Raw genomic sequence first — 72,089 nt, forward strand, 5'->3', positions numbered from 1 at the left:
GAAGTGCTAGAGTTACAGTTGGGACTTCTGTTCTGATGATTGACAACTGCAGCTCTTGGACTCATAGATGATACAATGAGGTGAGTTTGACTTCTTTTCTTTTCATATTTGTTGTACATGTGTTAATTTAGCGATTTTACATTGAACTCATCCATGATAATAAGGTAGTAATATCGTAAAAGTCCGCGCGGTTAGCCTAGTGGCTTTGCGCTTCGCAACCATATGCCTGGGGAAGGAGTGTCCTAGGTTCGATTCCCGTCGGAGACGTGAGGAGCTGGAGGATCTTCCTCAGGCATAGCTAAGTTAGCCGGTCTTGGGCGCGGGCAGTAGGGTTTTTTCCGCCAGTTTAACTGATGTTTTTCATCCCGCAAGCAGTCAAACCGGCCCCTTGAACACACAGGGATACAGCCAAGAATACCTTGAGGCATAGGAATGACCATTCTATCCTCGTATTTCGGTTACGAAATCCAAGCATGCTTGGAAGGTTGTGGGCCTTAAAGGCCTGTTAAAGCCATTGGGATAGATAGAATATCGTAAAATGTCTTAAATAGAGTGAAACGAAAGCAAATGAAAATTTAGTACTTTTTTTTTCAGATCTAGTAACTTTTTTCCTGCATAAGTTAGTACGAAATATTTTTGCTGGGTGGTCACCCTGATGAGTACGTTTTTTGAATTTTTGATTTGTAATGTAATCTCTTCTATTTCTTCGAATGATTATTTTGAAATATGTTCCTAATAATTTTTATTCTGAACATAATTATCAAGGATAAGGTCTCACGATTATTCTTTGCTAGTCGACCTTCGGGTATACAGGACTTGTTCCTAAGGGATAGACTAATGGTTTTTAACTCCGTTTATCCCGTAGTGTAGTGGTTTTAACCATTACACTTGCTTTCTTCCTCGTTCCCCCTCCCCCCATAACAGCTTTAAATTACTTAAAAATTCGCTCTTGCCAAGGATAAGAACGTTAGACTTTGAAGTACACATTGAGATAGAAAGAAGAATAGTATGCCAAGCTTTATGCGAGGCAGCAGGATTCTTTTATCAGTTTATTATGTTCTACAGACTTTTTATACTTCGTAGACAGGTTTTTATAATATTCTTTTTATCTGTTTACTCTTGTTAGGGTTTTAGTGTATTTAGTTTTCCCTCTTTGGGACTTTTAATAAGTGAAAAATCAAACGACCGATTTAGAAGTACCACGTGGATCAACAGCTAAAACTGGTGAACAGTGGTCTCTTTGTCTCCTCTACCACTAATTCACTCTATCTTTTTATATTCCTCTCTTTCTGCTGAATCTCAGCGCCACACTTATTCTCAAAAGGCCAATGATGAGAGACTCACGCAATATATACATATATAATTCGTAAATGAATATTCGATCAAATCGCTGAAATACTTTAGTAAACGTGAATTCTATTGCACATGGAAATATGAGAGTGACTTATTATTACAAATTACTAAATAGATGTTAAAGTACCTGTGAATTATTAATAAGTTAATACTTTGTAAATATTATTTTCAGAAAAGGATATTGCCAGTAATTTATTTACATAAATATACTTGTAATATTTTCGCTTCGTTCTTTTCCATTAAAATTTTTCATAAATTTGAAACAAATTTTTAATCGTCTACATCTGTATAAACTTAAATTCGTAATATTTAATTTTAATTAAAATATAAGAGGCGACAAAGCGCTGCCGCGTGGATAACGTCATTAATTTTCAACTAACAAATTTCCACCCCACCCCTAGCTGTTTTCTTTTCATAGATTATAGATAATCCCTGAACTTCACATGTAATTTCTATGGTGCAAGTTATGCTGAAGAAAGACTTATTAGAAACGATTTTAGTCAGCTTAAGCAAACATCTTCAATATTTCCAAAAATGTGTCAAGAAAAACACAAAGCCATTTTATTGAGAAAATACTTTTACCTAATTATAAAAAAGATATTTTTATTGCTTTTTAAAAATATTTGTAAATTTAAATTATAAATGTAATTTTCCAATAGATAATGATATTATTTTAAAATTCGTAAATATTTTTAATGAAATTTAATACACCTTTTCATGTTTTCTATATTTGAAATTTAGAAACTTACATAGGGGAATTTTAGCGTGCTATAGGTTGCGCTGCTTCTTACACCACTTTGGTGAATGAAGTAGCATATTATCTCGGGGAAGGAGAGGTTTGATCTTTCCTTAATAATAATAATTAATAATAAAATAAATGTATAAAGAAAAAGATGCTTTGATTGATATTTCCGGTTGACTAGGGAAGCACCTGATACCAACCTTATCCAATGTGCATCACTACAGAAATGTGTTCCTAGTTAAATATGGAAACACTTGATGACGTCACTTCCAACCTGAGATAACCACTTGGTTCAATAATGTGCATCCGTTTCTCGTCGTGTCCACTATTTGAAGTGTGTAGTTCCCATATCATCATAAGATCAGAAATTTGTATATAAAATGCTAAATACATATTTTGAACACATTTAAGATTTAATATATTAATTTACACGTTTTAGTATATTAATCTCTAAATAATATCAATATAATTATTTTCTTTACCTTCCGAGAAGCATAATAATAAAAAACGAAATAAATTCAATATATTACGATTTGTATACTCTAATTCCAAATATCCCCTAAAAATGTATGTGAGAATTAAGTCTATTACAAAGGAGAGAACAGATTATTTTTACGTAAAGAGTTTGTAGTTCAAACAATGGAATTCATAATTGGTGCGTTCGAATACCGATTATTGTCTTTTGTCATATATTCATATTTTAGTATCACTGTTTAAAAAAAGCATTATTTTAAACACTGATCCCGCTATGTTTTGCTCTTTTATGATTTTTATATGTAAATTGATTGAGATTCTTGTCTGAAGCAGAGAATGATGAATCGATGGAAAGAATTACTGCATTTCATATGTTGATAGTGGCTGCATGTGTATATACTCTTTGATAGCTCAAATATTGTAAAATAATAAACAGGATTATATTGTATAGCTGTTTCGTCCCCGTGTGGTTGCCGGGATAAGAATAGCACCAATGTAGCTAATGCATGTCGTACGAGGCGACTAAAATTTTAAACCTGGTTTTACTCCATTTCTCAAGTAAGCAAACAGACAAGTCTGTTTGTTGTTAAATCTAGTAGGTGGTGATTGGGGAATAGTAGGTGGTGATTGGGGAATTGCGTATGAGCGCAAGAAGGAATCCTGCAGGTCTTGACACCTGCCAGCAGAAATTCTGTAGAGGATATCGCAGATGCAAAGCACTGCCAGCAATATCGAGCGATTAGCTAAATGCGCGAAGCAATAGCAAATTAAATTTCACAAAACAAAGAACGCTTACCTCTATATATCATTTATCATTCGAAAATCCAAAAAATCACACTAATCAAAACGGGAGACTAATACGCGAGCCACCATCTTGTTCCTTTTGAAGACTGCAGCCATTTACCATTAACATTACTGACAGGATGGGTGAGGCACTGGTGCTTTTCATATTCCCCTTTATCTGTAATGAGAGTTGTTTGGGAATGGGAGGTTTGTGAGCAGTTAAGCTCGCCCTCTGAGGGCAGTTGTGTTAGCTATGATCAGTTGAGAGGAGAACAGCCTTCGGTCTTTTGTGTTTGTAGTAATCAGTCTCATTGTAATTGACAGCTTGTACGATTAGTGGGTTTGAATGTGAACTTGACTTCACGAAGAATTTTTCTGCAAGAATACGAAGAAAGGAGGAAATGTATGGAATGCCGGTTTCTCGGTGAACCTGTGAATTTCTGATGAACCACGGTGCATCCAGAATCATCCTAAGGCATTGGTTTTGGATTCTCTGCAATTTCGAAATGTTTGATCTTGAAGTGTGACTCCATGCTGGTGAGGCGTAGGTAATGACTGGACGTATTACCATCCGGTAAAAAAGGATTTATTGTGTAGGTTCAATTTGCTCTTGCGGTTGATCAATGGATAGAGCTGTTCTATTACTTTGGAAGATTTGGAGCCAATGAGATTAATGTGCTTGTTAAAAAGGAGTTTCTTATCCATTAATACCCAAAGATATTTGGTCTCTGATTGCCATGGGATCTTATGACCAGAGAGCAGGATGTCTTCTATATTGCAGACCTTTCTTCTTGAAAACCACATGGCTGAGCTTTTGAGGGGGTTCACTTGAATCCTCCAGTTGGTGAACCAGTTTGCTAGCTCACTGATACTTCCTTGGAGTCTAGTGATTGCTAGGCGAGGGCTGAGCGATCTAGCTAGAATAACGGTGTCGTCGGCATAAAGGGCCGTAGTAGTTGTTCTTGAATTGAGAAGAATATCTGCCATGTAAATTGTGAAAAGTATTGAGGTCAGAAGAGAACCCTCAGGTACTCCCGCCAAAATTTTGCGCCTTGATGACACAATTCCGTTGAGTTTTACTTGCATGTATCTTTCATTGATATATGAATATATGAGTTTCACTAGTTTAATTGGGATATTGTTTTCAATTAGCTTGAAGATAAGGCCTTGATGGCAGACCTTATCAAAGGCCACGGCAACATCCAAAAATACAGCAGCAGTGTGAAAGTGCCAGTTAAAACCATGAGTGATATGTTCAGTTAGTCGGCGAATTTGTTGCACCGTGTTGTGAGCTTTGCGAAACCCAAATTGCTCATTTGGGATTATTTTCTGTTTGTCCACTGCTGATTGTAGCCTTGATAGAATGATATTTTCTATTACTTTGCCAAGACAGGAAAGAAGACTCATGAGCGTGTAGCTTTTGGGAAGTTGTGGGTTATTACCAGGCTTTTTCAGCGGTATAATGTAAAGACTAATAAGAGATATAAGAGGTAAAGACTGCAGCTGTGTGAAGGTTCCAGTTGTATCCATGAGTGATATGCTCCACTAGCGGTGTATTTGTTGCACTGTACTGTGTACACGGTAGAAGCCAAATTGTTCGTTTGGAATTATTCCTAATTGATCTGATTTTTCTTGTAGTCTTCAGAGGATAATTTTTTCAGCAATCTTTCCTAGGTTGGAAAGCAGGCTTATTGGACGGTAACTTTGCGGGAGTTGTGGATTGTTTCCTGGCTTTTTTACTGGTATGATGTCGGCTGTTTTCCATGCAGTGGGGAAGTGTGGTATCGTCAGTATTGCATTGGTTATGTTAACCAGGTGCATAATAGCCTTTCGAGGAAGTAGTTTGATGATTCTGTTTGTAATTTCATCTGGACCTGGAGATTTTTTTGTTGTTTAGATGTTTTATGATGTTGGTTATTTTCATTAGAGTAGTGGGGGTGATGCTGTCTGGTTTGTCTGAGGTCTGTCTTAAGGTACGCTTGACCTGCTGGTGGACTTTATATACGTGGGTGATATTTATGTTGTCATATGATGGGCTGCTTTGTTTTTCTAGGTTTTCTGCTATTTCTTTATCTGTATGCGCTGTTCCATGTGCAGTTTGCATGGGGGGTAGAGGGGTTGTGTTTGGTAAGCAGAATCTTCAGAAATTTCCATATTGTGTGATCTTCTGGGTTGAGTGATGACAGTTTGTTGTCCCAATCCGGATTCCTGTGGTTTTGAAGTGCTTTTCTGACTTGGTTGTTCAATTTGTTCAGTGTTTTCTTGTCCTGTTGGGCTCTTGTGTTGTGGTATCTTTTCCTGGCTTTGTTTTTTGTTCTGGTGAGGTCCATGATGTTTTCTGGAAGCCGTCTGGTTGGGTGGTTGGTTGTGGTTTTGGTGACTGCTTTTAGTGCTTTTTTGATTTGGTCTGTTAGATTGCTTACTGCTTCATCTATTTCTTCTTTTTTGTGGATGATGGGTACAGGGCCAATGTATTCTGGTAGGATTATGGCTAGCCTATCCCATGATATGAAGGTGTGCTGGGGGGGGGCCAGTTGGTCTTGCGTGCTAAGTTTGATGAGGATTGGGTTGTGGACAGATGATAGTTCATTGATCGTCTCAAGTTGGTATTGATAACTGATGTTTCTAAGGATAGTTATGTGAAGTACATCTGATCTACCATGAGGGCTGTATGTGCTCAGTGGGTCCTGCTATCACAACTGAGTTAAGTATTGAATAGTTGTGTAATATGCGTCCACTTCTGTTGTTGGTGCTGACCCATGCTGTGTGTTTGGTGTTCAAGTCTCCTGCTATGATGGTGGGGTATGTGGTGCCAAGGACGGCATCCAGGTCTGCTGTCAGTAGTGGTTGCTTTATGAGTTGTAGGCGGCATATATCTTGAGGCTTCCAGCATTGTTTGTGTGGACTTGTATCCTGTAGTCTCCTTCGCCGCATTTTAAGCATCTGTAGGATGCTTTGCAGAGCTTATGGGCATGCCCAAACTTTTGGCATTGTCCAAAATTGTCCGATGCCTTCTTTCTTAGTGGCTAAGTTGTGATTTTGAGAACGCATATATTTTTTAATTCGTATATCCTTTTTTGGGTGTTGGATATTACTGCCAGTACTAGTGACATAGGTTTTCTGTCCGATCTCAGCATTCTACTCACTTTAACTGGGGTCAGACCTTGGTTGATGAGATCGGCATTGACCTCGTCGGTCGTGATTCCCTCGGAAACCCCTCTCAGCACCACTTTTAGGTTCTTTTCACTAGCCAGTGCAAATGAGTGAAATGGCAGCATGGAGTTGTCCAGCATTTTTGTAATCATGCGGTAGTCTGTGACTGTTAGAGGTTGTATCTTTACTCCCTCGTCTGTGTTTCTGGCCAGGAGTAGTTGATGTTTTGTTCTCTGAGCGATTTCGAGACTGAGGTCCACTTTTGTTCGTCTCGGAGGATTAACCGGGGTACCTTTTCTTTATTCTTCCGTGGGGTCGTCGGCGGTCCTACGCCTTTTGCTTGTGTCATCAGGCTTTCATTTGTTGCATTTTCATCAGGTCTAATCCAATCTTTCTTTTACTTCAACAATTATACATAGAATAAAGAAAAATACTTTTGGAATACTTTAGGTGTTACAATTCTTTTAAAACGATAATAAACTTACAATATTGTTTTATACGAAAATATTGCTGTAATCTATATATACAACTTAAAACCCTTTACAAATGGCCGAAACCAGTCTTGAAATTTGAAACGACTACTGCACAAAAACTCCGTATATTCACATTTACATTTCACTCACCTGACAGTTTCGGACTGTTTTAATCGAAAGAAAGATCTTTTACGAGCTACTCTTCTTGAAAACATGAAAGAAAGAAGCACAGAAGACTTATGCATAGTTAAGCTAATTAAAAAATTATATTAATATCCTAATTAGTAAAAAAAGAGCATATGGATTTTTACGAATTCTTCATGGTTTCTACAAACATTTGGCTTTGAAATAATGTTGGCTGTTTAATATCCACTTTGCCGATGTAATATTAATATCTGTTATTCTTTGAGAGCCAAGTAGAATTTGAAGCTATTTCAAATGCTGTTTGGATTATTATAAAAGAGGGACAAATTCTCTTCTGAATATTGTGGAAAATCATTTGTTAAGAAAATTATTGAATCCCTCAATTGAAGAAAACAATATAGAAGAAAACAGCCCTAAGTCAATTTTTTTTACTAAAGACATCGGATATTTGTTATCACAAAATTAAATTCTCGAAGGCAAACGATAATAAGGAGATTAATACCGATGCGTTTTACATGCCAAAGTCCCTGATCGTTCAAAATTAAGATTTCACTGCCCGACTGGTTAAAAATCGGTGCCAAGAAAAGATCAAAGAAAAAATTCACACACACACACACACACACACATGAACATAAGAATCCATGTTCATACTTATCCTACACTGAAACACAAACATATACAAAGCAATCATCAAAAAAATCAAAACTTGATCTTAAAGAGCCAAATGCAGAAAACTCGGTTACTGGTCAAACTGCAGCAGAGTTTTCTGGCTCCTCGCAAAGGCCATCGGACTAACTTCTTTCGCATCTGTTCCACTTCTTTCTCACACCTAAATATAAAGTTGGTTTTCTGGTGTCCTCATCCATTCCTGCATAAACAGCCAAGTTGAATCATCTCCTGCCAGACTACAGATAGTACGCGAGAGGAATCTTAAATAACCTACATACCAAAAGATCGTATGGTCCCAATGTTACTACCGACCTACCCATGACCTTCAAAGCAGTCCTCTCTAAAATAATCAAGAACGTGATCGACAATCAACTTCTTCTCCACTACCTGGAACCCTAACAGTTCATTATCTGCTTCTAGTGGATTTTTCCGATTTCGTCATTTATAATATTATCGATTATGACGTCACTGAGCTGTCTAAGTGCATTTTAAGACTCCTACTTTAGTGGACAACTGTAGTGCAGCGAGGAGTGGCCTGCTAATTTGCATATTATGGCGGCTACAGCATAGCTGCCGTCATAAAATCGGATTAGATTATGTAATGAGAGTAAGACGAAGTACTGTGCTGTATTGTTTTTATTCGTATTAATAATGCTTATGAATACGAATCAGTATTCAACATAAATATTTATGTTGATACCGATGTCATCGAGTAGTGTCAGCTCTTAGGCATTTATTCCATGCCACCATGCACTACTTTTCAGACGAAATCCTCTACGTATTTGCCTAAACATATTTGCCCACCCAGAAACAAAACTGCACATTCTGATTCGGTGTGAACATCCCCATTTTTTATCTTGGTAACACGCATGCGCAAAGCAGTAGGCAGAATGACCCTTTTTCTTTTTTGGTAGATTGATGAAGGAAAAATGCTTTTCATATTCCCCGTTATCTGTAAAGAAAATATATAAATAGGGTAATATAGGGCTATAGGCTCTAATCATGGCAGGAGGGTAACAACAATAGCCGAGTCTCAGTTAAATCTTTATTTTCTACAGCATTGCCATCCATTACCCTACCTGGGTACCAATTTTAGTCGGCATGGGCGAGTGTGAGGCTATCCCGACCACCACAGCAGAAATACTTGTTCTGTTGTCCTTGAATATATCTGACGAATCTCTGTTTGTATACGTGAAACCCAATGATGTATTTAAAATAACTTTATTTATTTGAAATAAAGATTCAAAAAAATTCACAAAGTTTAAATAAATATGCTTCATTTTAAGAGTATTTACAAACAAATAAATTTCATATATTTGTTTGTAAATATTTTATTTTGTATATTTTGTAGCTTCATCGATACATGAATGAAATGTTAAAAATAATATATATAAAGTTTGTGAGGAAAATTTCATTAATTTTGATGGCTATAATAAAGTTAATTCGTAAAGCCAAATACCGCTCATAAATCTCATGAAAGATAACTGTGCATATTAAACTACATTACACTTATAATTTCTTCACTATTCACCGTTAATATGCTAAAAAATGTATATAATTTCTTTCTTCAGTTATCAGTGCTTAAGGATTACTTGGCGAATATTTTATTTTAATAAAAACGTATTTTTTAAATTATTGTTATTTTATTTATTGTGCAGTAAATACTTGAAATAGTCAAGTGAAATGAAAACAAAAATTTCCACAAAAATTTTTTTTTGATCCAATCAATTTCACCGAGAGCACACAGAGTTGCCTATAGATGCACTACACTAGGTGATGCATGCCTGAGCAACCCGTTGCGAATGTGGCCTAAGCTCCAACTTCCGTATTGCTTTACTTGGTTTGGTTTTTAAAATATGGAAAATCCCTCTTTACTTAATAAGAATTTGAAGAAATAGGTCATTATAGGTCAATATACTTCGATCACAACAGCTGGTATTGGTGTCACATGTAAAAGCTGTCGTTCTTCCTAAATTCTTCCAATTAAAAATATTTTCAAGAATATTCAAATCTTGTTTTAAATCTTTTCCATAGATTTTTATATTTGAAAATATATACATTAGATAATTTTGACAACTTAAGATGTTTTTGTATGCCTGCATTATAAAATGCTACTGGAAAGGACAAGGAATTTAATAGATTCAAGAGCATGTAGTCTTTAAAATGTCACATGTAATACAATTTACTTTTAGTCTGAGCCAATAAAGGTTTCTTGCTTCACGTGAATATCAAATTGCTATTATTGAAGTGAAAGACCACTTTGCTTATTAGAGGGTTGTTAGGTAGTCTGAGCCAATAAAGGTTTCTTGCTTGATGTAAATATCAAATTGCTATTATTGAAGTGAAAGACCACTTTGCTTATTAGAGGGTTGTTAGGTATATATATATATATATATATATATATATATATATATATATATATATATATATATATATATATATATATATATATATATATATATATATATACCTAACAACCCTCTAATAAGAATATATATATATATATATATTTTTTTTTTTTTTAATTTAAAGATAGACTGAGTCCTTGACTCTTTATCCCTTCATGTGATTGAAGAAAATGTGATGTTATTGAGTTAAAAGCTCTAGTCATGGCTGGGTAACGGTAATAGCCGAGCCTCAGTTAAAACTTCATTGGCTACAGCATTGTCATCCGTTATCCTGGATCTCCTGACTAAGCTCCAGAAGCAATGATTCTGATAAATGGTTGAAAAAGTTTCTAGAGTATCATTCTTAGATCAACAGAGATACAAATGGTGTCTGAAGATTTTAAATTTTCTTCTAGACTTTGAATGAAAATTTAAAATTACAACCCCAGTATTTAGAATTCAATAAAGATGACATACAGGTAATTAATGCACATTTTGCAAATGATGATATTATTTTGTTCTACCGAAAATTTCACATAAATTGAATGGAAAAAAAAAAAAAACGCAACCTTATTTTGAAATTCTTAGAATTTAATTGATGTTAGCGATCGACTAACATCAAGAAACTGCGTCATTCTCAAAAAAAAAAAAAAAAAGAAAAAAATATCTTATTAATATAAACTTGTTTAAATATTACTTTATTTTAAAAAACTTTTTTCAAGAATATTCAAATATTTTAAATGTTTTCCACAGATTTTTATACTTTATTTTTTTAAATATTTCTAATATGCCTTCGAAAATTTTGTCAACTTCAATTATTTCAGTATGCATATATTCTATTATACATTACATAATGTTACAGAACAGTTAATTTAATAATTTCAAGAGAATGTAGTCTTTCTTCTTGAGATATAATCATCTGTATTTATATTTATGTATTCCAATGTACTCTCTACTTCCAGTCTGAGCCAATGAAGGTTTCTAGCTTAGCGTGAATAATCAAATTGCCATATCAAGTGTAAGACCGTTTTGCCTATTAGATGCTTGTTAGATGGCTTGAAAAATTTTCTAGAGTAACATTCTAAGATCAACAGAAATACAAAAGATGTTTGAAAATTTTAACTTTTCTTGTAGCATGTAAATGAAAATTTAAAAATATAATCCAAATTTTAAGAATTAAATAAATATGACAAACAGGAAATTAATTTGCAAATGATGATGATTTTTTAGATCTACATAAAGTTTCACATGAAGTATATTAAGACAACTTCTTAAGTTAACTTTAAAATCGAAACTGGATTAGATGTTCTAGCAGAAACAAACTCTCATGATTATTCATTGCAAATCATTTGAAAAGCATGAACAGCTAAATGATCGACGAAGCAATTCTTTTCTTCCACTTGATCTACATTACAGTTCAGAATTTGAAAATATTTGCTATCGAAGATAAACAAAATAAACATAATTATATTTACTATTGGAGATAAACAATACATTATATATATATATATATATATATATATGTATTGTTTATCTCCAATAGTAAATATAATTTCCACAGTTTTTTAAATATATATATATATATATATATATAAATTATATTTACTAGTCCCGAGTAAAAGATTACAAGATTACGAGTTCCGAGTTATTGGAAAAAGTGACTACGGCACTAACGGAATTGGGATATCCTAAAATACAATATGCGGACGAGATGAATAACAATCAGATTTCGATAAAATGGGGAGACCATATTTACCACAGACTGCACTGGAAACCAATCGATATGCAGAAACTACTAAATTTAACGGATGAAGAGGCGACATTCTTTGTTAAATTTCTAGAAAATGTTGTAAAACTATTTGAAGAAAAGGTACTCGAGAGGATCAGGGAAGGATCGAATTTAAAAAAAAAAAAAAAAAATCTCGTTCATTTTTAGAATTTCTCGTTCATATCTAGTTCACAGGAGGGGACGGACCTGAGAACCCGAGCGACGAAGGCTTACAGCTCCTTGTGGGCTGCATCACTCGGGCCAGGCTCTTCCCCCTTTCCTACAGTACTATTCTGTTATTTCACTAACTTTTGTTGTCCTATTTTATGTGTGTCTTAGCTCTTTTATTGGTCTGCTTCTATGTGTCCTAGTTCCTTTTGCTTTTCAATTTATGTGTGTCCTCCTGCATTTGTTTTTCACTTCTTTCATCGGCCAGACATCTGAAGAGGTGGCTGGCCGGGGAACGCGGAAAAGAACGGATGGAGGGAGATCTGCTTGGTGCTGGCATTTAAGTCAGGCCAAGTAGATCGACTGAGGCCTCTTTTAACTATCTACTACTATCCACTCTATCTTTCTCCTCCTCTCTCACTATCAAGCTGACTCTTAGCACAACTTTTTTTTTAAATCTAAAGAGGCCAGTGATGAAAGGCCTGAACTCCCATTCTACTATTGGAGATAAACAATATATATATATATATACGTTAAAAATACCAAGCAATTTTAAACTTGGTTTTACTCCATTTCCCAAGCAAGCAAACAGACAAACAAGTCAAGATTGCGCCTGCAAGTGATGCAAGTCTAGCTGATCCTACAGGTAGTGCAAGACCAAGGCAACCCATGGTAAAGGTGGTATAAGCAACGATCACTAATCTTAATATTTACCCTTAATGCCAAAACACATCTCCAAGAAGGGGATAGTATATATATATAATATATAATATAATATTTATATATATATTTATATATATAATATATATATATATATATATATATATATATATATATATTATATATATATAATATATAATATAATATTTATATATATAATATATATATATATATATATATATATATAATATATAATATATATATATATATATATAATATATATATATATAATATATATATATATATATATATATATATATATATATATAATATTTATATAATAATATTTAAAAAAAACGCAAGATAAGAATGGGAGAGTCGAAAACAACACAAAAGAGCTGAACTTCTGATTACAATTAACATTTCTAATCTTATAATTACAATAGTGTAGTGGCATTTTATTTTCAACGTCCACTAAAACTCAGAAATTAAGTAACGACGTAACGAATTCATCGTTCGAGTGGTTAATCTAATAAAAATAGTTTCTATTAATAATGTAATGGTGTGAAGGGATTATTTAAGATTTTTCTCAAAGTTTAAAAAATATTATAAAAATTTAAAAAATTTTAACAGATCATTAATTTTTGCATTTTTTAGTATAGGGCATATAGTAAATCTAATTACTATATGTATTCTAATTATTCTAACTAATTTCGCGATATGAGCTGCGGGGAGATTTTTATATGATGTTTGTAAAGAAACAACTTTGAGGTAGATATTCGGTCACAACAGCTAACCGGTATTGGAAAGTGTTAATATAGCCAGTTTTTAAACCAGCTAATTTAGGTATAACGTACATGAAGAATTTAGTACTACAAAATATAATACGATGTATTTTGTGATTTTCATATTTATGTCAATTTCATCTGAAATTATGCATCAGAAATGTGTTAACTTGTCCAAAAAGGAATATTTTAATTAATGAAAGAAATAATCTTATCTTCAGAATTCAATCGGTTCTGTATTTCATAATTTTCATTTGCTGGCTATATTCGGTCTCCGTGTAGTGCATTGATAGAGTGGCCTGCTAATTTGCTTGTTTTGGCGGCACCGCGACCTCCCGAGTGATATACATCAGCGCTTCCCAAACTGTGGGCCGAGGACCCCTTGGGTACCGTTACTTTTGTTGAGGGGGACGCGAAATAATGAAAACAATTTTAATATGTTTTAATACTAAGGAGACATTTTTTTATCTTAGCACTCGAGAGGTCGCATCTGATCTGACAGATAAATATTAATTGTTAACATGAATATTCTTTAACCTATCATTGTATAGGTTGGAGGTCATGAGAACTGTGCATTTATATGTTACGAGTGATTTCCGCACTTTTGTTTTGCTGTCAGTTTCGTTTAACACATGTTATGTAAAGGTTTATGGTGTTTGACGGTAAATGTTATCTGAATAGATACCGCGACCTCCGATGTGAATATATAGTATAGTTTAGTTGTTGTTTTTTTTTATTCTTCGTTCAGTAATTTCTAGATTGTAACAGAAAATAAATAAATCATCATGTATTACTGAAAGAGAGAGCCAAAGGCTTTTTTTTTTATCATACTGAGTGTGATACTGAGGACAATGCGCTGGAACTTGTTCCACCTTTGCAACGTGTTGCCCAGTATGGCACTACTTATGCTTGCTTCCGCCGAACTTTTAGTTTCTATAGTTTCGGCACGAAACTCTTAAAATAATATTGAAATAATGTTGGATTCAATATTTATCATACGTATCCTCTAGGAGATGTGCTTTACATTTATGGAAAATACTAAAGAAAGAGTTCTGTAGCTTGCTGCACCTTTACTACGAGTTGCCGAACGTTGCACTACTTATGCTTGATCCGCCGAAACGTTTAGTTTCTATATATATATATATATATATATATATATATTCGACACGAAACTCTTATAGTTTCTATATTCGGCTATGAAATAATGTTGGATATAATATTCACTTAATTCACACCATCATGAATTATATTTTTAGTCTTTGTTCCTTATTTTATTTTGCATTTTAGCACATACTAGTAATGAAGGTTATCTTTCCGATAACCTTCATTACTAGTATGCTGCAAAATTACCACCGTGACCTCCAGCGTGTTAAAAGAAACGTATTTAATATTTTTTTTAATTAATGGATATTGCATCCCATATTGTTTCTTAGCCGAATAAGAAACTCAAAGAGTTTCAATATAGAAATTATATAAAGTTCGGCGATTCCAAGCGTAAGCAAATACCTGGATAGTGCAATACCTGACCCATTTGGTAGTGCAAACTGATGCAACTCATAGTAAGGGTGTTGCAAGCTCAGTTCACTATTCTTGGTATTTACCCATAATGTGAAACCAGCTCCTAGGTTAACTGTTCTACATTATGAAAGAAAGTCATTACCCAGACCGGTTTCAACCCTTATGTAGGTGAAGCGGGCTGTAAAAATAAGACGATCCCGAAAGATCGCCCAAGTCAGTGTTGTTCCACTCGATGACAGGCTCACCCCGTCACCGAGAAGAACTCAGCATTGGCAGTGGCAGGCTCACCCCACCAACAAGCAGTGCCATAATCTCAGCGGTGGCCCCACTCAGAGACAGGCAAAAACCTACCTCCAAGTGGAGCCTCTCAAAGCGAGATCTGCCCCGCACCGGTTTCCACCCTCATTGTGGTCTCATCAGTGAGTAGGTAGACTAGACCTAGTTCATTAATACCAAGTTTGTAGCGAACAGAACTTACATCCCTTCTATGAGAATTTCCAAGAAGGTGTCCTAAACTTGGTATTAACTAGGGTCTACCTACTCACAGATGAGACCTCAATAATGGTTGAAACCGGTGACCTTCTCTCATAATGCAGAACAGTAATACAGCTCCTAGGAGCTAAGTTCACATTATGTGTAAATACCAAGAATAGTGATCGGAGCTTGCTCCACTCTTTCTAAGAGTTGCCTCAGTTTGCACTACCAAATGGGTCAGGTGCCACTATCCAGGTATTTGCTTACGCTTGGACTCGCCGAAGTTTATATAGTTTCTATATTCGGCATGAAAACAATATTGTTTCTTATTCGGCTAAGAAACAATATGGGATGCAATATCCCTAACTTAAACAAGTTCATGTCGCGGAATGGAAGCCTTTGGCTCTTCATATAATTAGTATTTAATTTTAATTATTTATTATTACATGTTTACTATTTTTTATATTTTAACGGAATATTTTAATATATTTAATAATATATGTCTGTAGTTTTATTTTTTTTTTCGAGGAGCGGCCGTGAAATATTTAAATTTATATTTTAACGGAATATTTTAATATATTTAATAATATATGTCTGTAGTTTTATTTTTTTTTTTTCGATGAGCGGCAGTGAAATATTTAAATTTTTCCAAACGGGCCTTTACATCTATAATTGGGAAGCACTGCTATGTATTACCAGACCTCTGGAGGTCTGGTAATTTTGCATCGTAGGACGTGGTATATCTGAGAGATAATATTCATTACTAGTATTGTGCTACAATGCAAAAAAAAAAAAAAAGAACAAGCACTTCATATATAATTCATGAGGGCAAAAATTAAGTGAATATTAAATCCATTATTTCATAGCTGAATAATGAAACTTCAAGAGTTTCGTGCCGAATATATATATATATATATATATAAAGTAAAAGTTTCGACGGATGCGAGCATTCCATACTGGGCAAGTTGGAATGCTCGCATCCGTCTTGCTACAGACCTTTTTTCTTAGTATTTTCCATATATATAAAGCACATCTCCTAGAGCAGTACTTCCCAAACTTCTGGATATCAGGGGCCCCTTTGGAAAAATTATAATATTTCATGCCCCCCCCCTTGAAAAAAATCGTAATATAGACATATATCATTATATATCATTATAATATTTATTGTATTTATATCCAATACAAAACATATACAGCGAATATTGCAAAAATAAAATGCAAATATTACATTTTTAACATCTTACATACACATTTGACATGCCACATTATCTCAGATTTTTATATAGATAGATATATTGTTATTGTACATTTGCAGTACAAGCAAAAGTACAATAAAGAAAGAATTAAAAACATAAAAGAAGTTTAATAACAATTTAATGTGATGGATGTGTTTCAATACTGCTACACCAATATCGGGTGAAATATTGGAAACTGCAATTCTTAGATTTCTGCTTTGTAGTAAATATTAGTAAATAAGCATATATTTACTAATATTCATTAAGCGCCGAAATATGCAGGAAGCAAAATTTGTGAACCTGCACCAAAGTGTGATTTTTTCCATTAAAATATAAAAAAAATAACAAAACGAAATAATAAATAATAAAAATTAAGTACGTTTCTTTTAAGATTAAAAAAATCTACTCATTCTTAAAAGATTTTAAATTTGTTTTCATTATTTCACGGTACCCTCAACAAAACCTACGGCTACCAAGGGGGCTGCGGCTCAGAGACTGGGAAGCGCTGTCCTAGAGGATATGTGTGATAGAAATATGTATGATAAATTTTAAATCCAACATTATTTCAATATTATTTCAAGAGTTTCGTGCGGAAAATATAGAAAATAAATGTTTCGGCGGACACAAGCATATGTAGTGCAACTTTGGGCAACTCGTTGCAAAGGTGGGACAAGCTACAGAGTACCTTCCTTGCTTGTTAGGTGGCTTGAAAAAGTTTCTAAAGTAACATTCTAAGATCAACAGAGATGTTTGGAAATTTTACCTTTTCTTGTAGCATATAAATGAAAATATAATCCAACTTTTAAGAATTAAATCTTTATTTAATTCTTAAAAGTTGGATTATATTTTCAAACAGGAAATTAATTTGCAAATGATGGTTTTTTAGTTCTACGTAAAGTTTCACATAAATTGAAGTATATTAAGGCAACTTCTTAAGTTGACTTTAAAATCTAAACTGGATTAGATATAGTTCAGCAGAAACAAAATCTCATGAATATTCATATTCATAGCAAATCATTTGAAAATGACGAAGAACAGCTAAATGATCAACGAAGGAATTCTTTTCTTCCACTTGATCTCGTTTTTTCCATGCATTGCAGTTCAGAGTTTGAAAATATTCACTATCGAATAAAATAATGATAAAAATACAAGATAACAACAGGATAGTCGAAAACAACACAGAAGAGTTAAACTACAACTTCTGATTTCAACAGTGGCATTTTATTTTCAACGTACCACTAAAACTCAGAAATTAAGTAACGACCAACTTCCTTATAAGGACTGGCTTAAAGGGGCGAACCAAGAATGCTTTACATCTTCCCCGTTATCTCTAGAGAATAGTGCAGGGATAAGGTGTTATTGATCTATTAAAGCTCTGATCATGGCAGGAGGGTAACAGCAATAGCCGAGCTTCAGTCAGAACTTTATTGCCTTCATATGTAAAGGTAAAGCCGTCTCTAAAAATTCGGACGATCTCTAGACCACTCAATAGTGACCGAAAGACCGTCCATCGCAGCGTTGGCTCCACTCAGTGATGGCCTTCCACCCACACGCCACCATCGAGCAGTACCGCTCATATTCCGAAGAAAAGCATTCACCGACTAAGCCCCTCAGCAGGCCCTGCCGGAGAACACTTCCCCGGAGACTCAAATTGCTCCCTTAAGGCAAAAACCTTAAGAGAGCGAACTCAAAGTCTCGAATCTCTGCACCCCAGAGGGTAACAGCAACAGCTGGGCCTCAGGTTTAAAAATTTTTAAGAGATCATTAATTTTCGCATATTTTACTATAGGTAGTGTTATTGTAATTAATATTTCACAATATGAGCTGAGGGGAGATTTTTATCTGATGTTTGTAAAGAAAACTTTAGCAAAAAGAAATTACCACCGCGATGGTAAATTTGCAGCGTAGGAAGCGGTATATCTGAGAGATACATTCATTACTTCTTCTTCTTCTTCTCCCGTAGTCCTATATGAACCGTTGGGTCATTCATGGCTGGTAGGTGATACTCTTTGCTAGCATCCTCCGGTCGTCCCTGTCTCTTGTTCTTGATGTCAATTGAGAAAGGGTGGAATTTGCCCATTTTTTGATGTTATCAGTCCATTTTAATCTAATTTTAACCCCTAATCCTTGATCCTGGAATGATTCCTTCTAGTGCTTGCTATGGAATGCCATTAGCCCTCTCCACGTGTCCAAACCATTTCATCTGTCTTCTTCTGATGACTATCAGAATATTTTCCATATTTCTCCCGTCAATTGAAGCAATCAGTTTTCGGACATTTTCATTGGTTTCGTGAGCGGAATAGGGTTTTCTCAAAAGTCTTCTGTAAGTTTTCATTTCGAAAGCCATCTTCCTTCCATTAAGTCCATCCCTCACAACCATACAAGAGGACAGAATTCACCAAGGTGTCGATTAGTCTTAGCCTGGTTGTGATTGCTATTCTGTTATCTCCCGACACATTCATTACTAGTATGTGCTAGTAATGAAAGAACAAACATAACAAATATAATTTATGATAGTACAAATTAAGTGAATATTGAATCCAACATTATTTCATAGCCGAATATAGAAACTATAAGAGTTTCGTGCCGAACATATTATAGAAACTAAACGTTTTGGCGGAAAAAGCATATGTAGTGCACCGTTGCGCAACTCGTAGCAAAGGTGGGAAAATCTCCAAGCCTCTTTCCTTAGTATTTTTCATAATGTAAAGCACATCTCCTAGAGCAGTGCTTCACAAACTTCTGGATGTCAGGGCTCCCTTTGCAAAAATTAAAATATTTCACGGCCCCCTCGAAAAAAAATCGTAATAGAGAGAGATATATTATTATATTGTATTTATATTTATTGTATTTATGTTCAATACAAAACATACACAGCAAATATTGCAAAAATCAAATGCATATATTACATTTTTTGCCTCTTACCGTTTGGTTCTGAAGACGATGCGGGCTGTTCTGGTAAAATATGAAATACTGTCCTTTTTTTTTTTTTTTCGAGTCTGTTTCTGCTTCTTTTGATTGTTCCCGGGATTTTTTTTTTTTATTTTTTATCAGCCACTTATCCATCTCAGGGTTAAATTTTTTAACGTAGAATAGATCAAATAATATCACCACTTACCGATACTGGCACACCACAGACTGATAACATGAAATTAATGAATATTATCTGAATAAGGGAATCCCCGGACCAGAAAAAAATAACATTTTTCTCTTTTGTGACTTTTCTCCCTTGAAAAGGTAATTAAGCCTAACGCGAAACAGACAGCAAAAGCAGGTTATTAAAACGTGCACATGATTGGTGCGGTATTAACAAAAGATCGCGCAACCGAAAGATAAAAGCATAGCTGACAATTGAGTTGAAATGCTAACTCTCTTCAACCGAATTCTATATGTGAAACTGCCATAACATTCATTATATAACTTAGTTTTAACACTTTTACGAATTTTAACACATTCCATTGAATTTTATTGCTGCCTTGGGAAATCGAACTCACATGTAATTAATAACAATAGTTTTTAGTTAGATACTGTTTGCCCATGCAACATATGGTTTTGTTTCAGTCTATACAGCATAGTTTCTGTATGAGGGGACATGTGATTCATTAATTAGTGTATTTTTATCCCAGTTGTCTCTAATTGCATTATTTATTGAGAAATATATTACACAAATTCCTCATACCTTATTCACTGGCATAATAAAAGTACTTGTTTTTATTGCCTCTGCAGTATAGTGGCTGTTAGGGAGGCGTGTTGTTTACCACTGCAAGGGAGTTACTATCTCCCCACATGAATTTGTTTAAGCTTTTTTCCATGTGTGAAGTATATATGCGAAACTTTTATTGGTAACAGAAAACTAGCTTGGATGACAGTGATAATATAAAACGAGTTTTGATATGTATATAAAGTCAATATCAACAGTCTCCCTGATTATGAACGCGTGATGAAAGGGACAGGAAGATGTGAAGCTTCCCTGGAGAGCATTCAAAGTAAATACAATTAACCACTGCTTTGAAATGAAACATATGAATAAGCAATAATTACTAATATTCATTAAGCGCCGAAATACGCAGGAAGCATAGTTTGTGAACCAACACAAATGTGTGAATTTTTCCATTAAAATATAAAAAATAACAAAAAAGAAATAATAAATAATAAAAGTTAAACACGTTTCTTTTAAAATAAAAAAAAATCTACTTAGTCTTAAAACATTTTAAATTTGTTTTCATTATTTCACGGCCCCCCTCAAAAAACCTATGGCCCCCCCCAGGGGGCCGTAGATTTTGTTGGTTCACAAACTTTGCTTCCTGCGTATTTCGGCGCTTAATGAATATTAGTAAATATTGCTTATTCATATGTTTCATTTCAAAGCAGTGGTTAATTGTATTTACTTCGAATGCTCTCCAGGGAAGCTCCAAATCTTCCTGTCCCTTTCAGCATGGGTTCGTAATCAGCGACTGTTGATATTGACTTTATATACATATCAAAACTCGTTTTATATTATCACTGTCATATGAGCTAGTATTCTGTTACCAATAAAAGTTTTGCATATACTTCACACCTGAAAAAAAGCTTAAACAAGTTCATGTGAGGAGATAGTAACTCCCTTGCAGTGGTAAACCTGTGGTCCGCAGGAGATTTAAATTAATTAAATAAATATATATTTCTTAATTATCCAAACAAAACAAATTAAAATTGAATAAGTAAGTAAAAATGATTGAAATCAAATGGAGCCTTGAAAAACCAAAAAATAGCCTCGGAATGTTCAAAATGTTCAAAACTATATTGTTTTTCACTTCACCCCTCTTTTATTATTCGTCATTCTGCCGCTAAATTTGTAGCTGCAGAATGACGAATAATAAACGGGGGGTGAAGTGAACAAAGTATAGTTTTATTGCTTCACCTTCCCTTACTGTTTTGCCAGATTTGAAGTGAACATCTGTTATCCACATTTGAACCAATTTCTTGTTGTTTATTGATTTTTATTATTGAAGGTTTCCCTCCTTCAACTAAGGCTCAGTATATCTTGAGAAGTGCTAAGTGATACTTGGACAAAGTGTGTCCTGAGTTAACCCCAGTATTATATGTTTACATATTTTTCAGACACGTTATTTAATAATGGAAAAGTGACTTAGAACTAGGACTTTGAAAAGAAGGGCAAATGAAACAGGTAATGCTAACCCTAATAGTAATACACGTGTTTTAACGCCCAGTAAATCTGATCCTATTAAAGTAGAAGAAACAAGCAGTTCAAAGAAAAAATACAGTAGGAAATATAACAGTTCATATTTGGAATTCGGGTTTACTTGGTCTGGAGATGATAGTGAACAGAAACCTCAAATGTGTTTTGTGTTATGGAGTGTTGTCGAACGAGTGCATGAAACCTGCGAAACTCCAACGACATTCAGAAACTAAACATTGTGATGTGAAAAATAAGCCAATTGAATTTTTTCAGCGACGCTTAGAGACATTAAATCATGGGAAAGATATAATTTCAGCCATGGCTTCCATTAATAGCAAAAAAGCACTGGAAGCATCCTATCTCTTAAGTTTGAGTATAGCGAAACAGGGAAACCTCTTTGTATCAGGGAAAATTTACTACTTCCAGCTATAAAAGATGTGGTAAAAACTGTTTGGCAACAAGTTACTAAAAGATAATGTTGATTTGATTCCTCTTTCAAATGACATCAGTCGCAGAATTAATGATATAGCAGGTGACATAGAATCTCAGTTAATCGAAAGAGTTAAGAAGAGCTCTTATTATGTGTTACAAATAGATGAGACTAATGATGTTACAAATGATGCACAGTTAATGATATGTAAGATAGGCTCATGATAACAACATTCATGATGATATTCTGTTTTGTAGAACTTTGCCATCCCGAACAACTGGAGAAGAAATATTTCACACTCTCAATAATTACATAATACACAAAGGGATCCAGTGGGAAAAATGTATAGGCTAGGCTTCTGTTCGGATGGAGCTCGCGCTCTTACAGGTAGCCATAGTAGCGTTATTTCTAATGTCAAAGAAGTAGCTCCGGATATGAATTGGATGCATTGTTTCATACATAGGGAAACGTTAGCCTCCAAAGGAATGCCACCAGAATTTAAAACAGTGTTATATAACGCTGTCAAGCTAGTTAATTTTATTAAAGCTCGACCGTTAAATAACAGGTTATTTTGAGTATTCTGCAATGAAATTGGCAGTGAATATACACAACTTTTGCTTCATTCTGAAATTCGCTGGCTTTCCAGGGGCAAAGTACTAACAAAGTCGTTTCAATTAAGGCACGAAGTTTTATTATTTGTAAATGAACGTAATTCTGATTTTGCATCACTCCTTGTTGACGAAGCATGGTTATCAACACTATCCTATCTTTCAGACAATTTTTTTTGGAAATTAAATAAACTAAACCTCTCCCTTCAGGGAAATTTTTAACTGTTCTTGATGCCTATGACAAAATAAAGACATTAGAGAAAAAAATGGTTTTATGGATTAATTATGCAAAAGACAGACAATTTGCACTTTTTCCAACATTGGAAACCTTTTTAGTAGAAAATAATATTTTTGTTCATTCTGAGTTTGTGGAAAGGGTTTGTGACCACCTCAAAAATCTGAAACGGAATTTTGAAACATATTTTCGGAATAACTTTTATAAGAAATTTCTGTGGGTTCGCGATCCGTTTCAGGCTTGCAGTCAGGGCCGGATCTACCGATGGTGCAAGATGTGCATTTGCACGGGACACCACGTTTTTTTTGCGCGGGAAAGTTGGTATAAACTATACGAAAAATAAGAGAGAAGGGGCGGTAAAATATGCTACTGCATGTGGTGGAAAAATTCCTAGTGGCGGCCCTGCAGTTAATTGAGCTTTCAAGTTACAGTGGACTTAAAATGCAGTTCCGTGATCTTGGTTTGGCTCGATTTTGGATCTCGCCTTCATTGAGAAGTGAATTTCCCGAATTATCTGAAGAAGCACTGAAAATCTTCCTGCAGTTTTCTACAACCTATCTTTGTGAGAAAGGATTTTCATCGCTCCTTCAAATAAAAACAAAATACGGAAATCGTCTTAGAGTGTGTGCCGATCTTCGACTGAAGTTGACCAATATTGAGCCAGATATCCAGCAACTCTGCAAGGGCCGAGAAGCTCAACCATCTCATTAAACGTAAGTAGTAACATAATTATATCATCTTATTTATTTATTTAATAAAAATTAAAACTTTGTTCAATGATGATATACTTTTAATCGTTTACTTCCAATTTAATTAATTATGTTGCCATATCTTTCTAAACATGCTTTTAGATTTATTATGTTATAAATGGCACAGTTTTTCCGAAATGTTGGTAATTCCTACATAGGTTTTTTAAAACAAAATTACAAAAAGTCAAAACGATGTATAGGGAAATAAATTAAAAACACTATGATTATTTTTGAAGTAAAACTTTAATTCCAACATTCTAAAATGTTATTTTTCTTGCTTTTCTGCTAGCAAAATCGTCGATCACATTGTCGAAATCTATTTCATCACTCAGTTGCTGTTTTAAGACAGTAAGGCAAGATTTCATCGAGAAATGCAAGTTTCTCACGAAAATCAAGATTTAAAAGAGAGTTCTGCCAGGGGCGGAACTCTTCACCCCCCTCAGCTAAGCCTCTGTAACTTATTGGTCCGCAGAATTGTTTTAGGCATTTTACTGGTCCTCGGGCTTAGAAAGGTTGAGAAACGCTGTCCTAGAGGATATGTATGATAATTACTGAATCCAACATTATTTCAATATTATTTCAAGAGTTTCGTGCGGAAAATATAGAAACTAAAAGTTTCGGCAGACATAAGCATAACTAGTGCAACTTTGAGCAACTCGTTGCAAAGGGGGAAGAAGCTACAGATGACTTTCCTTAGTAATTTCTATAAATATAAAGCACATATCCTAGAAGATATGTATGATAGAAATATTTATGATAAAAATAAGCCTTTGGCTCTCTATTTCAGTAATACATGATGGTTTATTTATTTTCAGTTACAATCTAGAAATTATTGAAACAAAGAAATATAAGGAATAAATATTTTTGTTACAAAATAAGCAAATAACTTTCAGATCTGCCGCGACCTCCGCAGGTCAAATATCACAAATATTTGCATAACACGTGTTGAACCAAACTGACAGCAACAAAAGTGCGAAATAGCACTCATAATATACTCACGCGCAGCTACTCATGACCTTCAACCTATACAATAGATAGATTAAAGAATATTCATGTTAACAATTAGCATGTATCTGTCAGATCAGATTCGACCTCCCGAGTGTTCGGAAGGTCGAATCTGAATTACGACCTAGACGTCCCGAGTCTGTCGAGGTCGTAATTTTGTAGCGTAGGACGAGGTATATCTGAGAGATACATTCATTACAAGTATTTGCTAAAATGCAAAAAAAATATAAAGAACAAACCCTGCAAATATAATACTTGATGGTACAAATTAAGTGAATATTGAATCCAACGTTATTTCATAGCCGAATATAGAAACTACAAGAGTTTCTTGCCGAATATAGAAACTACAAGAGTTTCTTGCCGAATATATAGAAACTAAAAGTTTCGACGTAAACAAGCATAAGTAGTGCAACTTTGGGCAATTGATTGCAAAGGTGGGGCAAGCTACAGATCTCTTTCCCTAGTATTTTCCATAAATGTAAAGCAAATCTCCTAGAGGATATGTATGATAAATATTGAGTCCAACATTATTTCAATACTATTTCAAGAGTTTCGTGACGAAAATACAGAAACTAAAATGTTATGTGCGGCGGAAGCAAGCATAAGTAGTGCAATGTTGGGCAACTCGTTGCAAACGTGGGGCAAGCTAGAGCCACTCTCTATTTTCTGTAAATGTAAAGCACATCTCCTAGAGCCGTGCTTCCGAACCTTTTTCACGTCCCGGCACATCTCACAAGCATAAATAATTTCACGACACACTATGAAGGAACGTTTTACTATTAACATGATGAATTTATTCTAGTTCATACAGGGATTCAATTAATAAGATCTTTCTTTCACATAGTTTTGCATTATAATACATAAACATTCCAGTTAGACATTCGTTTCAGATAGCTCTTCTTATGCAGCCATAAGCGCGAAACAAATGGAATGAGAATACTTAATCCATACATCCTCAGTGATTGATATTTGACATAATTTTTATATCGCAATTTTATATAGTACTAGAGCCTCTTCTAAAAAAAATTGATGAGACGCGCGCAGTAAGAGGAATACCGCTACCCTTAGGCTCCAAACAGAGCAAAACTGTCGCATATGCCGATGACATTGTCGGAACCCTTAGGGATTACGAATCGATTTACATCTTCTTCGGCATACTGCGAGAGTTCAGTGTGCTCAGTGGTCTTCACACCAACCCAGAAAAAACAACAGTCAAAATTTATGGGAAATTCGACCCTGCCAGTCTTCCGTATGGTCTGAAACCCACAACCGGCCCATTAACAATACTAGGAATTCCCTTCCTAGAGACCCCAGTGTTGCAAACACAACACTTAATAGAAATGTGTTGCGAAAAACTAAAACCCTTCAGTCCCAACTACCTATCATTCGAAGGTAGAGCAACAGTTATCAAAACAGTCCTAAAACCGATGTTACTGCACACCATTAACCTCACAAACATAACAGACACACAAGACAATGCCATTCACAAACATATCACTAATTTTTTCTGGAACAACAGGAAACACGAGGTGCGCAGGGCATTTCTCCATCCTCCCCCCACACAAGGGGGATTCGCCCTGCCAATCCTCAAATACTGCCACCTAACCAACGCTGCTCAGACCATACGGAAAGCACTGGCATCAAATCACCCTTCCGGCAATCTGATTAAATACTTCTTAGGATTTTTCCTACCCTACTTCGGGATCACTGGCCACGCCGGACCATGTGCAGAGACGGTGCCTGAGTGGTACTACACAATATGTAAACTTTTTAAAAAATTGGCAACGGATGGAGTTCGAGTGCTTCAGCTCAGCCCAAAAAAGCTGTACTGGAAAATTTTTGACAGCTTTGACTGGGAAAAACCCGATCTGGGCACAAACGAAGAGGTGCTGTTCACCAACATAAAAAACAGCTGGGGGCAACCATTTCACCGGGACTTAGCCTGGAGAATCGCCTACGGCAGACTCCCGGTGAAACTGGTAAAATCAGCTTACAACCCGCGACCATGCAACCCCTTCTGCAACGTCTGCGGTGCGATAGAAACCGTAGGGCACTTCTTCTTTCACTGCCCGCCAGCACAGCGTGTTTGGCACAGACTGGCTGAGGTGCTTGCGATCCCAGCGCTCACATTCCCTGAAATAGTCTTTCTACAGTTTCCTCCCCCAGTAACCAAAAACAAGAAACACCTGATTTTCCTAATAAATGTGATTAAGCACCACATTTGGAAAACCAGGAAAAAACACCTTCTTAACGAGGGGGATCGCATCTATCTCCGTGTTAAGAACTGCCTCTCAGCCTACCTCCGCCGCTTCCTGGAGCAGGAAAGGTACTTACGGGGAGAAGAGCGGTTCCTGAGGAGATGGTGTGATCCAAAAACCATCTGCCAGATCATACATGGGGGAATCCGGTTGTGTCTGCACCTATAACACCTTCAAGTTGTAGGTGTTGACGCTATCTCGATCTTCCTTCCTGATCAGCGTTTAACCCACAGGTAGGTCTAGTCCTTTCACAGTTGAAAGTTTTTCTGTCCCCAGGTTGGGGTTGACCTGAACAAACCCGGACTGCGAAGGCCAACATCGAGGTGGTCCCAAGCCCTTTTCAGGGCGGGGTCTTCCGGGCCAGGTCATCTCCCTTCTTTTCCTGGTTATACTGTTCTGGGTTTGCTCGGCAAACTCATTCCTCTATAGAATTGTCTTCCACATAGTCTTTAGATTTATTTACACTTGTTAAATTTGCTTAGTCTCTCCTTTTTTTTTCCTTTTCAGGATTTTTCCTTTTTAAAAGTGAAAAATCAACGACCGTTTTAGAAGCACCCCTGGGGGGTCAACAGCTAAAACAGGTCAGCTGAGGCCTCTTTCATCTACTCTACTACTATGCACTCTATCTTTATTTCCTCTCCTACTATCTGCTGAATCTCAGCCTATCTTACTCCACAGGCCAATGATGAGATACGTTGAACTCACAAATTATTATTATTATTATATCGCATCTATGAACTAAATTGTCAGATTTGACTGAGTGAAACTATGATTAAATTTTTAGAACACTTATTTTATAAAATTATGATGTGAAAATAAAAGTAAAATTAATTATAAACAAAAGATTTCTGACTATGTATAAATATGCAAATAATAATAATTTAATGACAAAATAAACATTTTAAGTATTAATATAAATAACTACAATATTATTTTGCCACAGTTAATACATATATTTTCTTCTTATTTCATTGAGATACTTGGGCTTGTTTCTCTGATCACAACTTTTTTATATTTGGGTCTATGGTCGAAAAAGCTACATGCAATTCATGATCAAGACTCTTCAATGATGATTTCCTTAAATTCTTGATAGTGAGCATAGAAGAGAAACTTTGTTCACACATGTATGTTGTCGCAAATGGTAAAAGAATGTTTTTAGCTTTTTCGCCGATGGATGGAAACTCCTTTTTTTTTTTGCAGTTACCCGGAATTGAGATAATGGAACATCCTTAAACTCAACTTCAAGGGTTCGATCACTTTTTAACTCTAATAACTCCTCCTTTTCTTTCACTGATAAATCGAATGCCATGTGATCTAATGAAGATGCGAACCCAATCGAACTTCTTTGTGTCCGTTAATTCAAAGTAGTGATGAAGCTTTCCCTCAAGCATGTATTGATCTACAAATTCCAGTAGTTCTTTTTTAGGATTCGAACTACAGCGCCGACTAAACATTTCAATGGAACTATTTTTCACCACCTCTTTCCAAAGTTGAATTTTGTTTTTGAATCCATTAATTTTGTCAGTGCAAGTTAATTTATTCTCAAGCGGTCCCTGCATTTTTCGATTAAATTTACGCAATTTTTCCATGAAATTTTGTTTGTATCAAAGTATTCATTGATCACTTTAAAGATTTCCTTCCCAGTTGTTTGTTTCTGAAGTTCTTTGCAGAATAAATAATGCGCTTTCAACCCTTTCTCATCAGGAATTCGAACAAGTGCAATTAGCTGACAACAGTTGCTAACATCTGTTGATTCATCAACCTGTAAGGGAAATTTCTTAACTTCAAAAATTTTCTGGATCAGTGTTCCTTCTATGCTAACTGACATGTCTTCAATGCGCCTGCTGATCGTATTATTTTAAAGCGTTACTTTTTCAATTTCTTTTACTTCATCGATTCCAAGTATAGTTTTGACAATTTCCACACAAGCTGGTAAAATGGATTCGGCAATTGTGTGTGGCTTCTTGGCTTTAGCTATCAATCTCGCGACTTTGTAACTTCCTTCTAGAGCTCCATTAGATACTGTTGTGGCTGATCTCATGAAAGAACTTTGCATTTGAATTTGAGTTCGCAGAGGTTTAAAATAGTTAAAATTCTTTCTATGTACAAAGGATGCTTGGGAGAAAAGTGTCAATGTAGTTTACTTGGCACCATCGCTTCATTTGACAACTTTTCCAGGCATATGAGACATTGAGGCACAGAAAAATTATCGGAGAACACGAAACCAAATTTCAGATAATCCTCTTTATATAGTCTATGACTATGTTGCGCCTTAAGCGTTTTCTTCGGTTCGCTTTTCTTGGGCTCGCGAATTTGATGATTTCCTGATTTTTTTTAAATATTTGTCCATTATTGTGGGTAACTGAAAATTAAATTTAATAGAATTAAAATATATGCAAATAAACAAGCCATTGAATAGAAAGATATAAATCACATGAAACTAAAATTACTACATTATAATCGAGGATATCAAATAGGCATTGTAACTAGGCATCCGAAATACCGGAACACGCAAAACTGTGTTAGGAAAATGCCTATTAATGACAGAAAGTCAATGTTTACCAAGCTTAAGCTATACAAATTACACATTAATCATTTTATAACTCATAATGTCAACGTCCATTGTCCAAAAAATATCTCAGATACCTTTTGATTCCGAAGAAAATACATTACGAAAAAATGGTTAACTATAAGACAAAAATGACTCACCAGTGTTTATTTTATCACGCGAAGGTACTTCTTTCTTGTATGACCATTATAGCTTCAGCTAAAATGAATGTTACAGATCGATGGTAACAGAAAAAAGCGTCTTTGTCAGCAAATAATAACAATTCGACTTATGTTCCACAAACTATCACATTTGTTAAAACACAAATTCAGAAAACAACGCAATAAGACATTCCCGCTAAGGTGTTTTACACAGACCACTTAGCAACACTGAACATCCACTTGAACGCAGTTCTTACAAAAAGGATACGCTCTTGAAACACTCGACTGGTACTCTCACAACACAACAGACGAGTTGGAACTGAGGCAGAGTAATGATCTTCTGAGTCGTAGATGCAAAATGCGAGAGAGGGAGTAATGGGAGGAATGGCGCCTATGACATTCTGGGAGGTCGCCTCACGTGCGTAGCTAGAAAAGAGCAAGAAAGTGAAAAGGGAACCACTCGGCAGCCTAGCCCTTGCGATTTAATTTTTCGCGGCACCCGTCCAGTCCTTTCGCAGCGTACAGGTGGGCCGCGGCACATCGGTTGGGAAGCACTGTCCTAGAGGATATGTATGATAAATATTGAATCCAACATTATTTCAATACTATTTCAAGAGTTTCCTGCGGAAAATATAGAAACTAAAAGTTTAGGCGTCCACAAGCATAAGTAGTGCAACTTTGGGCAACTCGTTGCAAAGGTGGGACAAGCTACAGATGACTTTCCTTAGTATTTTCCATAAATGTAAAGCACATCTCCCTTTGGCTCTCTATTTCGGTAATACATGATATTTATTTATTTTCAGTTACAATCTAGAAATTATTGAAACAAAGAAATATAAAGAATAAAAATTTTTGTAACAAAATAAGCAAGTATCTGTCAGATCTGCCGCGAACTCCGCAGGTCTAACACGAAATAATCCAGTCTAACACTAACATCAAAGAAGACATTTATTTCAATTATCGTATTTCTGTTAGAGGATGAAATCCTTTGAAAGAAATACACTTCGTAAAGCGAGTTGTTTTTCTTCCTTAAATTAATTTTAAATTTCTTTCATCACATTTTTTTCTTTTCTTTTTATTTTCTAAAGTTAATTTTTCATTGGTTTTAATTTTTTTTTTCAGTGAATAAATGGTAAAAGAACGAGCACACAAGGAAGCGTTATTGTTATAACTCGAAACTGCTTTGGTATAAAAAATTCAACACACATACATAGTTTATTCACAATGCGATATGTGAAAAGGGAAAACAGATTTACATTAAAAATGAAATATTGCAAATTATGGTCTTCCAAGTCTCTCTATCTTGAGCTAATAACTGGTAGACGTCAGACGGAGTTTTCCAGTGTAGCCTACTGGAAAAGTAGGACTTTTTGGAATCCCTCATCCTGTTAGGGACTAACCAGAAGATGGCTAGTCCCTAAGGGACTAGCCATCTTCTGGTTAGTCCCTAACAGGATGAGGGATTCCAAAAAGGGCGAGACTTCAGGTTGTCTGAGTTGATTCCCAAGTCATCTGAGTTATAGTTTTTTGACTATACTGACAGGTGGTTCTTGCGTAGCCAGATTTAGCACCGCAGAGTTAGTGACGCGGTCCATCCAGGTGTATCCTAGGATCAGTCTGAGACATGTAATTCCAAAGGAGATAATTAGAGGTGTAATTTTTTTGGTGCTTATTGTCCTGGTTTGAGAACCACACAAAAAGATGAATCTACTGGTTGCACGGTATAGTCTTAATTTTGTCTTTAATGATACTAATGATGATTTCCAGATGGGGAGGAGTTTGTTATGGAAGACTAGAGCCAGCTGTTTACGTTTTCTAACATCATTCTCTGTATTGCTGATATACGATCCAAAGTATTGAAAGTCCTTCTCTTTCTAAGGGTTTATTGTTGATATGAAGTATAACGTTTTCACAACCTATTGAGAATAGTTTGGAATTTTGGATATTGATCTGCAGACCAATAAATGTAGCCTGTGCTTCTAGTAGACTGAGATGTGTTTGTGCATTTGTTGGTTCTGTATCAATAAGTACAACATCGTCAGAAAAGCTGAGATCAACTATTTGCATGGTGTGTGGATGTTTTAATGTTAAAACCAAGATCTTCATTATAGCATTATATATACTTTGGCGTTTTAATCCAAATGTGACGTTATACCATACACTTTTTGTTTCTCTAGTTTGTCCAGCATAGGATTCATCCGTAAATGCTACAAATATATTTTCTGAAATTTTGATCTCTCTTTTTTTTTTTCATTAAATTTTACTCTGACCCCCCCCCCCCTCTTTTAATGTACGAAATAAATGTGCACTTCTCAACTAATAGCAATTATTATTCAATATAATTATTCCGGTTTTGTGACCACGTGTTTATTAAAGAAAATTGTTTCTAAAAGTAAACAAGTACTAAAAACAACACCCGACAAGTTTCGTTAGTCGTCAGACTAACAGGGGTGAATAGAACTAAAAGTTTAAAGCGCCAAACTACTAGAATTTACGAAAATTAGTTCATTTATTGGTATTGTGAACATCTAAACAGATCGTTAAAAAACCGAATAACAGATCAATACAACCGTTAATGCGTGTTAGTTGGAGACAATGCTATTTGTTGTTGTTCTGTGGTTCACGCTCACTCTGTCCGACGTCTGAAATTGGTAAATTTTTAATAAACGATGATGAAACTTGATTTAAAATCAAACCTTGGTTTTTGTTGCATTGCGTAGGAACTTTAATAATATTTGCTGCCTCTTTGAAATTTCTTGTGAAACAATTCTTATCTATATAGGACATGTCTCGAACTAACACGCATTAACGGGTGTATAGATCTGTTATTTGGTTTTTTAACGAACTGTATAAATAAATATAAATAAAGCAATAAATAAATACATAATAGCATTTGTACCTCAGTGGATTTGCACACCACGCCGCTTGACCGTACGAAGGAAGACGTCTTGGTTTCGAATGAAGTAGGCGACTAGAAGAAATTTTTTTAAGGCTTTTTTCGACCGGTTCCCGAGTTAGTCGATCTCTGGCACGGGAATGCGAGGATTTACTCTAGGAAACTCGGATTTCTCGTCCCGTAAACTCAAGAAAATCGACCGAAGAACTCACATTATTTCAGACATTAAACACAAGTGTTAGGGTAAGGGACCACGAGATGGCGGCACTTGTTGAGCCATCTCTCTTCACTGCGTACCGATGAATTAGTGATAGTCTTGTGCCAGCTATCTCTGATTGGGTTCCAGTGGAGATTGAACTGTCTACTCAGTCTCCAAAAGTTAGATAGGTCTAAAACAGCCTCGCCTACTCCCTATATACTGGAATAAAAAGCCGTTACCTGATTAATAAATATTTTTTAAAAATTCGAATTTTTGGATGCAAAGAAAAAGATATTTTTAATGCTGAAAGGAACTTTAAATTTGAGAAATTACGCAAAAGAAAAACGTCATTTAATCTGGAGATCTGAGCTTTCTGAAAAATAAGACTTAAAGAAAATGTTATTTTTGTGAGAAAAAGAAAAAAGAAGAGAGAAGATTCAGTTATACTAGTATTAAAATTAAGACGGTTATCGGAACCGCATTGAAGAATGAGATATAGAAGCTCATATAAGGGAGCTTTTGGTGATTTGTGTAGACAACGTCTATCAAATGAGAAGCGTAATGCACTGTCATCAATAAAAATGTAGGTTGGGTTCGCAACATGCATTTTTATTTGTTGATATTTAAAAGTAAGATAATAGGCGAAAGAAAACAGACTTCTGCAAATCCAACATTAGTAGCAGAGCTTGAAGACAATGAACAAGTCACGTGATATGCGATCAGAGAGAAAGCTTGCAACCGAGTTACAGAAGATAGAGGACCGACCATGTATTGCGATCTTTTCTAACATACTTTTTAACATACCTTGACATCTCTGACATGTCGCATCACAGTTAATATATGCACAAAGCTATCTTTGAGATAAAAAGTGTGAAAGATGAATAGGAATAGTGATCGAAGTGGTTCAAATTTTAATGCTATTTAGGAAAAGGTGATTTTCGTAAGAAAACAGTAAGAAATTTCAAAAGAGAACACTTCAATGTCATTTATATGAAATGCAATATAGTGAATAATAATAATAAATTTTAACAAAACATAAGAAAATAAAAAATGTTCCAAAGAACGACGTCCAATAAAGCATGAACAGTAAAGGATATAGATATTATTAATAAAATAAAAAAATAAACACAAGAATGTGTCAAGAAATATTTTCAGCCAATGAAAGCATCCAGAAAAGTGGCTTTATTTATTCCAGGATTAACAGAAGAGAAACTGATATCAGTAAGAAAATGACATGTTGCTAAACTACATTAGCAGACTAACGGTTTTCTCGTATATTTTTTTCGTTCAACGACAGTGAGTGGATGGGTGAAACAAGTATGGTTTTAAATTCCCCTTTGTCTGGGTAGGTGAACTGATGAATAGGGTAGTTTTGAGCTTTATGCTCTCCCTTTGTGGGCAGTGTATTTAGTTGATTTCAGCTGGAGGAGGATTACTTTTGGTCTTTTGTTGCTTGTTGTAGACTGTCTGATCGTATTCTGAGGCTTGTTTGATGAGTGGATTAGGATGAGTGATTGCTCTGGTGAAACATTTCTCTGCTGGATAGTGTAGTGGGGGAGGCGATGTATGGGTTTTCGTCTCTCGATGGATCTGGGTGTTTCTGAAATACCACTGTGCGTCCAAAATCATCTGTACGCATTTGTTTTGAATCCTCTGGAGTTTTAGCGTGAAGCCACACCTACACGTGAGCTGTGGCTCCACGATGGGGAGGTCTTTTGACTGACAGCTTGGGGCTGAGAGATCTGGTCAATATTGCCTATCATTGGCATATAGAGCAGTGATGGTTGTTCTTGGGTTTTGCGGGATATCAGTTACGATGATCGAGAAGAGGAGGGGACCCTGAAGATCCCTGGGATACACCTCCCAGAATTTTTCTTTTGGCTGATACAATCCATTGATTTTTATCTGCATGTATCTGTCTGAGAGATAAGATTTGATCAGCCTTACGATGTTTATGGGTATGTTGGCTTTTATAAGCTTGTAGAGTAGGCCCTGGTGCCAGACTTTGTCGAATGCCTTTACTATATCCATAAATACGTCTCCTATAACCTTAACCTACTGGATGGGTGAAGCAAAAATGCTTTTTTTGTTCCACTTTATCTGTCTGTATAAGTGATACAATGGATGGGGTATTATTGAGCTTTCTCCTCGCCCTGTTTGGGCCTGAAGTTAGCTATGTTCGGTTTGTAGTAGAATTGATTTTGGTTTATATTTGCAGTGTACTGCTTCACTGTAGTTGTTAGCTTGCTTGATCAGTGGATTTGAGTGCAGGATTGCCTTGGATAAGAATTTTTCAGCTAAATCACGGAGATTAGAAGGGATGTTTACTTCTCGATGGTTATTGGAGTTTCTTATGTACCATGGAGCATTCAGGATCATTCTTAGCCACTTATTCTGGATTCTTTGTAGTTTCTGTATGTTAGTTTTTGAGGTATGACTCCATGCTGGAGAAGCGTAGATGATAACTGGGCGAATTACAGTTTTGTACAGAGTTAAGCTTGTTTAGCAGATCTAATTTGCTTTTGCGGTTGATCAGAGGATAGAGTTGTGGAATTACTTTGGATGTCTTCACTCCTGTTAGTTTGATGTGGTTGTTAAATAGGAGTTTATTGTCTAGTTTCTTGTCTAGGGATCTTGACTCAGTGGAGTTGAATGTCGTCCTTGTTGGTGACTTTTCTTCGGGAGAATAGTACAGCCGAGCTTTTTAGGGGGTTTACCTGGATCCTCCAATCTGTTAGCCAAGTTTCTAGCGAACTGATACTGCCTTGCAGCCTTCTAATTGCCATTTGAGAGCTGAGAGATCTTGATAGTTTCGCAGTGTCATCCGCATATAGTGCTGTGATGATATTTCTCGGGTTTGGGGGAATATCAGCTGCATAAATCGAGAAGAGTAGGGGGTCAGAAGAGCCCTGGGTTACACCTGCCAGAATTTTTCTTCAAGATGATACAATTCTATTGAGTTTTATCTGCATGTATCTTTCTGAGAGATAAGATTTGAACAGCCTTAGGATGTTTATGGGTATGTTGGCTTTTATAAGCTTGAAAGTAGGCCCTGGTGCCAGACTTTGTCGAATGCCTTTGCTAGATCCAAAAATATGGCTCCGGTGTGCTGGTTTCAATTAAAACCGAGTGTGATGTGTTCTACCAAGCGGTGTATTTGTTGAGTGGTACTGTGCTCCTTTCGGAAACCAAATTGTTCATTAGGGATGATTCTAAGTTCCTTTGTTGCATCTTGTATTGTATAGAGTACTATTACTGCGATTTTTCCAAGGCTTGATAGTAGACTGATGGGGCTGTAACTTTTTTTTTTGAGGGGTGAGGAGGGTTTGCGGATTGTTTTCTGGCTCTTTTACAGGTGTTATGTCAGCTATTTTCCAAGCTATGGGAAAATGTAGTCAGATTATTGTATTTGTTATGTTGACTATATGAGCTATGGGCTTTCTGGGAAAAATCTTAATGATTTTATTGGGATTGCATCTGGTCTTGGAGCTTTTTTTTTTTTTTTTTTTTTTTGAATTGAAGAGCTTGATGATGTTATATATTCCTGTTGGGGTGGTAGGGGCATCTAGTCCGGGCAGTTCTCTGTCTGCCTTAAAGTACACCTGACTTGCCTATGAATACTGTATACTGACTAATATTCAGGTTTATTCACGTATACAGGAAGAGACTCGCCAGATGTATTCAAGGACGAAAGAGCAAGCAATACTGCCTACTACTTTGCGCAAGCGTGTTACTGAGTTAAAAATTGCGCCGTTTACAGTGAATCATAAAGTGCAGTTTTGTTTCTGGCTGTGTAAAATATGTTCAGGCGAATACATAGAGGATTCCGTCTGAAAAATAGTGCATGGCTGCATGGAATAAATGCCTAATAGCTGACACTACTACATGACATCAGTATTAACATCATGAATACGAATAAAAACAACGCAGCACAGTACTTCGTCTTACTATCATTACATAATGTGATCCTATTTTATGACGGCAGCTCTCCTTCAGGCACGAATACAAACAAATTAGCAGGCCACTATATCACTGCACTACACGGAGACAGAAAAGAGCCTTTATACAGTAAATGAAAATAATGAAATACAGAAGCGATTGAATTCTGAAGATAAGATTATTTTCAATATAATTTCTCTCTGTAATTAAAATATTCATTTTTCGACGAGTTAATACATTTTTCTGATGCATCATTTCAGATGAAATTGACATAAATATGAAAAACACAAAATACATCGTACTATATTTTGTAATATTAAATTGCGAATGTACCTTATGCCTAAATTAGCTGGTTTGAAAACTGGCTATATTAAGTTTCCAATACCGGTTAGCTGTTCTGACTGCATGTTTATCGCGTATTTTTTTTTTTTTAAACCGTCAGTTAAAAATCTCCCTGCAGCTCATATCGTGAAATATTAGATAGAATAATGCTTCCTATAGTAAAATATGAAAATATTAATGATCTCATAAATATTTAAAAAATTTTTAAATATATTTAAAATCTTGAGACAAATCTTAAATAATCCCCACACACCATTATATTTTTAATAGATGGTAAATTTATTATACTGTCCATTGCTTTACACACAGAAGATTTATACATTTCCGAGGCAAGTTTGATTGAATTTCTGAGTATTAGTGGTACACCACTATGATATGATAGAATAATAATACATAATAATAATAATAATAATATATATAATATAATATATATAATATAATAATATATATTATAATATATATTATAATATAATATTATATATAATAATATATATATATATATATATTATAATATATAATAATATATATATATATATTATTATATATAATAATATATATATATATATATATATTATAATATATAATAATATATATATATATATATATATTATTATATATAATATTATTAATATTATATATTAATTAATAATTATTAATATTAATATATATAATATATATAATAATTGTTGTTTTTTGCGACATAAGACTGAATGATATAATCACGTAATCACAAGAAAGATATTTATTTAACCAAATATTTCGGTCTGGAAATAGCAGACCATCGTCGGTGGTATTACAAGAACAGTTTAAAAAATATACAAGCTAGAATACTAACAATAGATCGTTGAAATTAGAACATGCCGCGTGATGTTATATCACTAAGTATGAAACGAAATATTTTGAAGTAGAAACATGATTGAATTTGCTATTAAAAAAAAAAAAAAAAAAAAAAAAAATTAATGAGTAATCTTGATTAGGCTTTCCCAGATTTTTGATATAGATATGCAGTCATTACGATTCAGGTTGGGATGATGGAGCAAGGCCTCCACGCTTTCCTTGAACAAACGTTCGAACCTGTAACGGGATCTATGTAAGAGGCGCGTCTTGGACCAAAGGATGCTGTGGTCAGTTTCAATCCCGTGTTGAGCCAAACCAGACTTTTCAGGTTTATTGTGAAGAATGGATGATTGATGTTCTTGGATTCTTTTTTCAAGAGAACGTCCAGTCTGTCCAAAGTAAGAGAGATCACAGTTGCAAGGAATTTGATAAACTCCAGGAAGAGATAAAGTTGAGCGTTTGTCTTTAGGAGAAGGAAAATGAGAAGACAATTTGTTAATAGGAGAATACGTAGCTGTTAAATCATATTTCTTCAAAATTCTTGCGATAGGTTCTGAAATACCGGAGATATAAGGAATAGGTACTCGACGTATTGAATCTTTGTTGTTTTGTGGAGGATTATAAGATGTAAGAAGACGTTGAATACTTTTTTCAGAAAAGCCATTGAGTTTCATGTGTTGCTGGATAGTAGAAAGTTCTTTCTGTAGATAATCAAAAGTAGAACAATTAGTTTTGGCTCTTTTGATGAGACATTTTATAATTCCTGTTTTATGACATGGATGATGGGCTGATTCTTTCAGAATATAACGACCTGTGAATGTTGGTTTCCTGTATACTGTAGTTGTAAGAATATTTGAAGATGATCGGATGAGGAGAACGTCTAAAAAAGATAACTGGTTATTTTCTTCTAATTCCATAGTAAACTTTATGCGATGATGTAAGGAATTAATACTGTTTAAAAAGGAAGATAAAGTGTTTTTACTGTGAGGCCAAACAGCAAATATGTCATCTATATATCTTACCCAAAAAGATGGTAGAGGGAAACTAGATGTGAAGAGGACTTTTTCTAAATGTTCTAAATAAAAGTTGGCTAAAGCTGGAGAAAGAGGACTTCCCATGGCTGTTCCTTCTACTTGGCTATAAAATTTGTTTTGACATATGAAATAACCAGAATGTATAACGAAATCGAATAGTTTTATAATATCTTGAGGAAAGATGTCAGCAAGTAGTTTTAAAGTTTCCTTAAGAAGTACATTGGTGTATAAAGATTCTAGAAATATTTGGTAGTAGATAGTAGATAGTAGATAGTAGATAGTAGAAATATTTGGTTAAATAAATATCTTTCTTGTGATTACGTGATTATATCATTCAATATATAATAATTATTATATATAATAATATATATATATATATATATATTATATATATATAATATATATGTATATATATATATTATATTATAATAATTTTTAATATTATTAAAATTATTATATAATATTTTATAATAAATATATTTTAATAAATAATAATAATTTTAATAATATTATATAAAATTATTATATAATATATTATTATATAATAATAATTAATAATAATAAATATATTATTATAATAATATATATATAATAAGAATATTGTAATCAAAAGTTGTTGTAGTTTAAATCTTGGTAAAGACCAGTCCGAAGATATTAACCTACGAAAGGTCAACTTACGAAACTCTAATAGTCTCTTGAAACATTCTGCTCTGAAATAATGTTGGATCTAATATCCACTTGGGTTATGTAATTTTACATCACCGAAATGAAGCCGTCTGGCTCTTTCTTTTAGTAATAGACTATCATTATCATTTCTTTTAGTAATAGACTATCATATTTTAGTAATAGACAATTCGGCTGATCGCAGAGATTGTCCAACACCAGGGCATCTCGTTGCAAAGGTGGAAAAGCTACACACCTCTAAGATTGCTAAGATTCCATCCACATTCAGATAACTTTATTACAGTATGTTGTTATAATTCTTCTGTTTTTTTATTAGTTATTGTTGTTAATCTGTTACTGTGTCTAATTTATAAATTAAACTGTTTCATAGTATTTATGTATAGGAAAACACATAGTATTATATTGGGTTCGCGACTATCCGCGGTTGTAGGTATCCGCGGAAGATGATGGAACCAAACTCCGCGGATACGGGGGGCCTACTGTATTCATATTCATTTAATTACTTTAATATTTATATTTTAATTTAATTATTCATTCATTTAATACAAGATATATATTCATTTGAAAATTATATATTTTCAAATGAATATAAATATATATCTTGTATTTATATACAGTCTTCCCACGACTTACGTCCTTTCGAACATACGTCCGTGATCCCATAAAGGAATAAATAGCATTTTCTGCTTTCGAACATACGTCCGTGATCCCATAAAGGAATAAATAGCATTTTCTGCTTTCGAACAAGACGCAAGCGGGCGTAAGGTAAAGCATGCACAGTGGCGACAGCGCTTTCAGCGGCAACCTGCCTCGGCAGTCGGCACGTGTCTTCAACAGTTCATCTGTTGATTTTGTGTTTGAAAAATGGGTTATTTGTATATTCATCGTAAATATTTCGATATGCTTTGTGCAACATTTTGATTGTGCGTGTAGGGGGCCCTACACGCACAATTAAAAAACCTAGTGAAGAATCACAGAAAAAGAGGCGAGCAGTTGATCTTGATGCAAGTCATGAAGCTGGTAAGTCCGTCAATGTGATCGCACATGACTCCGGATGGTCTCATTCTACAGAGACGTCCAATTTGAAAAATAAGGATGAAATCGTAGAGGCTTTGAAAGGATCTACTTCCATTAAATTGGCGATAGTGGAGATCGAATTAAATAATTACATCAATAAACGTCTTTTAGCTTTTTTTTATGTAATTATTCGTCGATGTAAACTATAAATACATTACTTTCATTTTGCATCGATTTTAATCATCTTTAATTCTTGGGGAAAAAAAAGCATTCAGAATTAATAGTTTTTAGCACAATTTCATATGTCAAAACATTGACCGGCATATTTTATTAAAAAGCAACTAATTAATTAATCCTAAATTATATCAGTTGAAAAGCAAAAAAAATCATAAAACTAAAGTAAAATAATATTAAATTACATACACTTACCTTTTAAAAATGTATTTTTTTGTTTAAGTTTGTTTCACTATAAATTTATTTCACTATAAATTTGCTTCACAATCCACACTTCACTTTGTAACTCTCTAGACTGTTCACAAATCAGAAAAAGATGAACCAAAAACAGAAACATGTGTTATATTGCTGCAATAAAACACGTGTTCTATGGCTACCCCGCCTGGGCCAACCCATAATAAAATTTTAATACAGACAAAGCGTACCCAGGGTCGAGATTGTAAGATAACATATCTCAATCAATTTTACGATTAAAATTTGTGGAATTTTTTAATCGAACCAGGGTAGGTGTCTCCCCCCCCCCCTTGCGACGCCCATGACCGTGCATTTCATCGATGTATGAAAGTTATGAGAGGGCATAGCGCATCAGCACTTATCTTAATTGGTCCAATGCAGTTAATTGCAGGATAACTTTGAATACTTCTGCGTAGAGTGGGGGAACAATCTGTTTTAGGATTTATTAGAAATCAACAATGCAGGAGAATGCTATATTTGGTTGGTATATTTGAAATATTCAAAGATGAAAATATGTGAACCATCATTTATAAGACATATAAGAATAGGAAAGAATAAGTGTGAGTAGAAACACTTTCATTAATGATAAAGAATAATTATTAATTATCATTTGTGATATGCGTGTCCTATAATTGCTGGGCAGGGCGAATAGCATGGTCCTATAAATTCGAAACATGAATAAGTGAATTCATGGTGGCATAATTAAAAAAAAAAAAAACTTATGAAGAGAGAGATTAAGTATTGCAGGAATAAATATGGTTTGATGGAGTAGCAAATCATCTCGTAAAATTTGTTGCCCATGTTATGTGTATTTCTCTGGTTTGTGAATATTTCGCTACGTTTTACAAGAATTTTATTTTGTTTACTGAGACTCAGTATACATAACATCCGATCACTATCAGAATTATCCGCACTTTCGGGAATCCTAAATTCATTACTTTTTTTTTTAGTATTTAGCGGTTCTTTTGTCTTATCAATCTCACATATGCTGGTATTTTTGTTGTAGATCAACAATGTCTTATAATACACAGAATATTCATTTTGATTCAGGAATAGACAGTTTTTACTATCTGTTGTTTCCGAAGACTAGAATAAAATTGTCTCTATACCGTTAAAAAACTTTGCAACCTCAACAGATGCTATACTGCACAAGCAAAAGAAAAAAACAATTAGCGTTTTTCTCCTTGCATCCACTTTCAAATTTTCAGAAAAAATGTGTAACAGCTGTTTGTAATAAAGCCATCGGATATAATAACCGCTCAACTCATGACAAGTGACAAGATTCAATTGGATTGGTTGACACAATAACCAATCACAGCTGCTAGGTGTTGAGTGAGCTCACAATTTTAGCTCACTTAGCCTTCTCAGCGGTTTAAAAATAATACAACGCTAAGAATTTGACCAGTTGCTCCTTCTTTACACCTTTTCGAATGGCTCAAAGGTGTATGCATTTTGAAAGCATATCCGGGCTATTAACGCAAATGTGACGCAATTTTTACGCGAAGAAAAGTGCTTCTTCATGAAGCACTTTTCTTCTGTTTCTTTATTATCCTGAAGAGGACAATGAAGCATTAGTACAATACATTTTGCTCAATTTTGGGAATCGAAGTCCGAAAACAATTGGGGGAATCTTTAACGGAAATAAATGTAAAAATATAATATCGGTGATACTGATATTTCGTGATAAATCATTTCTTTTCGTAATTCCATACGTTTATAGCAATTTGGGTAAAAAAAAATAAAAATAAAAACCACACTTCTACAGAAAAAAAAAACCCGCAACCTTATTTTGAAATTCTTAGAATTTAATTGATGTTAGCGGTCCACCAACATTAAGAAACTGTGTCATTCTCAAACAAACAAACAAACAAAAAAATCCTTGCTTTTATAAGACTATTACACTTTTTTTATAAAATCTTTATCAAGTAGCTTTATTTTTATCCTCCTACATGTTTCGCCAATCTGTTTCTATTGGCATCCTCGGGGAATACAAATCAGTACGCACAAAATGAAGGTTACAGACTAGGTTATAACCGATGGTTCTAAATCATACAAAAATTGGTATTGTGCGTGTCTCGTTAACGTGATTTATTCGTGATGACTCATGACGTAATTGTTATGAAAGTTCATTTCTTTGATATTTAATGATCTGATAAAAGTTTTCCAAATTTCTGGTAAAATTAGACCTTGATTCTTGTTTAGGTTTTCAGTTTTACGGGCGACTGTAGCTGCTTCTTTAAAGGTTCTTGAATGGTAGTTATCTTCTATGTATGGCATAAGGCTCTTATCCCACTCAATGTGATGGTTAGTAGAGGCAAAGTGGCATGAAAGGCCTGAAATGTCTTGTCTGTTATTTCTGACATATCCTATGTGTTCTTTCTTTCTCGTTTCGAAGCTTCTAGAGGTCTGACCAACGTAACTAACACCACAGGAGCAAGGTATATTATATACTCCAGAGTATTTGTAGAATGGGTGAGGATCTTTCGGTGATCTTAAAAATTTCCAGATAGCATTGATTGGTTTGAATGCCACTCTGATCTTGTATGGTTTTAAAAGGTTAGCTAATTTTTTGGAAAGGTTGTTGACAAAAGGAATTGTAATTGTACTGATGTATTGGACGTCATCACGTTGTCGATGTGGTATATCAGTAAAGAGAATCCTGTTATAGAGTCTTTTAGGATAACCATTTAAAGAAAGTTCTCTGGATATTGTGGTTAATTCCGTTAGTAGGTCATCCTTGTCTGTCGTATACTGTATAGCTCTTTTCTTGAGACTATGGATAATGCTAAGTTTCTGAGCTATGTGATGAGCTGAGTTGAAATGGAGGTAACGTCCAGTATTTGTAGGTTTTCTGTATACAGATAGGTTGATACTATTATTGGATTGTTTCTTTATTAAAATGTCAAGGAATGGCAGTTTTTTATCTTTTTCCATTTCTAATGTGAATTTGATGGTATTGTGTTAACTATTGATTTGGTTGAGGTAATTCATTAGTTCTTCTTTTGTATGATCCCAAATGATAAAGATGTCATCTACATATTTCTGTACCAAATTTTTGGTTTTGGAAGGATATGGGTTAAGATTTTTTTCTCTAGATCTTCCATGAATAAGCCAGCACAAGGAGGTGAGAGGGGGCTGCCCATAGCTAATCCAGTGAGTTGTTTGTAGATCGTTTCTTGCCAAATGAAATAGTTATCATTTGGGATCATATGATGTAATAGTGTAATAGTCTTATGAATAATTGTCAAGAAAAAATTCAACATAAATCCTTGCTTTGATTGTTATCATAATAAAGCTATATTAGTAATATAAAAGTGTTTAAATATTATTTTATTTTAATAAAATATTTTCAAGAATATTTTAAATGTTTTTTTCACATATTTTTATATTTCATTTTTTCACATATTTTTATATTTCATTTTTTCACATATTTTTATATTTCATTTTTTCAAATATTTTTAATATATCTTAGAAAATTTTGACTACTTCAATTTTTTCATTATGCCTATATTATATTATGCATTACATAATGTTACAGAACAGTTAATTTAATAGATTCAAGAGAATGTAGTCTTTATTCTTGAGATATAATCGCATCTGTATTTATATTTATATATTCCAATTTACTCTCTACTTCCAGTCTGGGCCAATGAAGGTTTATAACCTAACCTAACCAGAACAACACTGTACGATGCCTAGACACCCTATCCATGTATAATATAATACCAACAATAGCATCATGTACTAGAGAAGAAATATTCGGAAATACTATCACTGCCTCCTGTCTAGATCATATAAACGTCCGAGCACCACCAAACAGTTACACTGCATCAGTCATAAAATGCAAAAGTAGCAGATCATTATTTCACGGCTCTAAACCTGCACACCAAGACAATATCCATGCAACGCCCCACAGAAGAAAACCAACACAAAACAATAATAGACGAAGAAGTAGTCAACCACGAAATAAGAAATACCAACTGGGAACATCTGGCATCAGATTCAATAGATATCTTATACAACAGCAACATTAAACTCACACTGGAGGAAATATATAAGAAAGCTACAAAGAAAGTCAGAATTCGTTCAAAAACAACACAAAATCCTTCGATAACACAAAACTTAATCCTAGAAATACACAGAAAGGATGCTCTATGGAAAGAATTAAAGCGATATCCAAATAACACAGCTTTAAAAACTGAATATAAGATAACAAGGAATCGTCTTACAACACAAATAAGAAATGCAAAAATAAACTACTACAGAGACAAATTAACCTCTGCACAAAACAACATGAAACAAACCTGGCATTTGATCAACGAAATGCTAAATTGTGCTCCCAACATCACTGCCTCCGAAATCATAAAACACAGCTTCAATAAAGACGCAAAACCTATCCAACAACTAGCAAATGACTTTAACCAATACTTTGCAGACTCCATCCAAGAACTGCATAGAAATATTCCCCCAATCACAAAACGAGACCCTCCACTTGGACCACAATCAAAACAGACATTATGGTTCCCAATGATAAAAGAAGCAGAACTTCTCTCTGCAATACTTCAAATCAAACCAAACAAAGACCCAGGAATTGATGGTATCAGACCTAAAGATATAAAGCAACTTGCTTAGGTCCTATCCTACTAAAATTAATAAATAAAATATTTAAAACAGGACAGATACTAAGTATGCTAAAGACCGCCATAATCACACCCAAATACATGGAAAAGAAATTTAATCAGCAATTACAGACCCATAGCAACATTACCAATTACACTGTCCAACAGCGAGGCGGTGCAGTTCCTTGTGAGCTGCATCACTCGGGCCAGATCCTTCCTCCACCTCTAAGTTTACCTTTCCATTCCTTCTCCAGATTTATTCTCTCTTTGTTTTGTTACATGTTTCCTTTTTAGGATTTTTCCTTTTTTTTAAAGTGAAAAATCAACGACCGTTTTAGAAGCGCCCCTGGGGGGCAAACATCTAAAACAGGTCAGCTGAGGCCTCTTTTACCTACTCTACCACTATGCACTCTATCTTTATTTCCTCTCCTACTATCTGCTGACTCTCAGCCTATCTTACTCTACAGGCCAATGATGAAGTTTGTTGAACTCACAAAATATATATATTTCAAAATGCCAACAGCTAAATGATCGACGAAGGAATTCTTGTCTTCCACTTGATCTCGTTTTTTCCATGCAATGCAGTTCAGAATCTGAAAATATTCATATCGAAGATAACAAATTATTTATAAATATAAATATAAGATAAGAACAGGAGAGTCGAAAACGCATTAAACTACAAGTTTCCAGTACAATATTCTAATTGTTATCATAGTGATATTTAACGTACCGCTAAAATAAAATATTCTTAATTAGTATGTTCATATCGAAGATAACTAATTATTTATAAATTGAAGTATATTAAGGCAACTTCTTAAGCTGATTTTAAAAACGAAACTGGAGTAGATATAGTTCCAGAACAAACACAATCTCATGATTATTCATAGGAAATCAAACTACAATATTGTTATCATATTGATATTTTATTTAATAACGTACCGCTAAAATAAAATAAAATATTCTTAATTACTATACTATATTCTTATGAAAGTGGTACCCATTCGTCGTACCACTAAAACTCAGAAATTAAATTATATTCGTGATCTCTAGGATCTTGGAAAGTTCCATGGACTGATTAATAAAAGACGTATCTATTAATAATATAAAGGTGTTTGGGGATTATTTTTGATTTTTCTTACGATTTTGAACATATTAAATAAATTTTTAAAAGCTTATCAGATCATTAATTTTTTTCACATTTTACTATAGGAAGAATAATTTTGCCTAATATTTCACGATATGAGATGCCGTGAGATTTTTATCTGATGTTTGTAAAGAAAGTATTTCTAGGTAGATATGCGGTCACAACAGTTAACCAGTATTGGAAATTTAAGAACGGTGTTTGCTTTGAGAATTAACTTTATTACAGCCATCAAAATTAATTGAATTTTCCTCAAAAACTTTATATATATTATTTTTAACATTTCATTCCTGTATCGATGGAACTAAAATATACAAAATAAAATGTTTACAAACAAATATATGAAATGCTCTTAAAACGAAGCAGTTTTATTTAAATTTGGTGAATTTTTTTTGAATCTTTATTTCAAATAAATAAAGTTATTTTAATTACATCATTGGGTTTTAACGTATACAAGCAGAGATTCGCCAGATATATTCAAGGACAACTGAACAAGTGATTCTGCTGTGGTTGCCAGGATAAGAATAGCCCCATTGTAGCCCATGCATGTCGTTTGAAGCGAATAAAATACCCAAAAAGGGTAATGGATGGCAATGCGGTAGCTAATGAAGTTTGAACTGAGACTCGGCCATTGCTATTACCCTGCTGCCATGATCAGAACCTATAGATCTATATACCCTATCCATACATTTTCTTTAGAGATAACGGAAAATATGAAAAGCATTTTTCCTTCACCCACTTAACAAAAAAAAAAAAAAAAGAAAAAGAAAAAGAAAAAAAGAAAGTGATTCTGCCTACTACTTTGCGCATGCGTGTTACCCAATTATACAATGAGGCCGTTAACGTCGAATCAGAATGTGCAGTTTTGTTTCTGGCTGGGCAAAATATGTTCAGGCGAATACGCAGAGGATTTCGTCAGAAAAGTAGTGCATGGTGGCATGGAATAAATGCCTAATAGCTGACGCTACTCGATGACATCAGTAAAGATAAGATAAGACAGATAAGAAAAGATAAGACATAAATATTTATGCTGAGTACTGATTCGTATTCATAAACATTATGAATACGAATAAACATTATGAATACGAATAAAAACAACGCAGCACCGTACTTCTTACTCTCATTACATAATCTAATCCGATTTCATGACGGCAGCTATATTGCAGACGCAATAATATGCAAATTAGCAGCCGCTACCTCACTGCACTACAGTTGTCCACTAAACCATGAGCCGTAAAATGCACTGCGACAGCACAGTGACGTCATAATCGATAAAATTATAAATGACGAAATCAGAAAAATCCACTAGACGCAGATAATGAATTGTTAGGGTTCCAGGTAGTGGAGAAGAAGTTGAATGTCGATCACTTTCTTGATTATTTTAGAGAGGACTCGGTTGAGGGCCATGGGTCGGCCGGACGTAACACTGGAACCATACGACCTTTTGGTATGCAGCTTCTTTAAGATTCGTCTGGCATAGTATTTGTAGTATGGCAGAAGATGATTTATCTTGGCTGTTTATGCAGGAATGGATGAGGACACCAGAAAACCAACTTTATATTTAGGTGTGAGAAAGAGGTGGAACAGATGCGAAAGAAGTTAGTCCGATGGCCTTTGCGAGGAGCAGGAAAATTCTGCTTTGGTTTGAGTATTGGAGTTTTCTGCATTTGGCTCTTTTTTTTTTTTTGTATATGTTTGTGCTTCAGTGTAGGCTAAGTATCAAGATAAAACCTTGCGTGCATCTTTTTTTTTTGTCTGTGAATTTTTTTTCTTTGATTTTTTTCTTGCCACCAGTTTTTAACCAGGGCAGTGAAATCTTTATTTTGAACGATCGGGATCTTTGGTATGTAACACGCATCGGCATTAATCTTTTTATTATCGTTTTCCTTTGAGAATTTAATTTTGTGATAACAAATATCCGATATCTTTAGTAAAAAATAATCGACTTAGGGCTCTTTCCTTCTATATCTTATGTGGGATTCAATAATTTTCTTAACAGATGATTTTCCACAGTATTCAGAAGAGAATTTGTCCATCTTTTATAAAATCTATATAATCTATATAAAAATTTATATAATCCAAACAGCATTTGAAAGAGCTTCAAATTCTACTCGGCTATGAAACAATAACAGATATTAATATTATTACATCGGTAAAGTGGATATTAACACTCGGGAGGTCGCATCTGATCTGACAGATAAATGCTAATTGTTAAACGCTGCAAAATTAGCAGTGGTGATAATTTTGCAGCTTAGGACGCGGTATATCTGAGAGATAACTTTCATTACTATTATGAAAAAAAAAATAAAGAACAGACACTGCAAATATAATACATGAAGGTACAAATTAAGTGAATATTGAATCCAACATTATTTCATAGCCGAATAAAGAAAGTGCAAGAGTTACGTGCCGAATATATAGAAACTAAAATTATGGATATTATTTCTGGGAAAACTCCCCTTCTTAACAAACTATTATATTTACGGATATTTTGCCTGCTTCTGTATATAGAAGCTAAAAGTTTCGACGGACACAAGCATTAGTAGTGCAACTTTGGGCAACTCGATGTAAAGGTGGAACAAGCTGTCATTCGCTTTTTACTCATGAATTCTTAGGGCATTGTACATGTAGCATAAAGGAAGAGAAATTTACACATACCTTTTTCTGGGTGTTGTGGCTTTTCTTCTTTCTGCGATGCGCAAACTGCTGTAGTTAGGGTGTTTTGAAAGGAAGTGTGTGGGGGGGGATAGGCAATGTGGGAGAATTAAAATAGAAAAAACCCCGTTTTTTCTGTATAATATATATATATATATATATATATATATATATATATATATATATATATATATATATATATATATATATATATATATATATATACAAATATATTATATTATTAGGGATGGGCGGAGCGTTTTTTTATATAAGGTGAAAGGGGTTGAAAACTGTAACTGATTTTTAGAGGCGCGGTTAGGGAAAAGGGGGTTGATGGGGTGCGGTCCATTTCGACTATGCTTGGTCGTCGTCTGAACACATGGAGGAAGTGGATGCTATGTCAGGTCGGTTAGGTGCTTCTGCTTTTGAAGTGTGTGTTATCGCCTATTGGTCGTGGTTGTCACCTCAATTTTATGTTGTGAAGCTTCCAAACCTCGGAGATTATGTAGGGCCTGTGGACGTTGATAGAGTTCGCGTCACGTTTCATGGCTATTGCTTCCGATATTCTAAGCATTGTTTCATTGTCTTGTCTGTCTACTATGATGGCCTTGTCGATCTGTGTATGTTTTTGTTGAAGGGTGTGAACAGCTATTCTCGTTTTTCCTGTGCTTTGTATTCGATTTTTCTTTTTGAGCTTTATGCTCTCCCTTTGTGGCAGTGTATTTAGTTGATTTCAGCTGGAGGAGGATTACTTTTGTGCTTGTTGTAGACTGTCTGATCGTATTCTGAGGCTTGTTTGATCAGTGGATTAGGATGAGTGATTGCTCTGGTGAAACATTTCTCTGCTGGATCGTGTAGTGGGAAGCGATGTATGGGTTTTCGTCTCTCGATGGATCTGGGTGTTTCTGAAATACCACTGTGCGTCCAAAATCATCTGTACGCATTTGTTTTGAATCCTCTGGAGTTTTATCGTGAAGCCACACCTACACGTGAGCTGTGGCTCCACGATGGGGAGGTCTTTTGACTGACAGCTTGGGGCTGAGAGATCTGGTCAATATTGCCTATCATTGGCATATAGAGCAGTGATGGTTGTTCTTGGGTTTTGCGGGATATCAGTTACGATGATCGAGAAGAGGAGGGGACCCTGAAGATCCCTGGGATACACCTCCCAGAATTTTTCTTTTGGATGATACAATCCATTGATTTTTATCTGCATGTATCTGTCTGAGAGATAAGATTTGATCAGCCTTACGATGTTTATGGGTATGTTGGCTTTTATAAGCTTGTAGAGTAGGCCCTGGTGCCAGACTTTGTCGAATGCCTTTACTATATCCATAAATACGTCTCCTATAACCTTAACCTACTGGATGGGTGAAGCAAATCGATGTAAAGGTGGAACAAGCTGTCATTCGCTTTTTACTCATGAATTCTTAGGGCATTGTACATGTATATTTACCAATAAATATATGTAGCATAAAGGAAGAGAAATTTACACATACCTTTTTCTGGGTGTTGTGGCTTTTCTTCTTTCTGCGATGCGCAAACTGCTGTAGTTAGGGTGTTTTGAAAGGAAGTGTGTGGGGGGGATAGGCAATGTGGGAGAATTAAAATAGAAAAAACCCCGTTTTTTCTGTATAATATATATATATATATATATATATACACACAAATATATTATATTATTAGGGATGGGCGGAGCGTTTTTTTATATAAGGTGAAAGGGGTTGAAAACTGTAACTGATTTTTAGAGGCGCGGTTAGGGAAAAGGGGGTTGACGGGGTGCGGTCCATTTCGACTATGCTTGGTCGTCGTCTGAACACATGGAGGAAGTGGATGCTATGTCAGGTCGGTTAGGTGCTTCTGCTTTTGAAGTGTTTGTGTTATCGCCTATTGGTCGTGGTTGTGACCTCAATTTTATGTTGTGAAGCTTCCAAACCTCGGAGATTATGTAGGGCCTGTGGACGTTGATAGAGTTCGCGTCACGTTTCATGGCTATTGCTTCCGATATTCTAAGCATTGTTTCATTGTCTTGTCTGTCTACTATGATGGCCTTGTCGATCTGTGGGGTATGTTTTTGTTGAAGGGTGTGAACAGCTATTCTCGTTTTTCCTGTGCTTTGTATTCGATTTTTCTTTTTGATGTTGCGTTTTTGAATGTTTAAATGTTCTGGAATAGGGTGCAGAAGTGTTCTTGTAGTCTAGCCCATAAAGACCTGATGGTGGAACCTGTGTAGTTCACAGTCTTTTTGGCAGGGAAATTTATAAACTATGTTGTGGTGTTGAAAGCTTTCTTTTTTGTATGTGAGATTTAGTGGATTTTAGGAGATTTGCCAATTTTTGGTTTGTGGTGAATATCAGTTTGTAGTCAGTATGTTTGAAGATGTATTTATAGTCTTTGCATGTGTTTTGGGTGTATGGTAGTTTGATAATTTTTTGTGTTTGGAAGTTTGTTTTGGTATTCGGGCTGTTTTGCCGGGTTTTGGCATTCCTGCTTGCGTAATTTATTAGTTGTGTAGGATAGTTGCGATTTTTGAAAGATCTGTGTTACCTTTTTAATTTCTGCGTTTAGATTACTATGACCAATTACAACCAATCATAGTAATCTAAACGCAGAAATTAAAAAGCTAACACAGATCTTTCAAAAATCGCAACTATCCTACACAACTAATAAATTACGCAAGCAGGAATGCCAAAACCCGCCAAAACAATCTTCCCAACACAAAAACATTATCAAACTACCATACACCGAAAACACATACAAAGCCTATAAATACATCTTCAAAGATACTCACTACCAACTGGTATTCACCACAAACCAAAAAATGGCAAATCTCCTAAACCCACTAAATCTCACACATAAAAAGAAAGATTTGAACACTACAACGTAGTCTATAAATTTTCCTGCCAAAAGACTGTGATATCACCTACAACGTTGGGCAACTCGTAGTAAAGGTGGAGCAAGCTACAGAACACTTTCCTTAATATTTTCCATAAATATAAAGTACATCTCCTAAAAAGAAAAATCGAATACAAAGCACAGGAAAAACGAGAATAGCTGTTCATACCCCACAGATCGACAAGGCCATCATAGTAGACAGACAAGACAATGAAACAATACTTAGAATATCGGAAGCAATAGCCATGAAATGTGACGCGAACACTATCAACGTCCACAGACCCTACATAATCTCCGAGGTTTGGAAGCTTCACAACAAAAAATTGAGCTCACAACCACGACCAAAAGGCGATAACACAAACCCTTCAAAAGCAGAAGCACCTAACCAACCTGACATAGCATCCACTTCCTCCATGTGTTCAGACGACGACCAAGCATAATCGAAACGGACCGCACCCCGTCAACCCCTTTTTCCCCAACCCTCCCTCTAAAAATCAGTTGCAGTTTTCAACCCCTTTCACCCTTTCCCTCCCTATATAAAAAAACGCTCCGCCCATCCCTAATAATATAATATATTTGTATATATATATATATATATATTATACAAAAAACCAAGTTTTTTCCATTTTCTATAATAATATAATATATTTGTATATATATATATATATATATTATACAAAAAACCGGGTTTTTTCCATTTTCTATTTTAATTCTCCCACATTGCCTATCTTCCCCCCCCCCAATTCCTTCCAAGCCACCCTAACTACAGCTGTTTGCGCATCGCAGAAAGAAGAAAAGCCACAACACCCAGAAAAAGGTGTGTGTAAATTTCTCTTCCTTTATGCTACATATATTTATTGGTAAATATACATGTACAATGCCCTAAGAATTCATGAGTAAAAAGCGAATGATATTTAAACAGGGGCACTCCTGAACAGAAGCAGGCAAAATAGCCGTAAACATAATAGAAACTAAAAGTTTCAGCAGAACAAGTAGTTCAACGTTGGGCAACTCGTAGTAAAGGTGAAGCAAGCTACAGAACACTTTCCTTAGTATTTCCATAAATGTAAAGTACATCTCCTAGAGGATATCTATGATAGAAATATATATGATAAATATTGAATTCAACATTATTTCAATATTATTTTAAGAGTTTCTTGCCGAAAATATAGAAACTAAAAGTTTCGGCGGACGCAAACTTAAGTAGTGCCATACTGGGCAACTGGGAGCAAAGGTAAAGCAAGCTCAAGAGCACTGTCCTCAGTATTTTCCATAAATGTAAAGCACATCTCCTAGATCAAGGGTTTTCAACCTTTTCCAGTGGCGTACCACTATATTTAATTCAAGATATTAGCTGTACCAGTAAGCAAATATGTTTTCGTACCAGCGGGCAGTGGCTCACGTACCATCAGTGGTACTCGTACCACAGGTTGAGAATCCCTGTTCTAGAGGATATGTAGGATAAAAATAAGTGTTTGGCTCTCTATTTCAGTAATACATGATGGTTTATTCATTTTCAGTTACAATCTAGAAATTAGTGAACAAAGAATAACAAAAAACAACTAAACTATAGTATACTGACATCGGAGGTCGCGGTATCTCTCAGATAACATTTACTGTCAAACATCATAAACCTTTACATAACATGTGTTAAATATAACTATAAATATAAATATAATGTGTTAAATATAAATATAACATGTGTTTACATAACTGAGCAAAAAAGAGTGCGGAATATCACTAGTAACATATGAATGCACATCTACTCATGAACTTCAACCTGTACAATAGATAGGTTAAAGAATATTCATGTTAACAATTAACGTTTATCTGTCAGATCAGATGCAACCTCCATTGTGTTGATTTTCCACAGCTCAGAAGAGAATTTGTCCCTCATTTATACCTCAAACAGCATTTGAGAGAGCTTCAAATTCTACTTGGCTCTCAAAGAATAACGGATATTAATATTACATCAGCAAAGTGGATATTAAAGATTCAACATTATTTCAAAGCCAAATGTTTGTTGAAACTTTGAAAGTTTCGTAAAAATCCATATGGCTCTTTTTTTACTAATTAGGATATTAATATAATTTTTGAATTAGCTTAACTACGCATAAGTCTTCTGTGCTTCTTTCGTTCATATTTTCAAGAAGAATCGCACGTAAAAGATCTTTCTCTCGAGAAAACAGTCCGAAACTGTTAGGTGAGTGAAATATATATATATATATATATATATATATAATCGATAAAATAGTAAAAAATATCCTTAGCCCACCCATGGTACAAACTGTACCATCGGTTTGCAAATAACTTATCGTGAGTGGGAACAACTTAAAAAAAATAATAAATGAGACCCCGCTTAACTTTCAGACGAGTTGGACGAGGTATATCTGAGAGATACATTCATTGATAGTATGTGCTAAAATGCAAATAAAAATAAAGAACAAACACTGCAAATATAATACATGACGGTAGAATTTAAGTGAATGTTGAATCCAACATTATTTCATAGCCGAATAAAGAAACTACAAGAGTTTTTTTGTGTCTAATATATAGAAGCTAAAAGTTTCGACGGACACAAGCATAAGTAGTGCAACTTTGGGCAACTCGATGCAAAGGTGGAACAAGCTACAGGTTTGTTTCCTTAGTATTTTCCCTAAATGTAAAGCACATCTCTGAATCCAACATTATTTCAATATTATTCAAGAGTTTCATGCCGAAAATATAGAAGCTAAAATGTTATGTCCAGCAGAAGTAAGCATAAGTAGTGCAAAGTTGGGCAACTCGTTGCAAAGGTGTGGCAAGCTAGAGCCACTCTCCTTAGTATTTTCCATAAATGTAAAGCACATCTCCTAGTGTGCTTTACATTTATGGAAAATATCTCAAAGTGTGGTACGTGTACCCACGGAAGTACGCAAAAGTTCGTTAGTGCGTACCTGGCAATTTTTAGCTATGCATAATTAAATGAGTCATTATATATTTCAATAAACAGTGCAATTAGAGACAACTGGGATAAAATGGCACTAACTAATGAATCGCATGTTCACCCTACCAAAGAAAATGCTGTATAGACTCAAGCAAAACCATATGCTGCGGGTGGACCATAGATGGGATTCATTCAATCCAATACTCTTGGAGGGTAATGGATGGCAATGCTGTAGCCAGTGAAGTTCTAACTGAGGCTTGGCTATTGCTGTTACCCTCCTGCCATGATCAGAGCTTTAATAGCTCAATTTAATTTAATAGCTCAATAACACCTTATCCCTACACTGTCCTCTACAGATAACGGGGAATATTGCTGTTATCCTCCTGCCATGATCAGAGCTTTAATAGCTCAATTTAATAGCTCAATAACACCTTATCCCTACACTGTCCTCTACAGATAACGGGGAATATGAAAAGCATTCTTGCTTCGCCCCTTTAAGCCAGTCCTTATAAGGACCATAGATGGAACCGCTATCGCAGTTTTTTTTTTCTTTTTCAGTTAAGTGAATGTTGAATCCAACATTATTTCATAGCCGAATAAAGAAACTACAAGAGATTCGTGTCGAATATATAGAAACTAAAAGTTTCGACGGACACAAGCATAAGTAAAAATGTTTTGTTAAAAGTTCCAAATTTTAACAAAACATTTTTTTCTTTTTTTATGGGTTACGAGATGACGTCTCCAGACACCTGGATTAATGTAATCTAAAGTTATCTTTTTCGTATAAAGTGAAGTGTAAATTTTAAGTTTTTTTTTTTTTTTTTTTAGAACAGGTGTAAGGAGATTATGTTTTACAGACCACAACCTCTGGGTTGCATAGCTAAACAGGTTGACTGAGGCCTCTTTTTACCTTTTACTATCCTACTCTACCTTTCTTTAACTTCCTCTATTACTACCTGCTGACCCTCAGCAATCTTTATACTCCAAAGGCCGATTATGAAACTCCCATTCTACCTACGCACTGATGAGGCCTCAATATTAACTAGGTCTACCTACTCACTGATGAGGACTCAATAAAGGTTGAAACCGGTCTGGGTAATGACCTTCTCTCATAATGTAGAACAGTTAACTTAGGAGCTGGGTTTCACATGGGTAAATACCAAGAATAGTGATCAGAGCTTGCTCCACCTTTGGCATGAGTTGCCTCAGCTTGCACTACCTTAAGGGTCAGTTGCTGCAGTATCCAGGTATTTGCTTACGCTTGGAATCGCCGAACTTTATATAGTTTCTACTAAATTCGGCATGAAACTCTTTGAGTTTCTTATAGTTTCTACTATGAAACTCTTTGAGTTTCTTATTCAGCTAAGAAACGATATGGGGTGTAATATCCCTTAACTTAAACATAAAAATATAGTGAATGTGTTTCAGATATTATGGAATTCGGTTGAAGGGAATTAACATTTTAAGTCAACTGTTGAAATGCTAATTTGTCTTTGGTTTGATGGTTTGATCTTCTGATAATACCGCATCAATCATATGCAGTTCTTCACTGCTCTACAATTCAAACATCTTTACTTAATTTTTTAGTAAAAAAAAAATGTAACTCAGTCAAATGTGTAGACATTAAATAGTAGACATTTAAGCTATTGATTTTTATCAACTTTGACCTCTAATATAGCTTATGCTGTAATATTTTTCCAAATTTACGCCAACTGATGGATGAATTAATATTTTTCCTATTGTTTATTGCATTCGCTTAACGTGATTTCGTTTAGCGCGCATTAATTGATGGATTAATTAATCGCGTTAAAAGCGAGGTTTGCCTGTATAGAATATAGAATGTTTAGCACAACAAGAAAATATAAGAAAAAAATTTACATGCTTAGTTCTCTGTTTTTATCAACAAACGGAAAGTTAAATTACTTATATTGTAAACATCTATTTATGCATATGTCTGTATTTTATCTTTCTTCAACAGTTTAAAGCACTGTGCCACTTATGATGAATGAAGCGGAGAAAGAGTTTTAGGAATTCAAAATAACTTTATTTCGCATAAAGAATCAAAAATTTCTTAATTATTATGGTTCGCTTTGACAATATTTCATATATTTGTTTGTTAAAATTTTCTATTGTATTTTTTGTAGTTGAATCAATACACGAATCAAATCTTAAAAATAATATACATAAAGTTTGTGAGGAAAATTCCATTAATTTTGATAGCTATAATAATGTAATTCGCAAAGAAAACACCGCTGGAAAATTTGGTGAGTGATTCTTTAAAAAAAAAAACTGAACATTTTGGACAACATTACATTTATACTTTCCTCATTATTTATCATTAATGTGATAAAATGTGTACATAATTTGTTTCATCAGTTTTTAGTGTTTAAGTAGTGGATTACTTGCCGAACATTTTATTTTAATAGAAACGTATTTTTTAAATTATTGTTCTTTTATTTATTGTGCAGTAAATACTTGACGAGAAATTGCCAAGTACAAACAAAAATGCCCACGAAAAATTTTATTTATTGCTCCAATCAATTTCACCGATAGCACACAGAGTTGCCTACAGATGCACTGGACAAAATAAATAAATGCACTGAGCAATAACAAAATAAATGCACTGAGCAATAACAAAATAAATGCACTGAGCAATAACAAAATAAATGCACTGAGCAATAAATAAATTTTATTTATTGCTCCAATCAATTTCACCGATAGCACACAGAGTTGCCTACAGATGCGTTGCAAAGGTGGCCTAAGCTCCAATTTTCGTATTGCTTTACGTTGTTTGGTTTTAAAATATGGAAAATCCCTCTTTACTTAATAAAAATTCAAAGAAATAGGTCATTATAGGTCAATATACTCCGATCAAGACAGCTGTTATTGGTGTCACATGTAAAAGCTGTCGTTCTTCCTAAATTCTTCTAAGTCGACAAAAAATTATATTTTGTTGTTTTTAAATTTTACTTTAATTCATTGAAGTTAGAAATATTTCATAGGTTACCCATATTCATCTCTATACCACTCGATCTGTACAAAAACTCATTAAGAAAAAAAAAAAGAAAAACATATACAGTAAAACCCCGAAGTTACGCGGTAGGTGGGACCAAAAAAAGCGCGTAAGTCGAATTCGCGTAACTCGGGGTATAATTTTGCATGTAATTTATATATACAAATATGCAATTGGGACCAAAGGTTTACAAAAATACCTATTTTTTTTTAAAGAAATATAATCATAATTGTAGTTTTTCGTACATAAAAAAAAGAAAGTTATTTCGATGTCGATGGTTTCATAAAATCTAATAGATTCGTCTGACGGCATAATGTCTTTTTCTTGTCATGCCAAATTTCTTCATAGCAAGCCAATGATTTTTTTATTCCTTGCCTTGTGGCTACAATTCGTTCCTCGTTAGAATCTATGTCCTCCAAAATCTGTAAACCTTTCTTTTACGATTGTTCTTACTGTGGATTCCTGTAGATCGAACTTCTTTGCTAGTTCACAAATTTTCATTCCGCCTTCAAAATCTTTAATAATATTGAGTTTTGTTTCCAAAGTCAATGTTTTTCTTTTCTTGCTAGCTGTAGAAGAATCGGACTTGCTTCTTTTGGATGACATTATTTTTTATGGGATAAAATTTGTATCAAGAACATAACATTAAACAATCGCAAGGTTTGTAGACTATAAAAATCGCGTATGACTGGAGACCGTGCGAAACACGTCAGTGCTTGTTCACAGCATATGCGACACTGGCGAATGCGGCCGGCGCCTGAAAGATACGACTAGTGGTGAGGCGTGAAGCGGGACGGGAATACGTACATATAAGAAACCGCGTAACTCCGGATTCGCGTAAGCCGGGATATGACTGTATATATATATATATAATCCGAAAAAATCAGCTAACGCCTTTTTATTCCTGTATACGGGAGTAGGCAAGGCCATTTAGCCCTATCTAACTTTTGGAGACTGAGTGGGCAGTTCAATCTCCACTGGTACCAATCAGAGATAGATGGCCCAAGGCTATCACTAATTAAGCGGTACACAGTGAAGAGAGACGGCTCAAATGTGCCGCCATCTCGTGGTCTCTAACCCTAACACAATATATTTAATGTCTGAACACAATGTGGATTCTACGGTAAGTTGATTTCAGTGAATTTCTAGATTGTCGGAAAGAGTAAAGGGAAGGATGTATATAGATCACTTCATACATATCTAGGTACTCTTCGTACTTCCATACTTTCATTGCAGTTTGCGTTACAAAAAAATAAACCACACACTTCTACAGAAAATAAACCACAACCTTATTTTTAAATTCTTATTATTTTAATTGATGTTAGCGATCCACCAAATTATTAGAAATTACGTCGTTCACAAACAGAGAACAATAATTGCTTTGATTTTTATCATAATAAAGCTGTCTTAGTAATATAAAAGTATCTTAAGTATTATTTAATTTATTAAAAATGTTTTCAAGAATATTCGAATATTTTAAATCTTTTCCATAGATTTTTATATTTCAACATATATACATTAGAACATTTTGACAACTTAAGATTTTTTCAGTATGCCTATATTATATAATACTACAGGACAGGGAATTTAGTAGATTCAAAAGCATGTAGTCTTTAAAATGGCACATGTATTCCAATTTACTTTTAGTTTCATCCAATAAAGGTTATTTGCTTGACATGAATATCAGATTGCTATTATTCAAGTGAAAGACCACTTTGCTTATTAGAGGGTTGTTAGGTGGCTAGAAAAAGTTTCTAGAATACTATTCTTAGGTCAACAGAGATACAAAAAGTGTCTGAAGATTTTAAATTTTCATGTACATTTAAATGAAAATTTAAATTATAAACCATCTATTAAGAATTAAATAAAGATAACATACAGGTAATTAATGTACATTTTGCAAATGATGATATTCTTTTGTTCTACCAAAAATTTCACATACATTGAAGTATATTGAGACAACTTATTCTGACTTTCAAACGAAACTGGAGCAGATATATAGTTCTAGCACAAACAATTTTATGATTATTCATAGCAAATCATTTGAAAATTACCAAAAACAGCTAAACGATCGATGAAGGAATTCTTTCACTTCATTTCCATGCTTTGAAAGTTCAGAATCTGAAATCACTCACTATCGATGATAAACAAAATAAATACCAATACAAGATAAGAATATTACAGCCGAAAACCGCGCCAACTACGATAAACTAAAGGATTACTTTCGATTACAATATAATATTGGTATAATCTATTCTGCATAAACTCACAAATTTAAATACGGAACCATTGCTCTTGCAGAACGCAGAACGTTACTGTCTATAAGGGTGAAGCATAATGCTTTTAATCCCTGCTATCTGATAGGTTACTGTATAGGGAAAAATTTATGAGCTACGTGCTCAGCCCGAGTTGGGCAAATTATAGATCTTGGAAGGGAACTAGGATGGTCTTAGGTCGTCTATATTTGCATAATTCCGATTCATCATAATTTGCTGCTTGTTCAACTAGTTCATTTGGATGTGAGGACGATTTTGAGAAGTACTTTACTGCGAGAGATTGCAGGAAAGAGTAGATATGAGAGATATTTGTGTCTCGATGAAGTTGAACATTTCCGATGTACCATGGTGCATTTAAGATCATGCGTAAGCATTTGTTTTGCAGTCTTTGCAGTTTAAGGATATTTGAGCTTGAAGTATGGCTCCAGGCGGTGGACGCATAAGTGATTATGAGACGAATCATCAACTGATAGAGGAGCAATTTGATTTTAATATCTAGTGTGCTGTTCCTATTGATAAGAGGGTAAAGCTGAGCTATGACTTTTGATGCCTTTGCACATAAGGATTTTGTATGCGGGCTGAAGGTAAGTTCTGTCTAGCAGTACGCCGAGATATTTGGATTTTGTTTTCCAGGGAATCCTGATGTTAAATAGAAAGATGTCTTCTTTGGGAGATGTTGAATTTTTTGCGAACAGAAGAGCGCTGCTTTTTTGAGGTTTTACTTGCAGTATTCGAATGGAGAACCGGTTTTCCAGTTTCAGCAGGTTATCTTGTAGTTTCTTTGTAACAAGATGCGGTTTAAGAGATCTGACCAGTATTGCTGTATCGTCGGCATAGAGAGCAATGATATATGACATCGGGTTATGTGGGATGTCCGCCATGTAAATCGAGGAAAGTATCGGCGCCAGGAGAGATCCTTTAGGCACTCCAGCCAAGATCCGTCGCTGGGTAGATACCGCCCCATTTAGTATAACTTGCATGCGTCTTCCAGAAAGAAAGGACTTAATGAAGTGGATCAGATCCAGTGGAATGCCGACTAAAATCGGCTTGTATAGGAGTCCAAAATGCCATAATTTGTCGAAGGCCTTTTCTAAGTCAAGAAAGACTGCTCCGGTGTATTGATGCCAGTTGAAGCTGGTGGTAATGTATTCAACTAGTCTATGGATTTGTTGAGTAGTGCTGTGGAGTTTGCGAAAACCAAACTGCTCTAAAGGTAGGATATTTAGCTTGTTTACAGAAACTTGAATTTTGGAGGAGATAACGTTTTCAGCGATTTTGCCCAAATTGGAAATCAGACGGATGGGGCGATAACTTTGTCGCAGCTGTGGGTCCTTACCAGGCTTATAAATAGGGACTACATCTGCCAGCTTCCAAGCATAGGGAAAGTATTTGAATCTAAGCATGGCATTTATTATTGTTGTAAGATGTACGATAAAATTATTAAACTGCTATCCTTTTGGGATAGCAGTTTAATAACTTTATTAGGGATGCCGTCAGGTCCAGGAGCTTTTTTATTTTTTAAATTTTGTATGATGTCGTAGATTTCGGCTGGAGAAGTAGGTGTGAGTACTGTTTTAGTACGTATCTGACGTGGCGGTGGATTTTATAAATATAATTGAAGTTCAGGTTATCATATGCAGGGCTGCACTGCTTTTCTAAGTTTTTGACTATAGTTTCGGCTTTTTCAGCATCTGAGTGAACTACGCCTAAATCCGATTTGAGAGGAGGAAGAGTTTTATTTTTATTTTTGATATTTCTTAAGAGTTTCCAAACGGTTTGATCACCGGGTGAAATGGAAGCTAATTTTTCTTCCCATAGTTTGTTTCTGTGGACATTCAGTGCATCTCTCACTGAACTATTCAACTGGTTGAGTGACTTTTTATCTTGGGGAGCCCTGGTATTAAAAGTATCTTTTTCTTGCCTTATTTTTCTCCCTGAGCAAGCTCATAATATCTTCTGGAAGTCTTTTAGGCTTATAAGTAGGCGTATTTGAGTGATAGATGATAAGGATGCACTGATTTGTTGAGTAAATTTATTGACTGCAGAATCAATTTCTTCTTTAGAGTTAATATGAGGAACAGGACCAAAGTAGTTTGGGAGCACATTGGATAATTTTTCCCAAGGTATGAAGGTGTGAGGCGGGGGGAACAGTTCCTTCTGATTGCCTAATTGGAGCAGAATAAGGTTGCGGTCAGAGGTTAATTCGTCAAGTGAATCCAAGTTGTACTGCAATTTGACATTTTGGAGGACAGCTATATCTAGGCCGTCGGAGAAGCCAATTGGACTGAGATGAGTTGGTATCGAAGGGCCAGCCACAGCTATGCAATTGGAACTTGAGTAGTTAAACAATATGCGACCATTTTTGTTGGTAGATTTATTGTTCCAAGCAGGATGTTTTGCATTGAAGTCTCCAGCAATGATGACCGGTCCTTTTACGCCAAGGATGGCATCCAGATCTGAAGTCAACAATGTTTTTGTTGGAGGGTTGTAAGCAGCAAAAAGTTTTAGGTTCCAACTGAGTTTGTGAGGACATTAACGCCCGTGATTTCGAGGTTGGTGGTTGCAGGGTTGGTTATTGAATGGTGGTTTATATAGTTTTTGATAAGGGTGGCTGTACCTCCACCTCTATACCCAAGTCTGTCGTTTCTTTAAACCTGATACCCTCTGATTTTTAAGTTGTCAGCAGGGCTCAGGTGAGTTTCATTGATTAGACGTATATCTGGATTATATCTATTATTGAATTCCTGGATTTCCAACACTTTATTTTTGATACCGTTGGCGTTCCAAGCGATAATCCTAAGCGAATATGGAGTGATTTTTTTTCCTATGCATCAGAGAGTGCAGATAATATGGATTGGGTTTGCTGTAAAAATCTTTTTGTAACACTTCGTGATGGATTTGTGTTGCTGAAATCCTGCAGGATATTTGCAAGAGAAGAGCTGATAATAGCTGATAGATTTGAATGTGGATTAGCCAGGTTTTGGTTTTGTACTATCTGTTTGGAGCTGGCCACATCGGCATATGTTCTCGTTTGATGTTGAAGATTCATTTCCTTAAGGGGATCATTTAATGATGAGCGAGCATCTGTTGTCATGTTCTCACTTTTGAAGTACTGAGGAGCTTGAATTTCAGGAACTCTCGCACTATATGACGAGGTAGGTTGACTATTTGGATCATTTCATCTGTTTTTGGGGTCATTAATACACCCTCTATAATTAGCGGGGTGAGGACCGCCACAATTAGCGTACTTAGCTGATGTGGATTTTGGCTTGGTGCAAGTGTTTGTGGGCTGATTCTCGATAAATTTTAAGCATCTGTACTGGGCTTTGCGCAACTTTTGGGCATGGCCAAACTTCTGGCATCTGTGGCACTGCCCAGAAGATGCTCTTTTCCTCAATGGTTCTGGGGTGATTTTAAGTCCACAGATTGACTTTAGATTGTAAATATCCTTGTAAATGTTATGAATCTCTACTAAAACTACAGGCATAGGTGTCATATTTGATCTGAACATTCTACTAACCTTGGTGGGAGGTAGATCCTGTAAGTTGAGGTCGGTGACTATTTCATTCGTGTCAATATCTTCGGAGGACCACTTTGAGATTTTTTTCGACGGTAAGTGGAAATGTATGGTATTGTATTCCTCTTGTGTCCAGCTCCTTTGTAAGATTTCTATAATCAGCTACCGTGGCAGGCTGAATTTTTATACCCTCATCTACATTTTTGGCCAATCTATAATTTATTTATAGGTTAGCCATGGTGGTTCTTAGGGTTGTCCATCTCTGCTTCTTCCTTAGGATAATCGGTGGAACCTTCTCATTGGGAGAGGCGGAGGAGTCTGAATTGGGAGTGTCTTCCCCCATACCAACTTCATTTGTTGGTTCAGAAGCGAGAGTTTTTCGCTTCTTACGAGCGTGAGTTTCTTCTTGATCAGAGGGATTAAAGGCAGACACCAGTAAATTGAGCTTTTCCTCCATTTGAGGAGCGTCTTCATTTTTCTTCATCATCAACTTCGGGTAAAGAATATAAGTTTAAATAGCTGTGCCATTCTTAATTCAAATTTTTTTTTTTTAAGAAGCTTTTTAATGAAAGTGAGTGCTAGCCGTTTGTCAAGAGAGTCGATGATGATGTCGGGATCAATCAAGTTAGCAGGCCATTTCAGTTTGAACTTCTTTTGAAGTTTATTAATGAGTATGATAGCCGGCTCTTCGTCAAGGAAGTCAGTGACAACGTCCAAGTCAGGCACGCTCATATCGATTTATTTGCGTATGAGCACAAATATAAATCCCGCAGGTCAAGTGACCTGCCAGCAAAATTTCTGTAGAGAATCCCGCAGCCGTAGAGAACTGCTAGCAATGCCAAGCGTTGACTAACGCAATAGTCTACCAGCTAAACAATATAAGTGCAAAAATAGTCACAAAACGAAGAAGCTTACCTCTAAAAATCATTCGGAATTCCCCCCCCCCCAAATAAAATCACATTAATCAAAACGCAAGGTTAGTAACAACTACACGTAATCTCTCTTCGTGATAGGCGCCATTTTTTGACTTTTTGAATTCCCAAAACTGATCACCATTGCCCTTCCTAATGGTCCTTATAAGGACTGGCTTAAAGGGGCGAAGCAAGAATGCTTTTCATCTTCCCCGTTATCTGTAGAGGTTTTGTATATCGTTATCTGGTGAGGATTTTAAGTATATCGGTAATGAGGGGACGAATGCAACATCATTTTCTAATTTCCCCCCAAAATATTCAAATTGCCCCCCATGTGGGGCGTACGCCCCACGTTGGGAAACATTGCTCTAGACGAAAGGATATTATTGAAGAAGAACGAGTTTTAACGGCTCTTCTCTAAATTGTATTCCTCTAGGTAAAATATGAATGAAAATTAGGATAATTCTTATGGGCTAAAAGATTACACTTGTAAATCCATACTGCTGCATTGAATCGAATAAGTATTCCACCACTGCGAATGGTTTAGACGTTTTTTTTTTTTCGCAGGAGAAAAAATGCAAAAGAAAAAGGACATTAAATAAGGAATATTTAATGTCCTTTTATAAAATAGGTTTTACTATTAAAAAGTGAAGCCTTTTATCAACTTTCTTTAAATCTTACAATTGTGTTTCTCTTTTTTGAAAAATTTTTAAATATTAGAATCATATATAATTCTAATATTTTTAAATATCTTTAAACAACCTGCTGTAATTATGTAGAAGAATTAATAATCTTTCGTTGAAGTTTATTTTTAAATATTTCTCTATTTTTATTAACAAATGTTTATTTTTAGATTAATAAAATAAACAAAATTTTGATCTGGAAGATTTAAGTTAAATATTAAATATTGTGATCCAACATCAAATTATAATCTGAAAAAAAAAAAAAAACTTTTAATAATGAAGATACAGAAGCTATTCAAATCAGGTTCCTGCTTATACTTTGTGATAAATTCTGGTTCGGTTTAAGGTCAACTAATAACTTTATTCTAAGTTCATCAACGATACAGGACAACGCTTTACTTCAGCTGAAAAACAAAATAAAAAAATTCTCTTTTATATATATATATATATATATATATATATATATATATATATATATATATATATATATATATATATATATATCAAGAAAAGAACGTTTATACAAAATAAAAACGATTATAAGAAAAAAAAAGATTAAATATTAGATAAAAAACTTATATAATAAATATTTTTTATTTACAATAATTTGGGTTTTAATGAAAATAAATTAACATTTTCCCATCGTATTTTCTAATGCTTTCATTTGATATACAAAAAATAGAAAGAAAATAGATAATTTCATACAAGAAGTACAGAGCACACAAAAGCCATTTATAACATCACTATTTCATGTGAAAATAAATAAATTAATAAATAATGTTTTTCCAAGGAGGCACTTCAGATAGTTCGTTAATAAGGAAAGATCAGCCATTGTCTTCTAAACAAACAAGAGTTCCAAGAAATAACTTCAAGAGGTCTTTCTTATCTTTAGGAAGTGTTCATATTGGTCCATCACGACGAGATGGGCATCATAGAACAAAGGTTTCGCCAAATAACGTTGGCGACGGGACAAAACGCTCCAGAGCCGTTTAAACAGGAAACAGGCTCAGTGCGTTTGATAGTTAACACGTTCATTGCCAATCACGCGATATCGCGCGATGCGAGCTCTCACCAAACGACCGATCACGCGTTATCGCGTGGACGTCGCTAACTAAATAAAAAAATTGGCCGCCGCACGAAATTCCAATTTTCAGCTTGGCAATGAACGATATCGCGCGATCACGCGATGCGAGGTCTCACCAAACGGCCGATCACGAGTTATCGCGTGGACGGAGCTAACTATCGCTAACTAAATAAAAAAATAAAATAAAAATTGGCCACCGCACGAAATTCCAATTTTCAGCTTGGCAATGAAAGTGTTAAAAGGTCTTTTTTGGATTTCTTTGCATTCGAAAGTGGCTGTAGAATAAGCTGAGTGCAAAGATGGAGTTTTTAACTTGAACCATTGCGTGCTGAATTTTTTTTTTTTTTTTTTTTTTGGAGCTTTGGAGAACCAGTTGGAGAGAGAGTTATGAGCAGAGGGAACAAACATATTCATTCCAGCCAGAACGATTTCAATTATTAGATAAGAACAAGTGTTTCGATCAGAGGAGGAGTCAAAACAATACACATATCATTGATAAGACGCATAGAAACCCTCAAGGTCATCCTGGTTTCGTCATTGGTTATGAGAGTTATGATCTCTGGAAAAAGAAATTTGGATAAAGTTATAGTCAGAGGTTTAGCGAGTAAATTCGGCTGTGTATTTGGAGAAAGAACTGGTTAACAAAAGATCATGGTGAGAGGAGAATAATGACAATCATCTGCAATTTTGGCACGAAGGTTAACAATTCGCACTACATTATTATGACAGCAAACAATTAAACATTTAAACAAACGGATAGTGAAATCGCCAAGAAAACCAGATCAAGATCAAGATAAGATAAGGAATCGTGACGTGAATGTTTGTTGTTATAGAGTTTGGAATGTTTAGAATTTCGCTGGGGCCCTCGTCTGTCAGAGATATCACGTGGTGTGTTTAGTTTGGTTGTCTATAGATGGGTGTACTAATTTTCCAATACATTTTGGGGTATTTCTTTCCTATTAAAGGGTGGGAATTCTCAGAGTAGATTCGTGATGGCGGCAGTGTTTAGGCTTTTCTGAATAATTTAATTATATGCTGGTATCCCCCCCCCACACAGAATAGACATGAAAAGTCGCTAATGTATCCATGTTGATACTCTAATATGTATCCTACGACTATTCTTATGAAAAAAAATAAACTATTCAGTATTAGAATTACACTTTCCAAAACATACGAGCAATGAATATTGAAATTACAATTATCAGTTGTTATGTTTAAGTTAAAAAAAATTAACTTACATTTCTTTCCAGAATGGGAACATCTTGGTACTAGGATTTTCTGAATATTCCAAATTGTTGATTTTTAACATATATTCACAACACAGAACACAAACACAAGTCTGAAAATGCACTTGACTTTTCATTATAGGTTACTGGGGCTAACATATATTCACAGCACAAAAACACACAAAGCATAGGAGTTGAAAGATATTTCTGTAAATAATCAGAAAAGCTAGTTGAGTACTTAATTTAGATTACTATCTGATTGGTTCTCTGTATTAATCCTTCCCACAATTGCTAATGCTATGTTTTCCCAAGCTTGGTGGGAAATTGAATGCGCCGTTTCGTTTAGGGTAAGTGTTATTTCCGGTTGCGAATTCAGAGTGCTGTTAGAGTATGGAATTCTGACAAGTGAAAAAAAAAATTTTTTTTTTCAAATTAATTCATTGGTTGTTTTCTCTATTTTACTTTTCAAATTCAGTTTATTTCACTGATTATTAGCTCTTATCATATATTTTATGTTAACTTTCTGTTATAAAATTCTAAACAATTAGAACGTTTCACAAAGAAACTTGCAAAGAATTTGTGGCCCACCCATTATTTTTATATTACCAAACACAAAACACCACAACACAAAACAGCAGCTGCAGTGGATGAACGATTACCTTAAGTCCAAAGTCACTCGACTCTCTGGTATTTTCGTATAGTACTGTTTACACTTACCATCCCCTACCCTGACCGTTCCTTCAAAAATGAACCTTTTGCACAGATGACTCAACGACATGTTTTCACATGCTGTTGGATATACTGTTGGTGTGTTTTTATCTTACTTTGTGTGGGAAAAGGTAAATTTTGTATATGTGTTATCTGGAGAGTACAAACATTTTTTCGATACCAAACTTTAAGAGTTAAAGTCAATTTTTGGGTTAATTATCTGATCTCTCTCTGTAAAACAAGCAAATTCTAACAGTTCGGATTTTCGATTATGTGAACGAATTGTTTTCAGATAACTCAAACAATGGCAATAGGTAGCATTAGACAATTTCAAAAACAATCAATACATGGATATCAGTTTTCAACATTTTTTCCCTGTTCCTGGCATTAATTTCACAGTTGTGATTTTTTTAAAATAATTAAACAGAATTGCATTAAGATATAAAGTTGTGGATTTAAATATCAAGTTCTAATCAGAATAACTGAGTAAAAAATTCACTGTGGAAAAACACAACAACAAAAGCACATATCTTTGTTCATTTAAGTTTACAAATGCATATTTTATTTTGCTGAAATACTATTTACAAAATATTTCGAATTTACACTGAGAAAAATTCGAAACATGTAATTACCTAAAAATATTTCACAATATTTAGTTTAGACTCTTAACATTTTCCAAAGAGTTCAATGAATAAAATTTTTGTTACTCACTGTTTCTTGGTTACATTACATGAAAATAGCTGGTCATGCAAAAGAGTTTTTAAATCAGATACCATGGTAACCACACTTCCATACATTTCATATTGTGTCAGTCTGGAAATGCCACTATGCCTTCCTAAACATTCTGTGTATTCTTTTGTCAGCAAATATACACAAACAGTTTTTATAAAATGTTCGCAAATGTCCCAAAATAAAGAATCTTTATCGAATTGAATAAAATCTTGAAAGTCTAATTTTACCATTGATGACTTTAAATGATTGGCGATAATTTTCCCCATGATATGAACAGATGGTAATTCAGTTTCCAAAAATAGTAAACGATTCTCAATATCGTACATTTTTGGTGAAAATCTCTCAGCTTCTTCACAACTAATAGAAAAAACTTTACTTCCATCAGCTCCTGTATCATCAAGTATTAGTTTCCCATCTTGGCATTTCAGAATATAACACTCACCGAGGTCCATTTCGTAGTCAACTCTTCTTTGCAAGTAGCTGAGGATATCAGACACTTCCTGCATAATTTTTCCCAAGTGGTCCTGGATAAATACATCACAATGTACGTGTCTTCTAAAATAATAATTGGCTGCCATCCTTTTAGAGCTAGGTGAAGTGTTTTGTCTCATGCTATTTTCCTGAAGAAAGAAAATTTCAATGACTTTTGTGGCTCACCCATTATTTTACTTTACTTTCCTGGATACCAATCACCACACCACAATACGATAGCTGCACGGGATGAACGAATTGCCATAACTGCAAAGACACTTGACTCGTTTCTTTTTCCTTATAGTACTGTTTACCTGACCCTTAACCCTGACAGTTCCTTCCAAAATAAAACTTTCACGCAGATTTTTCACGGACATGTTTCTACATGCTGTTGGATATGATGTTGATGTGAGATTATCTTATTTTGAGACATCATAGGGCAAATCTTATCTCTGTGGCTCGAAGGCTATATTATTTGTTCTTATTGAGTTAAGTATTTTATCCTCAAAAAGTGTTTTTGATGTTAGACCATGTGACTATTTCTCTCATTCATATGTCCGAAATTGTTGGGATGGGGAAAAAATAGCATTAGGTGGTGGAAGTGAAAAGGTCGTCAAGAGGATGAGAGAGGTCTTCCCTGCAATGCTCCTCCGTCACCTCCTATTGTCCTTCCTCTGTTTTAGTGATGTCACCTCCAACTGATACTGATAACTTTGGAGAGGGAAAAAATAGCATTAGGTGGTGGAAGTGTAAGGATAGTCAAGAGGGTGACAGAGGTCTTCCCTGCAATACTCCACATACCCCCTCTCCTCCAGAAGATGTCTGCTCTGCCTCGTGGAGATGAGCGAGCTCATCATTTGTGGATATCTTTTAGTGATGTCACCTCCAACTGATACTGATAACTTTGGAGAGGGAAAAAAATAGCATTAGGTGGTGAAAGTGAAAGGGTAGTCAAGAGGGTGACAGAGCTCTTCCCTGCAATACTGCCCTCATCCCCTCTCCTCCAGAAGATGTCTGCTCTGCCTCGTGGAGATGAGCGAGCTCATCATTTAGGAATATCTTTTAGTGATGGCGAACCCTATAAATACTATTATAGTGTTTCTCAGCCTGTGGTCCGCGGACCACAGGTGGTCCGCAGGCAGGCTTAAATTAAATAAATAAATATACAACTTGTGGGGTGGAAGGGGTGGTGAAGTGCAATACATAGCCTCTCCCACTCAAATGTCAACCTCAACTTCCCGTGGTCCATCCTGTTCTAAAAGTACAAACGAGGCACTGGCGACCGAGTATGGACGGTATAACCTTAACACCCTAACAGAGTAAATGCTGTTAGATCCGCCTTTCCAGAGGCGTTAGGTAGCAGCCCTACCACTGGACTTACACAGCAACAGGTTAGTAACCTGCCCTGGGGAAATTCAAAATACTTTCAAGTTTCATGCAAATAAAAGCTGGACGGACTGTCAGGGAAAAGACCACAACCCAGGAAACGGTAAACAAAATTGGAAAAAGGAACACATAATGAAGATTGCAAAATGGAATGTGAGAAGCATTGCACACAAAGAAGAACTTGATAAACAACTAAACCAAGCTAACATAAAGATATGCATAGTAACAGAAACAAAGAAAAAACAAAAAGGTACAAAAGAAACAAACAACTATATACAAATCTACAGTGGGGTAAAAAAAGAAGAAAGAGCAAAAGCAGGTATAATGATTATGGTACATAAAGCCCTGAAGAACAATATTGTATATTACAACTATTTGAATGAAAGACTAATAGAAATTGGACTCAAGACATTAAGAGGCCACATAACAATAATTGGTGCATATGCACCAGAAGAGGGAAAAGAAGAAAAC

This window comes from Typopeltis vanoorti, chromosome 7, assembly GCF_054136105.1.
Source record: "Typopeltis vanoorti isolate ZY-2024b chromosome 7, IOZ_Tvanoo_1.0, whole genome shotgun sequence".
Taxonomy (NCBI): Eukaryota; Metazoa; Arthropoda; class Arachnida; order Uropygi; family Thelyphonidae; genus Typopeltis; species Typopeltis vanoorti.